The sequence below is a fragment of the Nyctereutes procyonoides genome, unplaced genomic scaffold, assembly GCF_905146905.1.
Source record: "Nyctereutes procyonoides isolate TBG_1078 unplaced genomic scaffold, NYPRO_anot_genome, whole genome shotgun sequence".
In the NCBI taxonomy this organism is placed as follows: Eukaryota; Metazoa; Chordata; class Mammalia; order Carnivora; family Canidae; genus Nyctereutes; species Nyctereutes procyonoides.
Genome location: NW_026575082.1, coordinates 164,769 through 235,670, shown reverse-complemented (window position 1 = coordinate 235,670; position 70,902 = coordinate 164,769). Strand labels below are relative to the sequence as shown.

General features: G+C 45.4%; 2 protein-coding genes across 12 annotated transcripts; both read left to right on the top strand.

The window, feature by feature from the left end:
• Nucleotides 1-28,963: 28,963 nt before the first annotated feature.
• On the top strand, nucleotides 28,964-29,335 carry LOC129514454 (60S ribosomal protein L23a-like). The gene has a single exon (XM_055333035.1). The coding sequence runs from the start codon at nucleotides 28,964-28,966 to the stop codon at nucleotides 29,333-29,335; it is 372 nt and encodes a 123-aa protein (XP_055189010.1).
• Nucleotides 29,336-36,098: 6,763 nt separating this feature from the next.
• On the top strand, nucleotides 36,099-68,713 carry LOC129514532 (activity-dependent neuroprotector homeobox protein 2). 11 transcript variants are annotated; one of them, XM_055333167.1, is made up of 6 exons: nucleotides 36,112-36,178; nucleotides 37,159-37,392; nucleotides 38,473-38,625; nucleotides 44,902-45,022; nucleotides 59,753-59,842; nucleotides 64,029-68,713. In XM_055333167.1, exons 4-6 carry the CDS (start codon nucleotides 44,915-44,917, stop codon nucleotides 67,233-67,235), a joined length of 3,405 nt encoding a protein of 1,134 aa, XP_055189142.1. In that variant the 5' UTR covers nucleotides 36,112-36,178; nucleotides 37,159-37,392; nucleotides 38,473-38,625; nucleotides 44,902-44,914; the 3' UTR covers nucleotides 67,236-68,713. The 11 variants fall into 11 exon arrangements, with proteins under 11 accessions (XP_055189139.1, XP_055189142.1, XP_055189146.1 ...); XM_055333165.1 differs by lacking the exon at nucleotides 36,112-36,178 and adding an exon at nucleotides 36,502-36,787; XM_055333166.1 differs by lacking the exons at nucleotides 36,112-36,178; nucleotides 37,159-37,392 and adding an exon at nucleotides 37,399-37,543.
• Nucleotides 68,714-70,902: the final 2,189 nt, after the last annotated feature.

Sequence of the window (70,902 nt, the reverse complement as noted above, 5' to 3'; positions counted from 1 at the left end):
GCATGTGTGTCCAGAGGCTTGTGGTGCCTGAGAGCCGGGCCATGCACTCTTGCAGGTCTTCTAGGACCTAACGCGGGGAGGGAGGGAGGGGGAGACATTAACCTGCACTCCCACATGCTGTTTCTCTTTCAGCTAACTGTTCCCAGGCTATTTGCATGGTTCTTAGTCACCTGTCAGGGCACAGAAAAGAATGTTTTTAATGCCTGCCACCTGACAAACAGCAACCAGATGAGCTCTTGTGTCTTTCTGGTCTGAATGAAGCATGTGCAGAAAGAAGGGCGTAGGGGCTTCTGTGGCTCTAGGCCACCCAGAGGCCCTGGTCGTAGGGGGTGGAGAAGGGTGGTCAGTGCAAGATGTGTTTATTTCACAGTTAAATAATTTGCCTTCTCTTGCATCTTTGTTGAGCTTCTTGAGCATGGAGCAGGATCAATATACAGTTACCGTAAGTGTGAGTAGGCCCTGTGTCTCCCTTCCAGGGGTGTGGGCAGAAGTACCTGCGTCAGGATGCATGTGCTCTCTTACTTAAGAGGTGATGGGAAAAAAAAAAAAAAAAAAGAGGTGATGGCCAGGGGCGCCTGGGTGGTTCCGACTTGGAGGGTCTGCCTTCGGCTTGGGTCATGATCCCGGGTCCTGGGGTCGTGTCCCACGTCAGGCTCCCCACAGGGAGTCTGTGTCTCTCTCTACTTCACCTGCTGCTTGTGTGCTCTCATCCTATCTCTGAAGTAAATTAAAATCTTAAAAAAAAAAAAAAGTGATGGCCTGGCATTTCTTTCTACATTGTGTCTTCAGAAGTGCTAATGCTACCAAGGACAATAAGTGGTATCACTAATTCAAGAAAGCCTTTTATAATTATACAATGATATCCTATAAAAAAATGATATCCTATAGCTTTTATTAAAATTTTAGCTGATGGTTGAAACGTGCTTCTCTAATGCTCCAGGCGGAACCCTCTGCAAGGTATGAGGAGGGACCTCAACAACAGCATGTCCCAGATTATCTCTCAGTTCTTCCCTGGAATAAGTGACAGCTCCATTTTTGCAGTAAACAGCATTTTCCTTAAGAGCAAGAACAGCTTTTTTTTTTTTTTTTTTGAAGATTTTATTTACTTATTTGAGAGAGAGCAGGGTGAGAGAATTCTAAGCAGACTCTGTGCTGAGCCTAGAGCCCAAGGTGGGCTCGATCTCTCCTGACCTGAGCTGAAACCAGAGTCAGACATTTAATCGACAGAGCCACCCAGGTGCCATGAGAGCAGCTTATTTTATATGAGCCCTCAAGGCTGGGCCAGCCCCATGATCCTCACCCCTCACAAGTGCCTCAAGGGTGTCTTAGAGGTGACTCCTACCCGAGGCCATGTTCCTGTGTGAGTGGTTGTTGGCATCAGGGAAAGAGGAGTCATAGAGACTTTACCAGTTATTTTCAGGGCCTCAGGATGCATCCGCGGTTTACAGGATTCTCACCCCCTGCATATGTGGAGACCCAGCCTCTCTCACCTGGAGCCCCAGACGCAGGTGTGTTTTAGACTTTAGCATGTTTTAGGCTGTAGAAAAGTGACATGCATGTGGACTAGACATAGTGACAGGCTCCAAGCAGACCCCTGACCAAATGTGATAGGATTTCTGCAGCAGAGCATGAGAAAGTTCTTGAACATGTAGACAATGACATGGGGTTTCTCACCAGGACACATGGTCCTATCAGTTAAGAACTTTGGGCTTCCAGAGCTTTTTGCTGTTGGAATTGTGGATTAGGGACCCCAAGCGTGGGGACGCATTCCCTTAAATAGAGGAGCTTCAGGTGTTTGCTGAAATGCCCTTATTTCTAGTTTCCAGACTTGCTTTAGACGAGTGGGTCCTGAACGTGAGCCTCTGCTGACTTTGCTATTTCTGACTCTAGCAAGATCACAGATGTCAGCCGTGTTCCAGAACTTCTCACGCTGATGTGTAGCCGCTCTGGATCCCAGTCACCCATGCTGATTGCTGTTCAGGGGCCTCCAGGCCCTGGGGTTCCAGTGAATCAGACCAGAACCCGCAGTTCCTAGAGCCCGCTGGCCAAAGGGAAGGGCCCCTGTCTTTAAGGTGTGCCTGTTAGCGTGCTGTTGGCATTACCTTTGCACAGTTCTGACTTTCTTGACGGATGGGGAGCCAGATGGAGGGAACCCCGCGTGGGAGCAGGCTGGGTCGTGGGTGTCCCTTGGTGCTCACAGGACTTCGATGCAGCAGCAGGAAGCTGGCCGCTCTCTGTAGGCAGTGCCTGGCATGATGCAGCCCTTCTGTTCCTTGCTGGTCAGTGCAGGTGGTATCATCTGGGTTATGTGCACCTGTGCCACCTGACCTGGCACCGTGACAAGAGATGACCCCAAAGCTTCCAAACTCAATGCTTATTTTCTTGATTGGGAAAATCACAGGATTGCTGTCTGTGTACATTTTGTGCATTTTTCTAAGGGGTGAGGGGATAGGACTTGCGAGCCTCCTCTCAGGAACAAGAGAAGGAAGGTCAGAGGCTGTTTGCCCTGAGGGGACACCGTGCTGCTTGGCGGCTGCTGATACGCAGCCAGGTCCACAGCCAGGTCCGTGCATGTGATCAACAGCCTGGGGCAAAGGTGCAGGAGCGGCCTGGCCCCTGGGCCCCGGGGCTGACTCCCCTCATAGCCACGGCTGCTCTGCGAAGTGCATCGAGTTTCCTGCTGGCCCTCCTGAAACTGTTCCCTAGTTCAGTGAAAACGTGGGAAGAGACACAGTTCTCAGTTGAGCCATTTCTGCCCCATGTACCCTTTCACCCCCCAGGGTTCCTCGTGGCCCTGCTGCCACCCTCCAAGGACCTGCTCTACCTTCCTCAGCCTGCTGCCACCCCACCTAACACTGCACCGTGTGGGTGCCCGACTGCAACACCCTGCTCGGCCCCGCACCCTGCTCCCGCCGGATCTGAACCAGCCCCAGGAGGGGACCCCCAAGGGCCCACGCTCTCCCCTCCAGGGCCCTTTCCAGCTATGGAAGGATTGTCGGGCTCTGGAGTGTTTTCCTCAGTTTCCCCAAGGGCAGCTTTTCTGTTGGAGGGTTGCACCTCTGCACACCCACCCTGAGGTTTCCTGGGTCGCCTCCAGCAGCTGTCGTGTCATCAGACCAGACCAGAAATTCCTCTTTTCCTATGCTGCATATCTGGTTGGTGACCCTGAGAGGAACTAGCCTTTCCCTCCCCGTATACCCCTGAGGTCCTTTCAGCCTGTCACTGCACAGAGCAGGAGGGGTCCTGTGGTTGGGCCGGGGCTTGGGAGAGGGCCAGGCTGCAGCGCATGGGTGATGGGGAGCCTCCGCACAGAGCCGCAGAGCGCAGGGACGCACTGTTTACTCACCTTTGGGTGTGCTTTACCTTTTCTTGCTCTTTGTCGAGTAACGTTTGCATAAGTAAAGAGAGGCATGGACGCCTTCCCAGCAGCCAGCTTTAACTGTGGCCGACTCTTGGTCACTGCATCCACCCCCCCTACCCTGTGTCCCTCACCAGACCTGCTTCGAGGTGAACCCCAGACATCATAACATCTCACCTGTGACTCTTCCAGTGTGTACCTCTAAAAGTAAGTTCTAGAAAAACACTGTCACTGCTGAAATCTGGACTGTGCAAGTGCCTGTCTTGACAAATACCACTGTTGACATTTCTGAGCATCCCACAAATTTTAAACATTTTTATATATGTTTTAAGGAAAAATCGTATATATTTAGGCTGTACAATGTGACAGTTTTGTTACCCAGACATAGTGAAACGATTACCACCGTGAAGCTAATTAATGCAAACTCTCCACACATGCTAACCTCCCATGAGGTTTTCAAGGGGTTTGGGATCCAAAAACGGTACAGGGGTTGCAGTTGGCTGATGCTTCTTAAGTCTCTAAATTTCTAGGTTCCCTATTTTTTAAATTGAAATTTATCTTGCCACAGCTGGAGAGGTGGCTCTTGCTGGTAGGAGTGTTCTGTGTCTTTGCCGTCAGCCAGGCACATGTTGTCCCCAAGCACTTGGAATATGGCTCCTGCGCCTGGGGAACTGAATTTTAACTTTTATCCTGTAATTCGACTTGGGCAGCACAGATGAGCAGGCTGCCTCACCAGGCCGCAGAGTTCTGGGCTTACTCCTGATTCTGCAGCAGGTCTGAGTGGGCGTGGGCATGAGGGAAGGATGACAGAGCAGGTGTCCACTGCCCAGAGGGTGGAAAGGCCCTGGGGGCCAAGGCTCCGAGTTCTGATCCTGGGGTGGGGGGTCCCTGGAGCCCCCTGCAGACTGGCCACCGTTGGCCGTACGTGATGCAGTCGCTAGGGTCACTGGAGGGAGGCAGGCGCCTGGCCTTCAGGGCCCCATGGGGGCGTGTAGCTGGGGGTCTGTGCGGCACAGATGGCAGTGTGCGGGGTGGAGTGCAGGGTCCAGCACTTAAAGAAAAAGCCCCTGTTGCCTCCTCTCCGTGCTCGTCTGGCTGCGGACGTCTGAGATTTACCCCAAGCACCAATCCTGCGGTGCTGAGCCACCATGGCTCCAGCTCTGACACTGCCTGTTGAGCAGCACAGACCCCACACAGTGGCCCCCGGTCACAGGGTATCACCCCTCCTATCAGTCAGCTGGGATCAGGGTTCCCACAACCCCGAGGGGGCTCCATCACTTGCTAGGGCAGCTCCCCAACGTCAGGACTCACTCGCATCTGGTGGCTTATTAAGTCATAAAGAACAGGACACCAAGTAGATGAAAAGCCGCCCAGGGTGAGGTCCATGGGCTTCCGAGCGCAGAAGCTGCTGTCCCCGTGGAGTGGGGGTGGGCTGCCCTGCCAGTCGTAGGTGGATGTGATCAACCTGGAAGCTCCCCGAGCCCCGTACTTTTGGGATTCTGAGCAGATGGGTCATTGCCTCCATCTCCAGCCCCTCCCCTGTGGGGAGGACGGGGACTCCGGGCTTCTCCTGGCTGCTCTGGTGACCTGCGCCGTCCAGACGCCCAGGCTCTGCACTGGGCCAGGCGGGGTCCACTGTATGGAGGTTGAAGAAACGGAGCCCCTCCGGACCTGGGCCCTGACCATGGCATCTGCCAGAGCCAGGCTGAGTCGAGCACAGAGCTCTGAGTGTATCTTGGGTCAAGGCCCTGGGGACCGTGTGAGTCTGGGTCTCTTCTCCAAAAATACCTGTAAACACCCAGGCTTTGGGGGCTTGCTCCCATGGGGCCGGACCCAGCCTGGGCTCAAGCCCAGTGGGCCATGCGGGGGCTGCAGGGACACAAGCCCGGCAGGAGTAGGGCTGGGGGCTGCGAGGGAATTGTCTTCTTGAAGCTGCGTGTCCCTACATCTGGCCAGCCCACACCACGCCGACCCTGGACTCTGCTTCTGGCCTGCGCCCCTTGGGCTCCTGCCACCCTCCCGTGGCCGCCCAGCTGCCTGACTAAGTGGGGCTGTGCTTCCTGTGTTGTGGGGCCGGCCCGCATGCAGAGCAGCTCTGCCCAGGAGGCTGCAGGGCAGGGGTCCCCGCCTGAAGGGGTTTGTGAGACCCTGTGACTCGCCACCCCCTCATAGTGAGCTCGGGCCATGACTGGACCAGCTGCCCCTGCCACCTGCTGTGGGGGACCTGCCTGAGGGGTGCTCGCTGCACGGAAGAAGCCAGAACAACCTAGCAGGGTGGGCACTGTGTGTATCCATGGTGACGTGCAGGTGGGGTCAGGATGGTCATGGAATGCCCGGGAGGGTAGGGGTGGGCTCTGTGACTAATGGGGTGAAGGCCTGTGGGGGACATTCCAGGCAGAGGGAGGAGTGACCACCAAGGCCCAGAGGTAGGGTCACCATGCAGTGGAGTGAGGTGACGTACCAGGGAGGGGTCTTGTGGCTGGGTCAGGACCTTGACCCGCATGGCAGGGCTCAGTGGGGCTGCTCAGTGGAGAACAGGTTAGGAGGCGCCAAACCAGGAGACCAACAGGGAGCGTGGCCGGGATGTGCAGGTGGTGAGAGGTACCTGGATCCCGGGTATATCTGCAGGTGGGGCTGGCAGGATCCCTGAGGGTGCAGAGGGGACTGAGTGCTCACAGGGGGTCCTGATGGCCCCAGGCTGAGTCAGGGCTGCCTGAGGTGGGCAGGAGTCCACTTCTGCCCCAGTTTGCATACATTCAGCCATCAGGGCAGCCTTGGACCTGTGAGCCCATGTCCACCCGAGGCCCGGGCAGCAGGGCAGCCATGATTCCGATGGACCTAATCCCGAGCACCAGAGTGGAAGGTGAGCTTCCGACGTGAGCTGCAGTCATCAGGAGTCCTCTCAGGGGGACCCTGGGGTTTGGGGTCATTGCTGTGGCTGAGGGAGAGAGGTTCTGCATTTGGCCTTTATGCAGGATGATGCTTCTAGGAAGAGATGCTTCTAAAATTATCCACATCTTCAGTGGGGTGTTTAGAGGTGGGATGTGGGCGGGGCTACGCTGAGGGCTGCCCTGTGTGGGGGTGTCTGTGTTGCTCCTGAGGACCCGGGTTGGGTGCCCTGGGTTCTCTTCTTGGTGCCTGATGCCTGATTCATGGGCCCGGTGGGGGGGAGGTGGTGGCTGGTGAGGGACAGGCTGCCCTGAAGCCTCAGCCTCGGTGTTGTCAAGACCCTCAGCTTCTGTGGGCACAGCCTCCTTGGCTGTCCTGGCCAAGCCGGCGGACGGAAAGCTACCTACCCCGGCCCAGGGTAGAGATTGATCTCACGACCCTGAGGTCGTGACCTGAGCTGAAATCCAGAGTTGGATGGCTGACTGACTCTGGCCCCCCGGGGACTGTGTTTCCAGGGGATTGTGTGTGGCGGCGCTCCTGGGTTACTCCAGCCCACCCGCTTCCATCCCCTTCCCTGTCCCACCCCAAGTGACCATGCACCTGATGATCCTGAATGAGCATCGTTCTTGTAACTGGAGACTTTGGAGGCCTGTCTGCGGGTCACCCCCTCTCCGTCTGGCCCCCGTGACTCAGAGAAGGCCACAGTTGTTGGCAGTTGTTCGTGTTCCCAGACTGTGAGTGGCTGCCGGCCTGAGAACAGTCTGCTCAGCTCCCCTTGCTCAGCTTGGCCTCACCCAAGGCCTCCTTCCACTCTGAGGAGCGTAGGGCTGTTGGCGGCCCCTCTGCGGTGGTGGCTGCCGGGTTGGCGACTTCTGTAGGGTGCGCGCATCTGGATCACTCTGATTATAGATTTGGATTTTGAAATGCAGCAAAGGGCACCTGGGGGGCCCAGTGGTTGAGGTCTGCCTTGGGCTCAGGGCTTCCTGGGATGGAGTCCCGCATCAGGCCCCCCGTAGGGAGCCTGCTTCTCCTTCTGCCTGTGTCTCTGCCTCTGTGTCTCTCTCTTTTTTTTTTTTTTTTTTATAAATTAATTTTTATTGGTGTTCAATTTACCAACATACAGAATAACACCCAGTGCTCATCCCGTCAAGTGTCCCCCTCCGTGCCCGTCACCCATTCACCCCCACCCCCCGCCCTCCTCCCCTTCCACCACCCCTAGTTCATTTCCCAGAGTTAGAAGTCTTTATGTTCTGTCTCCCTTTCTGATATCTCCCACACATTTCTTCTCCCTTCCCTTATATTCCCCTTCACTATTATTCATATTCCCCAAATGAGTGAGAACATACACTGTTTGTCCTTCTCCGATTGACTTACTTCACTCAGCATAATACCCTCCAGTTCCATCCACGTTGAAGCAAATGGTGGGTATTTGTTGTTTCTAATGGCTGAGTAATATTCCATTGTATACATAAACCACATCTTCTTTATCCATTCATCTTTCGATGGGCACCGAGGCTCCTTCCACAGTTTGGCTATTGTGGACATGGCTGCTAGAAACATCGGGGTGCAGGTGTCCCGGCGTTTCATTGCATCTGAATCTTCGGGGTAAATCCCTAACAGTGCAATTGCTGGGTCGTAGGGCAGGTCTATTTTTAATTCTTTGAGGAACCTCCACACAGTTTTCCAGAGTGGCTGCACCAGTTCACATTCCCACCAACAGTGTAAGAGGGTTCCCTTTTCTCCGCATCCTCTCCAACATTTGTTGTTTCCTGCCTTATTAATTTTCCCCATTCTCACTGGTGTGAGGTGGTATCTCATTGTGGTTTTGATTTGTATTTCCCTGATGGCAAGTGATGCAGAGCATTTTCTCATGTGCCTCTGTGTCTCTCATGAATAAATAAAATCTTTTTTAAAAATAAAAAAGTAAAATAAAATGCAGCAGAAATGGTGAGGGCCCATGAGACCCAACACAGGAGGGTTGTGGCACCGTTTGCCGGGAGAGCTGGGGGCAGCCACACAGGGTCAGCTTCTTAGTGAATCCACGAAGGTTCGCAGCTTCGAGAATTAAGAATCGGAGGTCCTGATGCACGACAGGGACCCGTGACAAGCGTGTGAGCTCGACTTAGGGACGCGCGGGGCTGAGGGAGGCTTTGAGCGCGGCCCTGGGGCCAGGCGGGCAGGTGCAGGTGGCCGCAGTCCTGGGCTCAGGCGCGGGTCTACTCGGAGGGAAGCCTCGGGTTCGAGTGCACGGGCCGCTGGCGAGCCCAGTCCCGCGGGGATGGGAGGAAGCGTTGGCCGATGTTTTTCTCTCATTTTTCTGTTTTCTACGATGACCCTCCGTTATTTCCGAAACAAGAAAGTGTAGAAGCATGGACCCCGGGCGGGGCAGTGGGCTGGACGGGAAGGACGGGCTTCGCACCCACCCGGGTCCTGCCCTCCACGCGGTCCGCCTGGCAGGAGTGTGGGTGGGTGGAGCGGCCCAGGCGGCGGGCGCCCCGCGAACACGGAGGGGGTGACCAGGCTTCCCGGCCGAGGCCGAGGCCGAGGTCGAGCCCTGCAGGGTGTGCGGAGGGTGCGGGGCGGGAGCAGGGGGTCGGGGGGGGGGGGTCTGCAGCCCGCGGGGTCCCGAACGCAGGGCTGGTGGGGGACGCGGCCAGGCCCACCCCGGACCGGGAGCAGCCCCCCGCCTTGCGCACACCTGGCGCCTTCAAGCTCCGTCTGTTGGTCCGCCTGGATTTTGCTCGGGAGCCGGCTCTGAAAGTCAGCAGTTAGCGTCACCCCCAATGACGAAGGTAGTTTCTCTTTACTTCTCTTGGAGATTACTTGAAGTCGGCTCTGAAGTCGGCTGGCTCACGAGGTGGGGGTGTCGGCCCGCGAGGAGAGCGGGGGTGGGTGCGCGGACCGGCTCCGGAGGGCGAGCAGGTCCCGCAGGGCGGGGCGAGGGGGGCCCCAGGAGGCCCCAGGCTCTGAGGCTCCCGAGGCGAGGCGGCGCTGGGGATGATCTGGATTCTTTAAAGAAGTACGTCTTTATCACGTAAAAGATAACCCCATGGGAGGGGTTAGAAATCAGCGGAGCGGTGGTGCTTGTCTTGGGAGGTTTTTGTTTTTGTGTTTGTTTAAGATTTTATGTATTTATTCATGAGAGACATGAGAGAGAGAGAGAGAGAGAGAGAGACAGACACACAGGCAGAGGGAGAAGCAGGCTCCAGGCGGGGAGCCCAGGGTCACGCCCTGGGCCAAAGGCAGGCGCTAAACCGCTGAGCGACCCAGGGATCCCCTTGGGAGTCGTTTTTAAATTAAATCTGTATTCATTTAACTAAAAGTCAAATATTTACAATGTTTTCCCCCATCACAACATGCCATTCAAGAGAATCCACCATGCTATCAGTTTGCACGCTCACTAGCCCGGACAGGCCAGGCGGAGGTCACAGGGTCGAGGCCTCCTCCGCACCAACCTGGCACTTCCCCCGCCTCCAAGTGGTCACTATGTTTGTGGGGGTTTCCTGACCCCCTGCCCTGGTCCAGGTCGGAAGCTCCCTGGAGCCTGTGGGGCTGGCCCTATAGGAAACAAACAGGGTCGTTGGAGGGGAAAGGGTGGGGGATGGGTCACGGGGTGACCGGTATGAAGGAGACAGGATGGGATGAGCACTGGGTGTGATTTAAGACTGAGGAATCACTGATCCCTATCTCTGAAACCAATGAGACATTGTATGTTATTAATTGATTTTATTTTTTAAAAGATTTTATTTATTTATTCATGAAACACACAGAGAGAGGCATAGACACAGGCAGAGGGAGAAGTAGGCTCCATGCAGGGAGCCGCATCCAGACTTGATCCCAGGACCCAGGGGCACGCTCTGAGCCAAAGGCAGAGGCTCAACCGCTGAGCCACCCAGGTGCCCTATTAGCTGATTTTAAATAAAAAAGTGGGCGGCCCCGGTGGCTCAGCGGTTTAGCGCCTCAGCTCAGGGCCTGATCCTGGAGACCCCAGATGATCGAGTCCCAAGTTGGGCTCCCTGCATGGAGCCTGCTTCTCCCTATGCCTGCGTCTCTGCCTCTCTCCATCTGTGTGTTTCATTAATAAATAAATAAAATCTTTAAATAAATAAATAAATAAATAAATAAATAAATAAATAAATAAATAAGTAAAATGTGTGACAGCACCTTTCCTGCTTGCTGTGCTCCTCCACGCCGAGGGGCTGGGTGGCATGCGGGTGGGCGTCTGTGGGACCGGCAGCCTGCCCACCTGCTGGAGTCACAGATGCCATCCCCGTGACCCCGCCCGACAGGCGGGAATCTGCCCTTAAGGCATCTGCCTAGTCCCTGCGTGAGTAAATAGCTCTTTGTGAAGATGAACTTTTCCAATAAAACGTGAAAATCAGTGTGTATACTCGGTACCTTCAAAGAGACAAATCAACAGGTGCATGCCTTCAGCTCAGGTTGATCCCAGGGTCCTGGGGTCGAGCCCCATGTCGGGTTCCCTGCTCAGCGGGGAACTTTCTTTTCCTCTGCCCCTCCCCTTGCTTATGCTTGTTCTCTCTCTCTCTCTCTGAAATAAATAAATAAAATATTTTTTAAAAAAAGATAGAGCGAGTAAGTGTGGGGAGAGGCAAGGGACAGAGTCTTACGTGGACTCTGCACTGAGTGTGAAGCCTGAAGCGGGTCTGATCTCATGACCCTGAGACCCTGGTCCTGACACAAACTATTACTTTTGAAATGTTCCAATTTATATTTGGAATAGATCTCTTAGAAAAAACGGGAACATTTGGCTTTTCATAGATTTTTGGTAGTTTTTCTTGAGGACCCAGATTTTCTCTTTTGTTGGTGAGGTGAGATTTTCCTGATGCGTGGTTTCTAGACATTATGTACTTGCATTTCCCCTTAATTTTGGTTCATATACATCCAGGACTCCTGTCAGGGGCTCAGCTGGGAGTGACTTTCAGCACTGGAATGATGCACATTTGCCTGCAGTGAGGCCTAGGCCAGTGTGTGTGGCCCTGGTCTACGCCCCGTGGATACTCAGAGCAAGGCCTGGGGTAGAGTCCACCTGCCAGGGAGCTGAGGGGTCTAGCCAGCAAAAGCAATCCTAGAGGAGGATGTGGGCCCCAGGGGTCATGTCAACATACTGTGTTTCCACAGGGTGGGTATTGCTCCTTATGCCTGAGGAACAGGTGGGCCCTCACCCCCTCCCTGCCCCTGGGGCTTCTGTCATCAGAGGGGATAGAGTATGTTGGGGAATATGCAAGGGTCCCCATTAGCACAGAGGCCATGGCCTTCCCCCCAGCTGAGCACTGTGTGTGCTCTGTCCACCACTCTTCCCACATTTCCCTTGACAGCAGGATGGCTCTGTGACAGTTGGCAGCCCAGCACACTCAGCCTTTTTGGACTCACTTGTAGGGTGGAGTTGTGAGGGTGGGACAAAGCAATGGAGTGTGGGTGCCCTGAGTGCCCAAAGAGCAGACAGAAGGGAGTGTCTGACAAGAGCAAGCAGGTGCGATCCTCCCAGCCGCGCATCCCCTGGAACCCTGCGGCATCTTCCGAGTGTGCAGAATTAACATCCAGGACAAATTCCTCTCTCACAACACTACGGAACAAGGCTCTCGAGTTTTGTTTTTTTTTAATAATAAATTTTTTATTGGTGTTCAACTTGCCAACATACAGAATAACACCCAGTGCTCATCCCGTCAAGTGCCCCCCTCAGTGCCCGTCACCCATTCACCCCCCCCCCCCGCCCTCCTTCCCTTCCACCACCCCTAGTTCGTTTCCCAGAGTTAGGAGTCTTCCACTTTCTGTCTCCCTTTCTGATATTTCCTACCCATTTCTTCAAGTTTTTTAAGCTGACACTGTTTGCTTAGTGGCAGGGAGAAAGCAAGCCCAGGTCTTCTGTGGTGTAGATTTGGTCTGGCACAGCCTGTGCATTCAGCGACCGCATCATGTGACATCATTAGCAATGCATTCTTAACCATTGTCTGCTCCTCACAGTCACACCCTCAAGAAACAGCTGGCTCCTCACCCCCATGAGTGGCCGGTGGGCAAGCAAGGACATCCCTGAATGTCCAAGAGTCGTGGTACAAACCCGGACCTGATGGGGGGTGGACAGTATCTGTTCATATTTGTTATTTTTGACATTAGCTGTGTACCAGGACAAGGCCAGAGTAAATTCTCCCTTCTAATTTTGTAATTTGGAGTTGGATTAAGGACAGGTAAAGCCAAAAGAGAAGAGTAGGATAAAATCACTGAAAGCAAAATGAGGTGAACAGACTTAAATATAAAATTATATTGTATTGTAGAGCTGCCTGGGCAGGTCAGTTGGTCAAGGTCTGACTCATGATATCGGCTCAGGGCATGAGTTCAGGATCTGGAGATCAAGCCCCACGTTTGGCTCCATGCTCAGCATGGAGTCTGCTTGTCCCTCCTCCCTTCTGCCCCTGCTCTCACTCTCTCTTAAATAAATAAATGAACAATTATATTGCATTGTGCAAACAAGCTGGTGTGTGAAATAAATAATGTTGGAGACAGATGGGGAAATTGTTTTTATCCTAAGGGCTAAGTTTTAAGCTTGATGCCTGTTTGAAGTATCGTGAACATTCTGCTTTTATAGGAAAAGGGGTAAAATTCATTAAAACATGACAATTATAATAAAACACAAATTCTGAATTAGGTATTATACAGTTTTTTATACAAAATGTGTACTTTGCATTTTTGTAAATGACTGATTTCAAAGGTTCCTGAAGTTCATTGTCCTCTTCATCTGACGTAAGAGCTGCAGAACAGACATGGATATGGATGCATCTGGGAGTGTGTCACATGGACACCACACACTTAGCAGAGGTTCAGAGTCTGAGTTCTCAAAGTGAGCCTCCTGGATTTTATTTTTAAATGAAATCATAAACCTCTCCCTTAAATAATTCAGAAATCAGTCTTCTTTTTTCTTTTTTTTAAAGATTTATTTATTTATTTATTTATTCATGATAGACATAGAGAGAGAAAGAGAGAGGCAGAGACACAGGAGGAGGGAGAAGCAGGCTCCATGCCAGGAGCCTGACGTGGGACTCGATCCCGGGACTCCAGGATTGTGCCCTGGGTCAAAGGCAGGTACCAACTGCCTTTCAGCTACTTGGAGCCAACTCTTTATAGAAGGAAAAGAGAGTGGTAAAAAACAGGCAGAGCAGGGAGGTGGGGTGTCCAGGACCTTAAAAATTATTGAAATCACATTAGGTAACTTTGAATGACTGCATCATGATGTAAAAATACATATGGCAGGAAGAGAGAACGTCTTGGAGGGAGAAGAATAAGGAGAAAGTGTTTGGTGACAAAGTCCCAGTGTCATTTAGTAGCTGTGAACTCGTACAAAACCCAGAAAATGAGGAAAAATTAGATGTGGAGGAAGAAGATGACAAAAAATGAGATTGAGAAGACTTTATATATTTATCTATCTATCTATCTATCTATCTATCTATCTATCTATCTATTTTTTAGATTGAGAAGACTTTAATGTGTACTTATCAACACTGGGTGTCCAGTGGAGCTGGTCCTCAGCTCCCTCCCATCTGCATAGTCGCAGGAGTCGTATCCTCACTTGCCGTGCCAGGCAATGTTCTGGTGCCCAAGGCCAGTGTTGAGGGTGATTGGCATGGAAAAATGGGAAGACCATGAGCATGGAGCAGATGGCCTAACTCTGTGAGCTGTTGCTGGTGTGGACTTAGCTACCCTCTGAATCTGAGGTGCACCTTCCACATCTATGAAATGAGACAAGAACATCTCTCAGGTTGATTTTTGAGAGTGAACTATTGATTCTTCTTACCTTCTCTACATTATATGAAAAATGTGTGTTTTAAAATTTGGGAATCAGGCATCTATTGAGTATAAACCAATTAAAAAATTTTTTTATTGGACTTCATTTACCAACATATAACATAACACCCAGTGCTCATCAAACCAAATGCCCCCCTGAGTGCCCATCACACAGTCACCCCAACCCCCCGCCCACCTCCCTTTCCACTACCCCTTGTTCATTTCCCAGAGTTAGGTGTCTCTCATGTTTTGTCACCCTCACTGATGTTTTCACTCATTTTCTCTCCTTCCCCCTTTATTCCCCTTCACTAATTTTTATATTCCCCAAGTGAATGAGACCATATAATGTTTGTCCTTCTCCGATTGACTTACTTCACTCAGCATAATACCCTCCAGTTCCATCCAGGTCGAAGCAAATGGTGGGTATTTGTCGTTTCTAATGGCTGAGGAATATTCCATTGTATACATAGACCACAGCTTCTTTATCCATTCGTCTTTCGATGGACACCGAGGCTCCTTCCACAGTTTGGCTATTGTGGACATGGCTGCTAGAAACATCGGAGTGCAGGTGTCCTGGCGTTTCATTGCATCTGTATCTTTGGGGTAAATCTCCAGCAGGGCAGTTGCTGGGTCATAGGGCAGGTCTATTTTTAACTCTTTGAGGAACCTCCACACAGTTTTCCAGAGTGGCTGCACCACTCAGTTCACATTCCCACCAACAGTGCAAGAGGGTTCTCCTTTCTCCACATCCTCTCCAACATTTATTGTTTCCTATCTTGTTAATTTTCCCCATTCTCACTGGTGTGAGGTGGTATCTCATTGTGGTTTTGATTTGTATTTCCCTGATGGCAAGTGATGCAGAGCATTTTCTCATGTGCGTATTGGCCATGTCTATGTCTTCCCCTGTGAGATTTCTCTTCATGTCTTTTGCCCATTTCATGATTGGATTGTTGGTTTCTTTGCTGTTGAGTTAAATAAGTTCTTTATAGATCTTGGATACTAGCCCTTTATCTGATACGTCATTTTGCAAATATCTTCTCCCATTCTGTAGGTTGTCTTTTAGTTTTGTTGACTGTTTCTTTTGCTATGCAGAAGTTTTTATCTTGATGAAGTCCCAATAATTCATTTTGCTTTTGTTTCCCTTGCCTTCATGGATGTATCTTGCAAGAAGTTGCTGTGGCCGAGTTCAAAAAGGGTGTTGCCTGTGTTCTTCTCTAGGATTTTGATGGATTCTTGTCTCACATTTAGATCTTTCATCCATTTTGAATTTATCTTTTTGTATGCTGCAAGAGAGTGGTCCAGTTTCATTCTTCTGCATGTGGATGTCCAATTTTCCCAGCACCATTTATTGAAGAGACTGTCCTTTTTCCGGTAGATACTCTTTCCTGCTTTGTTGAATATTAGTTGACCATACAGTTGAGGGTCCACTTCTGGATTCTCTATTCTGTTCCATTGATCTATGTGTCTGTTTTTGTGCCAGTACCACACTGTCTTGATGACCACAGCTTTGTGGTACAACCTGAAATCTGGCATCGTGATGCCCCCAGATATGGTTTTCTTTTTTAATATTCCCCTGGCTATTTGGGGTCTTTTCTGATTCCACACAAATCTTAAGATGATTTGTTCCAACTCTCTGAAGAAAGTCCATGGTATTTTGATAGGGATTGCATTAAATGTGTAAATTGCCCTGGGTAACATTGACATTTTCACAATGTTAATTCTGCCAATCCATGAGCATGGAATATTTTTCCATCTCTTTGTGTCTTTCTCAATTTCTTTCAGAAGTGTTCTGTAGTTTTTAGGGTATAGATCCTTTACCTCTTTGGTTAGGTTTATTCCTAGGTACCTTATGCCTTTGGGTGCAATTGTAAATGCAATTGACTCCTTAATCTCTCCTTCTACAGTCTCATTGTTAGTGTAGAGAAATGCCACTAATTTCTGGGCATTGATTTTGTATCCTGCCACACTGCTGAATTGCTGTATGAGTTCTAGCAATCTTGGGGTGGAGTCTTTTGGGTTTTCTATGTACAGTATCATGTCATCTGTGAAGAGGGAGAGTTTGACTTCTTCTTTGCCAATTTGAATGCCTTTTATTTCTTTTTATTGCCTGATTGCTGAGGCTAGGACTTCTAGTACTATGTTGAATAGCAGTGGTGAGAGTGGACATCCCTGTCATGTTCCTAATCTTAGGGGAAAGGCTCCTAGTGTTTCCCCATCGAGAATGATATTTGCTGTGGGCTTTTTGTAGATGGCCTGTAAGATGCAGAGGAATGTTCCCTCTATTCCTACGCTCTGAAGAGTTTTGATCAGGAATGGATGCTGTATTTTGTCAAATGCTTTCTCTGCATCTATTGATAGGATCAAATGGTTCTTGTTTTTTCTCTTGTTGATATGATCTATCACATTGATTGCTTTACGAGTGTTGAACCAGCCTTGCATCCCGGGGATAAATCCCACTTGGTCATGGTGAATAATCTTCTTAATGTACTGTTGGATCCTATTGGCTAGTATCTTGTTGAGAATTTTTGCAGCTGTGCTCATCAGGAATATTGGTCTATAATTCTCCTTTTTGGTGGGGTCTTTGTCTGGTTTTGGAATTAAGGTGACATTGGCCTCATAGAACGAGTTTGGAAGTATTCCATCTATTGGAACAACTTTAGTAGAATAGGTATTGTTTCTTTAAATCTTTGATAGAACTCCCCTGGGAAGCCATCTGGCCCTGGACTTTTGTGTCTTGGGGGTTTTTGATGACTGCTTCAATTTCCTCCCTGGTTATCCGCCTGTTCAGGTTGTCTATTTCTTCCTGTTCCAGTTTTGGTAGTTTGTCATTTTCCAGAAATGTATCCATTTCTTCTGGATTGCCTAATTAATTGGCATATAGCTGCTCATAATAAGTTTATTTATTTTATTATTTTATTTTTTTAAAAGATTTTATTTATTTATTCATAGAGACAGAGAGAGACAGACAGAGAGAGAGGCAGAGACACAGGCAAAGGGAGAAGCAGGCATCATACAGAGAGCCTGATGTGGGACTCGATCCAGGGTCTCCAGGATCACACCCTGGGCTGCAGGCGGTGCTAAACCGCTGTGCCACCAGGGCTGCCCCATAATAAGTTTTTAAAATTGTTTGTATTTCCTTGGTATTGGTGGTGATCTCTCCTTTTTCATCGTGATTTTATTAATTTTAGTCTTTTTTGTTTTTAATAAGGCTGGCTAATGGGTTATCTATCTTATTAATTCTTTCAAAGAACCAACTCCTGGTTTTGTTTATCTGTTCCACAGTTCTTCTGGTCTCTATTTCATTGAGTTCTGCTTGAATCTTTATTAATTCTCTTCTTCTGCTGGGTGTAGGTTTTATTTGCTGTTTTTTCTCCAGTTCCTTTAGGTGTAAGGTTAGTTTTTGTATTTGAGTTTTTTTTCAGTTTTTTGAGGAATGCTTGTATTGTGGTGTATTTCCCTCTCAGGACTGCTTTTGCTGTATCCCAAAGAGTTTGAACAGTTGTATCTTCATTCTCACTAGTTTCCATGAATCATTTTAATTCTTCTCTAATTTCCTGGTTGACCCTTTCATATTTTAGCAGGATGGTCTTTAACCTCCACGTGTTTGAATTTCTTCCAATTTCTTCTTGTGATTGAGTTCAAGTTTCAAAGCATTATGGTCTGAAAATATGCAGGGGACAATCCCAATCTTTTGGTATCAGTTAAGACCTGATTTGTGACCCAGTATGTGGTCTATTCTGGAGAAAGTTCCATGTGCACTTGAGAAGAATGTGTATTCAGTTACGTTTGGAAGTAAATTTCTGTAAATATCTGTGAAATCCATCTGGTCCAGTGTATCATTTAAAGCTCTTGTTTCTTTGGAGATGTGCTTAGAAGATCTGTCATTTGCAGAAAGTGCCGTGTTGAAGTCTCCCAGTATAAGTGTATTATTATCTAAATATGTGCAATTTTGGTTATTTATTGATTGATATGCTTGGCAGCTTCCACATTAGGGGCATAAATATTCATGATTATTAGGTACTCTTGTTGGATATACCCTTTAAGTATGATATAGTTTCCCTCTTCATCTCTTACTACAGTCTTTGGAATAAAGTTTAATTTATCTGATATGAGGATGGCTACCCCTGCTTTCTTTTGAGGACCATTTGCATGGTATATGGTTTGCTACCCTTTTATTTTCAGGCTGAGGTGTCCTTAGGTCTAAAATGAGTCTCTTGTAGATAGCAAATGGATGGGTCTTGCTTCTTTTTTTTTTTTTTTTTTTTTTTTTTTTTTTATAAATTAGGGTCTTGCTTCTTTATCCAGTCTGAAACCCTGTGCCTTTTGATGGGATCATTAAGCCCATTCACGTTCAGAGTTACTATTGAAACATATGAATTTAGTGTCATCATAATACCTATCCAGTCCCTGTTTTTGTGGATTGTTTCTTTGGACTTCCTCTCTCTTTTACAGAGAGGAATAAGGTTATTTCTTGCAGAGCTGGTTTGGTGGTGCATATCCTTTCCGTTTCTGCCTATCTTGGAAGCTCTTTATCTTTCCTTCTATTCGGAATGAGAGCCTTGCTGGATAAAGTATTCTTGGCTGCAGGTTCTTCTCATTTAGGACCCTGAATATACCCTGCCAGCCCTTTCTGGTCTGCCAGGTCTCTGTGGAGAGGTCTGCTGTTAACCTAATTCTTCTCTCCATAAAGGTTAGGGATTTCTTGTCTCTTGCTGCTTTAAGGATCTTCTGTTTATATTTGGAATTTGCAAGTTTCACTATTAAATGCCGGAGTGTTGAACGGTTTTTATTGATTTTAGGGGGGGGGGGAATCCTTCTATTTCCTGGATCTGAATGCCTGTTTCCTTCCCAAGTTAGGGAGGTCCTCAGCTATGATTTGTTCAACTACACTTTCTGGTCCTCTGTCCCTTTTGGCACCCTCTGGGACCCCAATTAAACGTAGATTTTTCCTTCTGAGGCTGTCATTTATTTCCCTTAACCTTTCCTCATGATCTTTTAATTGTTTTTCTCTTTTTTCCTCAGCTTCCTTCCTTGCCATCAACTTGTCTTCTATGTCACTCACTTGTTCTTCTACCTCATTAACCCTCATCATTAGGACCTCCAGTTTCGATTGCATCTCATTTAATTGATTTTTAATTTTGGCCTGATTAGATCTAAATTCTGCAGTCATGAAGTCTCTTGAATCCTTTATGCTTTTTTCCAGAGCCACCAGTAGCTTTATAATTGTGCTTCTGAATTGGCCATCGGACAATGAATTGTAATCCAAAGTCTGTAACTCTGTAGGAGAGAGTATGTTTCTGATTCTTTCTTTTGTGGTGAGTTCTTCCTTCTAGTCATTTTGCTCAGTGCAGAGTGGCTGAAAACAAGTTGTACTGGAAAAAGGAAGGAAAAAGAGAAAAAAAGGGGAAAACAAACAAAAAACAATAAACAAGAAGGGGTATCCTCTGAAGCTATACACTGTAATTCCCTCGACTTCCCCTGGAACTTTCCAGCACTGCTTGGTCAAGAATTTGCTCTTCCCCTGTCCTTCCAGCTGGTCTTTTGGGGGAGGGGCCTGCTGTGCTGATTCTCAGGTGTGTGCACCTGGGGGAGCTGCCTTTACCCCCTGCCAGGTGCACGGCTCAGTGGGAGCTGTTTATCCTGTGAAGCCCCTGCTCCCTGGCATCCGTGCTCAGTCCCAGGCACAGGATGACACCAGGAAGAACAACAACAGTGGCGGTGGCCAGCTCTCCAGCTCTAGAGTCAGGTCCCGCAGTAACTCCTGAAGCTCCCAGTCCTCAGGGGCCTGGATGCGCTGGTGGCGGGGGGCGCCGACCTGCACAGCTCAGGGACACCCAGGGGCAGGAGCATCCTCACTGTCCTGTGTCCTCCTGGCCTCCGCCTGTCCCCAGGGGAGTGCCGGATCCTGTGCTGTGTCCTCCCGAGCCTTGGGCCCCGGGGCCTGTGCCCTGGAATCGCGCTCCAGGGTTGCTCAGCCCCCATGTCCGGAGCTGCTGCCAGAGCCGCCACCTGGGCTGCTCCCGGGGCCCCACCAGGCACGCGCTCCAGCCCTTTAGGGACCTCAGCAATGGTGTGTGGCGCACTCTCTCCCGGGGTTCACTTCCTCTGTTAGTGACCCTGGGAGCCTGGGGGCTCCACTGCCCCTCCTGGGATCCTGCCTGAGTTCCCTGCAAGCGCCTTTCCATCAGGGAAGATTGGTAAAGTTCCTGCTTCTCTGGGACTATGCTTTTGTCCTGGAGTCTCTCACCTGGCCTTAGCCTGGCTCCTGGCAGGGCCCCTCTGCCACTGGATTGTTTTTTATTTATTTATTTTCTGTCTTCCTACCTTGTTAGAAGCACAAACTCTTCTCTCTGTAGCATTCCAACTGTTCTCTCTTTGAATCTCAGGCCAAATTTGTAGGTTTTCAGGATGATTTTAAAGTTGTCTAGGTAAGTTGGTGGGGAGAGGTGACTTGGGGACCCTACTCTTCTGCCATTTTCCCCTGCCCCCTCATTTCATTTTCATACAAAATCTTGAGATAATATTATCCTTAATTCATAAATGTGGTGGTCTACAGAGGAGTTCCATAGTGGCCTGAGGATATGCAGCTCATACATAAAAGCCTATATTAAGACAAGTTTTGCCTGACCCTAAAGTCTGTGTTCCCTCTTTTATGTACTATGTCATTCTAGCAAGTTCCTTAGAGCTCTACCAGTCACTGTGTCACCAAGGATAATTTATCTGTTAAGTAAGGCCATATATGTTAATGCCATTGTTTTAGGATATGTGTGAAGCTGGTGCTTTCCCATATATTTAGACAATATTTATGAAACAGCATTTTCTCTTTACATAGTTATGGTCATAATCAATTATTAGACTTCAGACCAAAAGGCAAATGAATATAGTTGAGAATATACGAGTTAACATACTTGTCAGTATAGTTTTTGTTTTACAATTGAGTTCTCTTTGATTATGGGAAAATCCCTGACATCAAAAGCTTACTCTAAACCTGTGGGCCCATCACTTTGAGAAGAGGTTCTACCTCGGTTCTTTGGAAGGTCAGGGTCTCTCAAGGGGTGTGCCAAGCTGTCATCTATCTGCTCCCTCCCTAATATGCAGGGTTGGCATGTGGCCATCAGGCCTGCTAGCTGTTACTGCACAGCAGAAGGTCTGTGACAGAAGATGCACAGTGCCGCCCGGGTTCCTGGGTGTTTGTGAGCAGACAGTCAAGAAGACTGGAACAGCTTTATTTTATTTTTTTTTTTTAAGATTTTATTTATTTATTCATGAGACACACACACAGAGCGAGAGAGAGAGAGAGAGAGAGAGAGAGAGAGAGAGAGAGAGAAAGGCAGAGACACAGGCAGAGGGAGAAGCAGGCTCCAGGCAGGGAGACTGATGTGGGACTTGATCCCTGGTCTCCAGGATCAGGCCCTGCGCTGAAGGTGGCGCTAAGCCGCTGAGCCACCCGGGCTGCCCCTGGAACAGCTTTAGATGGCGACCTTAGGGGAACATCCCTTACCTCAGATGAGCAGATCCCAAGCCATGAACCCACCATTATCACTCCATTCTTTTTGTGTTAGAGACTTTCCTGGGCTAGAGTACAAACACCTCAAGGAGGTATTGATTAACACCTGGATAACTCTCACTCCCCCACTGCTACCTGAGCTCAGATTAGGTAGGACCAAGGATCTGGAGTGAGATGAGTGATGGTGGTGGGTGAAAGGGGCTTGAGGGCCTTTGAGAGAGGACTGGACGGGCATGTGCTCCAGTAGCCTCATTTGTTTCACATTATTCTAGATCTTCCCCACACATGCTGCTGAAAACCTATGTGCTTCTGAGAAATTGTTTATTTTATCCCTTTAACAAAGGCTGTAGATCCTGACTGGCAGAATAGCCATACAAACGATGTGGCAGAGCCTACAACAATAGGACCTGGTCAGTGACTATAGCTGCTCTGTTGTCCACTCCTGTTTCTGACTCAAAGAAAGCCTTATTTCTTCCCCAAGCCCATGACATTGGTTGCCTCACTTCCAGGAGCCACTTTACAGCATACCCAGGCCCACAGCCTCCATCAGGACATTCCTGAAGTGTCCTTTGTTCCAGTTGAGTCTCTGACAAACCAAGGGATGGTGGCTGCCCCGTTGGCCATAGCAAGCTTTGAATACATAACCTCTGCTTGTTCCCATTCACATGGCATCTATTAACTTCCACAGTTATTCAGGCTCTGCCAAGGCCCAGTCTGCCCTGTCTGTGACTGCAGCCCCACCAATGACCAGGTGTGGTCCCCACAGAGGCCCTTGTAGGTAAGCTGGCAGAGGGTCTGGACTCTGAATCTTTGATTGGAATTTCTAAGCTATTCTTATGTTTCTTCCCAGATCTTGTTATTGGTTCCTTTTTGTGTGGCATCGTTAGTGGGATCAGACCATTTCTTTCCTTTCCTTTTGCTGTCTTTGCATTCTTATTTTTTATTATTTTTAAAAGATTTTATTTTTCAGTCAGCTCAGCACCCAATGTGGGGCTCGAACTCACAACCCTGACATCAAGAGTCACGTGGTCTACCAACTGAGCCAACCAGATGCCCCTGTATTCTGGCTTTGTGTTGTGCTGTCTGAAGTGTTTTGATTGTAATGATAAAGATTGGAGAGCAGACCTCCAGCATCAGCCCATGAGCCTGTGGTTTGAGCCAGCCTCACAGACAACTGGTTTGTAGCTCCCATGGACTGGTGTCTTCTTGGATAGACAGTTGCTGTGGTCACCAATGAAACCAGATGAGGTTGTCTTCCTGTCCCAATCTTGTGTCCTGAGAGCCTGGCTTTGATTCAGAGAGAGCATTTTCTCTGGTTTTCCACTTGCTGGGACTACTATCAGGTGGGAGCCTGAGACACAAGGTGCATTCCTACCAGGCTTCATCAGCTCTCATATTCTGGGTCTAGAGCCTCTCCTCCAGGAAGACTCCTGCTTCTGATACATACTGTTGTTTATAACCTGAAGACTTGTGCCTGTCTTTCTCAATGGCATAACTTTACCGAGGATGATTTGGTCCAGTCTGAGGAACATATGGCTTGAAAAAAGTTGTTCATTTGAGATTTACAAAAGAAAGGAAATGAGATTTCTCAGGCCCAAATGGGCAGCATTGCTTGATTAGTAGGTAGAGCCCTCCAAACTATATTCTGAATAGAAAATTATTTCACTTGAAGGTTATTTAACCTAAGCTAATGAACAATTTGACACACTTTAGCAACAAACAGCTAGAGCAATCCCCTCAGGAGCACCTCCTATGCCCAGGTCCCTTCTCATCCCTTGTCCCTGGTTGCTCTCCATCTGTACCTCTATTGGTTTCACCCTCTTCTTCTCATCATCCAGAAAGAACCCCTGACTTTCCCAACAATTCTCTTAAAACCTCAAATTACCAGTCACCTCTGGAGATTTTTCCTTCCATAAGCTAGATATGTAGGAAACTGTGGGATTAATCCTTGGACCCAAGACGAATTAAAAACTATAATTAAGGGGGCTCCTGGGTGGCTCAGTGGTTGAGTGTCTGCTTTTGGCTCAGAGCATGATCCCAGGTCTAGGGATTGAGTCCTGCATCAGGATCCCCGGGGGGAGCCTGCTTCTCCTTCTGTCTGTGACTTGGCCTCCCCCCGCTCTCTGGCTCTCCTGAATACATAAATAAAATCTTTTAAAAAAACCTTATAATTATTTCTCTGAACCCAGATAAGAATAGTAACTATTCATAGGATTTAGAATTCTTATGGCTCCATATGACCAGGGTTATCTGAGCTATATCAACAGAATTTCACATTCTAAATCCTGATGGCAAAAGCCAATGGAACTGACCTGGAAAGGGACTTACAGAATCCCCCTTTACATGATAAACCTGACACTTCACGGAAAGCCAGAGAAGTAGTTTTACATCTCCTAAAAGCCATAACATTTCTTGTAAAAATTGACTGGACCGTAAATGCATACCACAGAGACATCCCTCGAATCACAGACAACTCCTGTCTTCATCACCAAGTGTGTCTGCCTTCTCCATGATATTTGGTGCAGACCCTAAATAAAGATTTTGATGCTGTACCTGAAATTTGTAAAAATTCTATAGAAATAGGAAAAATAATTGGATCAGAACCTATAAAAGTTTAACTATATCCTATAAACCATTATCTGCACCTCCCCCATATTCCCTGAAGCCAGAAACAAAGGAGAGATCCAGCCTCTAGCTGAAGGCGTCTTGTCCATGGGCTTCTGATGCCCCATCCTCACCCATGTACACTCCTGTTCTTTCAGTAAAGGAACAAACTGGTGAGGATATCATCAACAAAGTTGTCCTTTCCCCTTCCTACTAACCCAAATACCATCCTGTCGTCAGTGCCTCCTGAAGCCACTTGCTCAGTGTGTTGGATCTTTGCCCTTTTCGTGTGTCCTTTCATGAAGACACACAGTGCTTTTCACCTATACCTGGGAGGCACCACAGTTTACCCGAGTAGTTGTGCCCTAGGGACTCACTGACCCTCTTATTGTGCCCAGCTTCCTCAATTAAGACTTAAAGCATCTAAATTGCTCTTGTGATTTAATTCTGACACTCTATGTAGATGATCTTCCACTTTGCTCAGAGAACAAAGCCTGTGGAAAGGATTCCATTCTCTTTCAGCCTTGGCAGAAAAGAGACATAAAGTCTCAAAAGATAAATCACAATTTTGCAAAAATATAGTCCATTGTTTAGGGCATGAACTATCTTAGGAGGAGAAAACACTCTTCTGATAGACTAAAGACTAGCCAAACTTAACCCAGGCCCCTCACAAAATGACATTTGGGAGGATTTCCAGGTTTAACTGGATTTTACACACAATGAGGACCATTTTTTATTTTATTTTATTTTATTTTATTTTATTTTATTTTATTTTATTTTATTTTATTTTATTTTATTTTATAGGACCATTTTTTTAAATTGGAGATTGTGATACCTCCTATATGGATTGACTAAATTCTCAGGGAGGGACTGAGGGACCTTTCCTCTTAGAGCTTAAAAATGATCAGGCAATCTGGAACCTGAGGAGGGATCTTCACTAGCCTCCTTCCCGGGCATCCCTAGCTATGAAACCCCCCCATCATCATTTGTAGAGGAACAATCTAGACAAGTCATTGGAGTTTTAACTCAACTTCCAGCAAAGCCCATCACTTACTACAGACTTGGGTAGAAGTGCTCTACTCTATGGGGTCATGAACTGGCTTTAATGGTTTCTGGTCCACTGCCTGCTTCTGAAAATAGGCTGCTTCTAGGGAATCTTGAAGTTCATGGTCTCTTATTGGAATAGTCTTCCAGCTGGATGGAATTCTGAATTGTTTCTTTAGCTGTGAATCATCCAAGTTGTGAAATCTGACTCTCTTGAGTTTTATTGCTGGATTTTTTGTTAGTGATAGATAGTGAGGGGTCTTCCAACAAAGTTCAAGAGCAGTTTTCTCATATGTGTCTTCCAACAGACAAAACCTCTGTCTTGAAGGTCATGAAGAGGCTGTTAGAATGATGTTGTGGGAAGGCATCCTTCACCTGCTGGTGATGGAGAGGGCAGCACATGAGTCCCTTGTGGTATTTCCCCATGTCTGTGTACAGCAGGGCAGGATTTAACAGCAGAATTGAAGTCCCTAAATGCATAGGCTTTCCCCATTGCCAGGTCATGGGTAAGTGATGTGTCCTTGAGGGAGTAAACCATGTGGCTGTAAGGGTAGTGGGGTACTTTTAGCCAAAGGAACTCAAGGTTTCTGGAAATTTTGCTAGTTTTAATTTAAGGATGTCTTTGGCTCTTTCAGCCTTTCCAGAATATTGTGGATTGCAAAGGTGGTATAGTTTTTAAGCAAGTAATAACTCTTCACAGAATTCTTTCATAATGGTTCCTATACTGTGTACCTAGATCACTTGATATAAAAGTTGGGATGCACCTGGCTGAAAACAAAATCAGAGTTTTTAGCAACTGTAAAGGGCTATAGCTTTTTGGCAAGGAAATACTTCAACCCATCCTGAAAATGTGCATACAATAACTAAAACGTATTCAAATCCCATGGAGAGTGGAAGCCAGATAAAATCCATTGAGGTTATTTAAAAGGCCCTTGAAGCTTTGGTTCCAGGCCATGTTCCATTGTGTTGGTTAATTTTATGTGTGAAGATGATGGGGTACCCAGTTTAAGCATTATTTCTGTGTGTCTGTGAGTGTATTTCCAGATAAGATTAGCATTTGAATTGGTGTACTCTGTAAAGCAGATTGCCCTCCCCATATGGGTGGGCATCATCCAAGCTACTGAGGGAATGAACAGAACAAAAGGAAGGAGGAATTAGCTCCTTTTATTCCTGCCTGCTTGCGTTACCAACAGGCTGTGGACTGGCATTGCACCACTGGCTTTCTGGGTCTTCAGCTCACACAACAGATCATGGGACTTCTCAGCCTCCTTAATTGCGAGGGTCAGTTCCTCATCATAAGTCTTCCTAACCTATGACTTTGCCATGTCCCTTTCTCCAAGATAAAGAATCAGTTATTTAAATCTATTGATAAAAACATCTATTGATCAGACTCTAGATAATTCTGAATTTTAATTCAACAACTTTCATAGAGCAATGGGCAAAATACCTGCCACCGGCAAGAGAGCAACAGAGATCTAAGGTAAGGCTTTGGTCTACATCTTTTTTTTTTTAAATATTTTATTTATTTATTCATAAAGACACACACAGAGAGAGACACACACAGAGACACAGGCAGAGGGAGAAGCAGGCTCCATGCAGGGAGCCCAACGCGGGACTCCATCCCGGGTCTCCAGGATCACACCTCAGGCTGCAGGCGGCACTAAACCCCTGCGCCACAGGGGCTGCCCTGGTCTCCATCTTTGTCACAGGCAAGCCCCTTGTTCCTGGATCTCCATGTGCCCTGGCTGGATATGGATACTACCTTTCTGGGGGCAGGACAGTTGGTGCTACTTGCCTCAGACTAATACCTCATTCACTAGGAGAAGTACTCTGAAGCTGGTCTGTATAGATAAGGTAGACACCACAAGTCTGTTAACCCTAACTTAGACATGAGCTCCAAAATGAGGCTACCTTAATCATTCAGGCACTTTTCCTGGATGGCTTTCTGATTCACTGTGATGCCAACAACCACAGCAATGCTCCCAAAGGTGGAAACTCTACAAAGAGAAGGAGAGCTACTCTTTCCCCTAGAGAAACTGTGACTAAACAGTCTACAGTAGACTGGCATACATGGTGATGGGTGATGGAGCTTGCTCTAGAGTCCTTTCTGGCTGGTCAGGGCAGGGTCTGTGCCACTGCTGATGCTTCTTGCTGTGCGTGGATCAATGAAACAGGCAAAGCGGATCAGACCACACAATGCTGTAAGGAAAAGCCATCTGTCTCTTGAACACGAATCCTCATGGTCTATGGGTTTTTTTCTCTTGTTTGGGTTGGGCAAATGAAGTTTATAATTCCAAAGCACCCTATAAGACTATGAACTGGGGGCACCTGGGGGTTCAGTCAGTTAGGCATCTGACTCTTGATTTCAGCTCAGGTCATGATCTCAGAGTCGTGGGACTGAGCCCTGTGTCAGACTCTGTCCTGGGTGTGAAGCCTACTTCAGATTCTCTCTGTCACTCTCTTCTGCCCCACCCCCAAGACTATGAATGGTTCTTGTCATTGTCCCAGTGGTCATGACATGACATTGCTCTGTCACATCCTGTCTGGTCTTGAATTCTTGTGGGCAGCTACTTTCTCAGGTCAGCCGGCTGCCATGATGACACAGCAACAGAAAGAACAGATGTCATGATATGACTGACTGGAGCCAAGGAGAGTCCCTGAGTTGTGAAGGTCACCAGCTGCCCATGAAGTGGTCAGCCTCTCACAGGGGTCAGAAAGACCAGCGAGGAGGGGGCATTGGGAGACTAAGTGGACATTTACAACAGTCTCTGTAGCCATCTGCCCAGAATGAGCAGGACTTGGTCAATGACTGCTGGCTTCTCCTATTTTCTCCTCTTCCAAATTAGAGCCAGCAGAAAAAAGTGACTCCCCACACTGTGTACCCCCAAGCATGAGCTGTCACAACTCCGCTTAGCCACCTCCAACTGCCCTGAGCCAACCGCCTCCAGTCAGAGTGTCCTCCTCTGCTTACTCCTGAGTTTCCACCAAACACAAGTGGTGGTGGCTGACTCACTTGTTGGTGCAGGATCTGAATAAATGGCAGCTGTTGTGTTCTCCCTTGGGTGATCTTCATTTGTTTCCACATGACAAACTGGATTTATGTAGATTATAAAACTGTGTGGAACAAACAGGTGATAAAAACTGAAACTGGAGTAACCTTTCCAAAACATACACTTGTTTAGATCATCCCCTTGCTTTAAAACCCTTTGCCCATTGCCCTTGGAATAAATCTACTCTTTGTAACTGGACATAATAATCCCTGATTGGTTTTCCAGCCTTCTCTCCCTTGCACTGGTAACCAAATTGGCCTTCTTTTATTTTCTGTAAACATCTTGCTCTCTTTTCCTTTCAGGCTTTGGGACAGGCCATTTCTTCTACCTGGAACACTTTTCTATCTCTCTCTTCACCTGGGTACATTTTCAGTATAGACATCACTTCCCCGGCCAGCTCGTTCCAATGTTTGCCTGGGTAAGATGCTCCTCCTGTTGTTCCTGGACTACACCATTATTCCACAAGTTGCTATCCCATCGATTACCATACCATTGTAAGCTAAATTACACTGGTCATACACCACACCAAGCTTGACTCTGTCAACCCTCCCTGTAGTGTTACAATAGTTCATGTAGATAATCTGAATTAACATATGTGAAAATTTTCTTCTGAAGAAATGATTTCTAGAATTGATTATGATAAAATTACTTTCTATTGGCAGGGTATCTAATGTTTTGCCAATTACATAATAACACCAGCACCACCCTTTCATGAAGATGGCGCGAAAGTCGAAGAAGGAAGCTCCTGCCTCTCCCAGAGCTGAAGCCAAAGCAAAGGCTTTGAAAACCAAGAAAGAGGTGCTGAAAGGCATCCAAAGTCACACTAAGAAGATCTGCACATCACCTACATTCCAACGATCTAAGACCCTGTGTCTCCGAAGCCAGCCCGAATACCCTGGAAAGAGCATCCTTAGGAGAATCAAGCTTGACCACTATGCCATCAAGAGCCTCCAGACTACTGAGTCAGCCATGAAGAAGATAGAAGATATCACACTTGTGCTCATTGCGGATGTCAAGGCCAATAAGCACCAGATCAAACAGACTGTGAAGAAACTCTACGATATTGATTGGCCAAGGTCAACAGCTTGATCAGGCCTGATAGAGAGAAGGCCTGTATTTGACTGACTATGATGCTTTGGATGCCAAAAAAATTAGGATCATTTAAACTGAGTCCAGTTGGCTAAATATAAATATAATTTTTTTTTATAAAAACCCCCACCAACACCAACTATAGAATTCACAAATTTATCTTATTGTTATCTTATTGTCCTAATAAACCGAGGAAGGTGGTTGCCTACAAAATGATTTGTATTTTAAATTTATTATTGTAGTGCAGCCCAGGCAGCTCAGTGGTTTAGTGCCAACTTCAGCCCAGGGCATGATCCTGGAGACTCGGGATCGAGTCCCATGTCGGTCTCCCTGCATGGAGCCTGCTTCTCCCTCTGCCTGTCTCTGCCTCTCTCTCTCTCTCTCTCTCTCTCTCTCTCTCTCTCTGTGTGTGTGTGTGTCTCTCATGAATAAATAAATAAAATCTTAAAAAATAGATTTATTATTCTATTAAAATATAGAATCACAGGGTAGATATGACTCCAAGAAGCAACCTTCCTGTAGTGCCTTTTTTTTGTACTAGAATCTTTGTGTTTGGTTCTTTACTCTCTCATCAGTGTTCATAACTTTATTATCACCTACATTATGGTAACTTTAAATTTATATTTCTACCCCGAGTTTTCAGATTCAGACACCCAGAAGTCTTTTTTTTTTTTTAACCTCCCATGAAGGGAGCTCAACATGGGACTTGATCCTGGGACTCCAGGATCACACCCTGGGCCAAAGGCAGGCGCTAAACCGCTGAGCCACCCAGGTGTCCTGACACCTAGAAGTCTTAACAGTTATATCCAACATGGTTAAGATCAAATCTGTGATCCATAATTCTCTCTCCAGGGTTTCCACTGTCTGTCTCCCTCTTTTTTGAGGTTATTTATTCTATTTGATGACACACAGTGTTATGTTAATTTCAGGGATACAATAATGATTCAACATCTCTATATGTGGTACTGTGCTCACCATAAACGTAGCTGCCACCCATCACCTTAAGACACTATTACAATACCTGACTATATTCCCTGTGCTGTGCCTTTTATTCCTGTGATTTATTCATTCCATTACTGAACTCCTTTGCCAACTTTGCTCATTCCCTCTTCCCCTCTGGCAGCCATCAGTTTGTTCTCTGTATTTACAGGTGTGTTTGTTCATTTGTTTTGCTTTTTAGATTCATGTATAAGTTAAATCATATAGTATTTGTCTTTCTCTGTCTTATTTTCCTTAGCACATCCTTTAAGTCCATCCTTTCCGCAGATGGCAAGATCTTATTCTTTTTTATGGCTGACTAATATTGCATTGTATATATACACCACATTCTTCTTTATCCATTCATCATCAGTCAAAGAACACTTGGGCTTCTTCCATATCTTGGCTGTTGTAAATAATGTTGCAATAAACATTGAAGTGCATGTATCTTTTTAAATTTGTGTTTTTGTTTTCTTTGGTTAAATACCCAGTAGTAGAATTACTGGATCACATTTCTATTTTTTATTTTTTGAGGACCCCCCCCATACTGTTTTCCAGAGTGGCTGCTCCAGTTTGCATTCCCACCAACAGTGCATGAGGTCCCCCGTTTCTCCATGTCCTCACCAAACACTAGTTATACCTTGTATTTTTGATTCAAGCCATTCTGACAGGTGTGATGCAATCTCATTGTGTTTTGATTTGCATTTCCCTGATGATGAGTGAAGCTGAGCATCTTTTCATGTGTCTGTTGGCCATTGGGGTGTCTTTTTTTGAGAAATGTCTGTTTAGGTCCTCTGCCCATCTTCAGATTACTTGGTGTTGAGTTGTTCAATGCCATCCTTCCTGACACTTCACTCACAGCAGTGTCCGAACTATCATCATGCCTTGTTCACGTCACCTCCTAATTATCTCTCATAGCTGTCCACTTCTCTCCATCTTCAGAGCTCCTACTATAATCTCAGCTCCAGATTACCATCATCTTCCAACATGTTCCTTGTTGGGTCACTCTAACAAGCTCCTAACTCTTGCTTTACATCTACCCTTCTCTCATCTCTACTCTTTCCTTCCTGATATAGCCAGCTATATTTTCCAGATGCAAATCTAATTCTATCAACCCACCCAGTGAAAACACTCAATTGGCTTTTCATTGGTCTTAGGAAGACCCAAGTGGCTTCATGATCTGGTCCCTCACCTACTCTCATAGTATTTTTCTTCCTGTGATGTGTGCTTCAGTTATTCTGGTTTCATTCCTCAGTCTGCCTAGGACATGCTCCTTCCAGGCACAGGGTCTCTGCAGGGGCTGTTCCTGCTGCCTGTAGTCACCTCCCCTTACCACATCTAGCTGTTTGATCCACTAATGTTTTCTTGTTCCTCTGACTTCAGGTTGTTGCTTCCTTAAGACTGCTACTCTAGATCAGGTTTCTGCATCATAGATGCTTGGAGAGCATATCTTCTTCAGGAGTGTTTACCTCAGTTTATAATTGAATTCTCATTGTGTAGCAGTTTCACTAATGATGTTCTCCTCCGGCGGATTAAGCTTTTGTTTTCTGCTCATCACTGTCTCCTTGGCACCCAGTAGACACACAAAAAGTATATATAGAACACAGGCAAGAAAGGAGTGATTAGATGTAACTTGTTCATAAAGAATAACTGTCCCTCTTTTCTGTGGAACTTTCAGTGGTTTTAGATTAACCTTAGCAATTTATTTTATTGTAGACGAGCATGTGTACAGCTTGTCTGTTTATAGCTCAGTCAGGGGTGCCAAATATAGCTGTATGCTGTGCAGACCCCACAGGGAAACAAGCTAAGGTGGGGGCAGTTGAAACTGAAATCAAGCCCACTCTGTTCACTCAGATCTGTCTCAGAGGATATGATGCTTCCCCCCTTTCTTTACACATAAAGGCACTTGTATCTCCCAGCTAGGGTCCTCAGGGCAGCAAGAGCCCACAGGGCTTCTCCCCTGTAACTGGGTACAAAGGTAGCTGTGGACGGACATGTCAGAGTCTGGGACTAGTTTAAGATTTTTCTCTGTTCTGTGGTCACTTGGATTGCTCTCTCTATGCTGGACAATTATACTACAAATGCCGATGCTGATTATGAGGTGAACTAGGAAAGATTCAGCCTACCCTCCTTTAAGCCCAACTGAACAACTAAAATCAAAGCATCTATACTTATATTGACACCAAGTCGGTTAAGGAAAAGCAGAACACACTTGTGTGTGCTGTGACATGATTTGCTTACATCTTGGCCATGTGTTTTCCTGAGTCTTTGAAAAGAATCTTGACGAGTCTCAATGGGCCATATTGCTCATTCCTTCTATGGTGGGGAGGGACAGTCCTTTCAACACCAAAGCTGTTGAGTATAGTTCGAAACATCACTCATATATCAATGCTGAAGTATTTAGGGATGTAGTGGGCTGATGCACTCTTTGAGTGCATCAAAAAAAAGAGCATGGATCAAGAGATGCAAACATAGATAGACAGCTGGGCGATAAAGCAAACAGCAAAATGTTAATTGTAAAAGTTCGGTGATGGTGTTCACTGTATACTTATTTCAACTTTTCAGTATGTTCAAAATATTTCATAATGAGATGGGGAAAACTTTTAACCAAATTTTATTAAAATTGTCTTATATAAAAATTTTTAAAAGATTTTATTTATTTGACAGAGACAGAGCTCGAGCACAAGCAGGGGGAGGGGCAGAGGAAGAGGGAGAAGCAGGCTCCCTCCAGGGATCTTGGTCTGACCCAAGACCCTGGGATCATGGCCTGACCCAAAGGCAGACTGAATCCTCAACTGACTGAGTCACTCGGGTGCCCCTAAAATTGTCTGTTTATTTTATTTTTTTTAAAGATTTTATTTATTTTTTCATGATAGACACAGAGAGAGAAAGAGGCACAGACACAGGCAGAGGGAGAAGCAGGCTCCATACAGGGAGCCTGACGTGGGATTCGATCCCGTATCTCCAGGATCACACCCTGGGCTGAAGGCGGTGCTAAACCGCTGAGCCACCCGGGCTGCCCTGTCTTATGTTTATTAAAATATTTATTTATATTATATTTCTTAAAGTAACCTAGGCATCAGAGATATAGTGGTGAAGAAGACATGGTTCCTGTTGGTACAGCTCTTCTGACAGAGAAACACATTAGCATATGGTGATGAAACAACCCAGTGAGTGCAGTGACAGACGCACAGAATGTTCTGGAATACCAAGGAGATGTGCCCACCACTGTTTGTAATGTTTCTGTGTGGAGTGGTAGCGGTCAGGGAGATTTTCCTGAAAGAGAGGGCAGCAGTATGCAGCCTTGAATGGGAATGGGATGAAAATTAGTTCTGGCAGTGGAGAGGATAGGAATCCTATGGGCACTGCATGGTGTTTCAGGAACAGGAGATGGGCTGGGACTGGTCAAGCTTGGAGAGCTTGTGTGCTGTGCTGACCACTGGGCTTGTTCCTGGGAGGATGTGGAATGGCAGGGTCCAATTTGTCTTAGCAGGATGGCTGACTAGAGAGTACCTGTGGAGCCAACGCTGGAGACAAGTTAGGTGCTTGTGTTGGTGTTCCTCAGGAGGTGAGCTGAATTTCCAAGGCTGCAAGTGAGATGACAGATTTGAGGATTGCTTAGAATGTAAAATTGGAAAACTGGAGATGGTAAAATGAAAGACAATCACGCCGCTTACTGTAATTACAAGGAAGGATGATAGGCTGTTTGTTTGGAACATTTTAAATCTGAGTGCAGGAGACCTAAGTGGGGCTGCCCAATTGGCAGCCAGAAAAATAAAAGTAAAGCTTAGGAAAGAGGTAGATATATTCATTTGGAATTGAAATAATGAAATTTGAATCTGCAATTGAGATTAAGAAGGGAGAGTATGCAGAGTAATAAAGTGAGAGGGATGGGATTTCTGGTACCTAGTACAGCACCTGGCATATAGGATGTGGGTGATGAATATGTGTTGAAAAATGAATGAAAGTGAGCACAACCCTGGAGATCCACATTGAAGGATGGGCTGAGGAAGGGAAGCTGATGAAGACATAAGGAACTGAGATCTTGGAGAAGATGGAAGGGCATATCTGGAAGTGGTCAGGGAGAGAAGAGCTTCAGGAGAGGGAGATGGGTGACAAACGAAGGGTGAGGACTCGCATCTGTTCTTGGGTCTAAGGATGATGAGGTCGTCGGTTACCTAGGAGTTTCTGCAGAGTGCTGAGGGTTCAGAGCAGGAGGATGTAGAGTTCAAGGTGCCCAGGCCACATTGGGAGAAATGTGACCAAATGCTCTCCTTACAACACCTTGATCTGGATCAAAGGGGACTGGAAGGCTTTAACTTTACTTTTCATCACACCCATGATTTCAAGGAAGATACATGAGGATATCATACCCATTTAGCACTGACTCATTAGCACATTAAATCATAATTCATAAATAAATATAAAGATTAAACTCTCCTTCAATTATGACTTGTATTTCTGTAGGGAAAAGGAGCAAACCGTGGTCATGTCATGCAGTTCAGAATTTAACACATTTTTAAATTAATTCCATTATTTCGTGCCTGTTAACGTTTTTGGTCACTGGGGAGGTCCACGGCAGGGCAGACTGGGGGAGGGGCATGGCCAGCACATCCTCTCAAACTAGGTCCACGGTGAGGGTGGTCGTTGAGGAAACAGGTGCGCATGGTGCCACCAGGAGGTCAAGAAAGCTCCCGTCTGAGGGTCTTAGGGTTGTGGAAGGAGATATGGTCTTCTGCTGGAAGTGAAGTTGAGCAGGGCAGGTGCTCAGAGAAGGTCGATGAGGTGGGGATGGTCTGGAATGGTCATTAGGGAGCCAGAATAGGACAGGGCCCCAAGAGGTAAAAGGAGGTGTTTGCATGCGCACCCAGCCTCTCACTAAAGTGCAAGATCCCTGAGGGTGGTGTGGTCCTTGTCTTCCCCCGCAAGTCTGACTCAAGGGATGAAGACCCTTCTGAAAGCTCCCACTCCATGTGGAATATTGTATTATGGCTTCACAATTAAAATTTGGGCAAAAGTGAACTTTTAGGCCAGTTAAAAGAGTTTTTACAAGTGTATGCAATTAACCTCTTCTCTACGCAACGTATAGTAGCTCTAACTAAAAAAAATCAGACTTCTCAAGAAAAAGTGTGACAACTTTCTCAGGAAATAATGGTGAGGTCAGGAGCCCCCATCAATCCAAGGGCACCCTTGTTAAAGTTCTGAGAGCCCAACTTGTGTCCTCCAATGGCAGCGCAGGATTCTCCTCGCAGCTGGCTTCCCATTGGCTCTGAGATGTGGGCGGGGCCTCACATTCCTGCCCCTGCCACTAGCTCCACCCCCATTCCATGTAAATGAAGTCAAAGCTCTGGTGAGCCCACGTGATTGGTCACGTGGTGGACGGCGCCCTCGCCCCGCCCCTTCAATGACGTCATCACCCACTCAAACTCTCGAGAGAGTTTGCAGAGATGCTAGTGAGAGGCTGGCAGGCCAGCCCACTGTGGCAGGAAAGGGGTGAGGGGCGGGGGCTCCAACAGGGACCCTCCCCCCACCCCCACTCCAGAGCTTCCAGTCCAGCTTCAGGGAGGGGCCCCAAGGGTCCTGTGGACAGTGCCCAGGGGGGGTCCCATGCATACTCTCCTCTCATTGGCTGGCTGTACTGGCATGCAAATGAGGGCGCGCGTCACTTCCGGAGGCAAATCGAGCGCCATTTTCTCTTTCTGGCCGTGCTGGGAGGAGGGGACGGGGTCGCGCGGGGGTGGGCGCGCGCCGAGGCGGGGGTCCCGCCGCGCGGGGCGGAGGCGGGCGGGAGCGCGGGGCCCCGACGGGCCACGGCGGCGCGGCGAGAGGCGACGGGGGACGCAGCGGCGCTCCGAGCGCCCAGCGGTAGGTACGACCCAGGCCCAGCCCCGCGGCGACGCCCCCGGCCCTGCCTGGCCCAGGCCCGCGGAGTCCCGACGGCGGCCGCGCCCCGCCCAGCCCCGCCCACAGCCCGCGGCCGGCGGCCGCCTCCCGCCTCCTGAATCCTGCGATGTCGTCCCGGCGTGGGGTTCGCGGCCCGGGACGGCGGCCGTCATCCCTCCGCATCACGTGGGCGTCGGGGGTGGTCGCGGGGGGGGCGGGGGCAGGACGCGGCGGGGCGGGGACGACCGAGGGACCGACGGAGGGAGGGAGGGAGGGAGGGCGGGAGGGCGGCCCGCTAGCTCCGCGCAGCCTGTCCCCGGGGCAGCCCGGCGGGAGTGCCCAGGTCGGCCGTGCGGGTCCGGGGGCGCGGAGCTGGGTCCGGGGCGGGCTCCCCTCGCGGGCTCCCCCCGCGCCCCCGGCGCCCAGGGTCCCGCTGCCTCCGCCGAGCCCGCCGACCTGGATGGTGCAGACGGACTCCGTGCGGACCGTGCGCACTTGCATAATCCGAGTCAGGGGTGTTAGACACGGTGTCTGAGTACGAGCGGGAGACCCGTCGGAGTGCTGCCCACACGCGTCCTGATGGGACGGAAGGTGCTCACCGTCTCCTGAGGCCCCGAGGGGCCGGCTGTGGGGGGGAGGGCGCCGGGCTCGGACGCGACCCCCGGGGCGGCAGGGCACGGGGTGCAGGGGTATCCCGCGGAGGCCGCGGTTACCGGGCTGCGGCGGGGTGACAGTCGAGTGCCGTCGGGTGGGCTGGCATCGGGGCCGCTTGCAGGTGGTCCGTCCGCGCGGAGGAGGGCAGAGGGGGCGGGGGGCCGCTGGGGTCTGCGGACGAAGGCGGGCACCCCGGGACACCTGTTAGGGCCGCACCCCGCTTTGCCCGGCGCACTTGCAGCATTGGCGGGTGCTGCGGCCCCGGACCCTGACCCATGTTCCACACCCCGGCTGTCTCGCGGTGTTAGGGCCTGTCTACACGGCCGCTGGGAGGCCGCAGCTCGGTGCCGCAGGATTGTGAGAGTGCAGTGGTGTGCTGCCGTGGTCCTGGTCCGGACGCTTCATTGGATGCTGGTGGTCACGGTGCCTCTGGTCCTCGCCCCGGGGACAGACCACTTAACTACATACAGCTCGTGGTTGTGGACCCAATTGGAATCCAGGACGTGCCCTAACGGACTCTGCTGCTGAGACTGCTGTGCAGTGTGGGTGTTTTTGGCACATCCCTCTCTAACTTCAGTTTCACATGATCTCCCAAGTTCCTGTGAGATGACCTGAACCACTCATTTTTGGAGTGGACTTTTTCCAGAATGAAATGATCTTAAGTGATCTTGATCCTAAAAAACAAAAGAAACTGTAAGTGCTCCCTTGGGAAATCGTATTTTCTTGTGCAGTGAGTGAATTTGGGGGAGGCCCACGTGTATCACCCACTGATAGGAAATGTAAAATTGACCGCTTAGGTGGACAGGGTCGTGCGGCCACCTTCTGCTGCTGTGTCCTAATGAGGAAGGTATGCATTTAACCTGCTTGGGAGCCACAGTAACCATGGTGAGGGAATGGGGTGCTTTCATTTGAGAATCAAAGTTCGTGTTCTCCAGATTCAGGAAAGGACAGACAGTTCCTTGGCCCTACTCCCAAGGCTTCAGCAGGTAACTACAGGGCCTAGTTGCTGACAGCCTCATTTCCTGTCCTCCTGAGAGTTAGCCAGGCTGCAACAGCCTCTGGGAACCAGCCTCTGATGATGCGCCCATCCCCAAACTAGTGCTTCTCAAAGTCCACTAGTGCTCGGATGCTGTGCTTCTCAGAACCCGGTGGTAAGATCCAGTTTCAAGATTAGTGCTTACCATGTGAAGCCATCCTTCTTTGCCTGCAGTAAATGTAGCTTGCTTCCTTGTTTCAGATACAAGTGGGTGATGGTCTTAACCTTGGACAGGTCTGTTTAACAGTCAGCTCTGGGGAAAAGGAGAACCCCAAAGGATGGAGAACAGATGGAACTTTAAGGATGAAATGAAAGCAAGTAGAGTTGAGTGGAAAGCATCTAACAGTGATTTTCATTGAGGCTTGCTCTGGCTGAAGAAGCCAGTGTGGGCTTGAAAGTGACCTTGTGTTTAGTTTTTAGGAACACCCTCACGAGGTGCTTGACAGCTCCTCAGTTAGTCAGGCTGTGGGGCTTGAACTCATGACCCTGAGATTAAGAGTCAGACGCCCAACCTGCTGAGGCACCAGGCGCTCCCAGGTGAGGCTTTTTTTTTTTTTTTTTTTTAATTTTTATTTATTTATGATAGTCACAGAGAGAGAGAGGGGCGGAGACATAGGCAGAGGGAGAAGCAGGCTCCATGCACCGGGAGCCCGACGTGGGACTCGATCCCGGGTCTCCAGGATCCCGCCCCGGGCCAAAGGCAGGCGCCAAACCGCTGTGCCACCCAGGGATCCCCCAGGTGAGGCTTTTGAAGGCTAGAACCCATATGTGCATTTCATTTTTAATAATTTTATAATTTTTAACTTTATTTCTTAGGATTTAATGTTCTTCAATTATAAAGTGCTAAATGATCCTTCAGTCTCTCCTTCTACTGAACCTAAGATATACTTTTGACATAGATGATGAGATTTGGAAAACTCACTCCAAATTAGCTTTTCAGAAACTTTTTGTTTGTACCTCCTGGGAATTCCTCCCTCTTACAGGTTAACCCTTCCTCCCTCTGCCCCACCCATTTGATTCCAGTCTGCCTCTTTGGTTTTATTTACCTTTGGTCAAATATACGGAGACTTTTTTTTCCTTTACCTTGGTCCTTTTTTTTTTTTTTTTTTTTTTTTTTTTTAATTTTTTTTTTTTAGTTTATTTATGATAGTCACAGAGAGAGAGGCAGAGACACAGGCAGAGGGAGAAGCAGGCTCCATGCACCGGGAGCCCGACGTGGGATTCGATCCCTGGTCTCCAGGATCGCGCCCTGGGCCAAAGGCAGGCGCCAAACCACTGCGCCACCCAGGGATCCCTACCTTGGTCCTTTTTTGGTTTTGATCTGTTCACCTAGACTGTCTGGGGCTCCAACTGTAAACCCTCCCACAGCTGTTTTCAACCTTTATGGCGCTTCCCACACGTCTTATGATTCCTGTTTTATTTTTATCTCTTTTGTTCATTTATTGTGAATGCTTGCTGTATGTTATACTCTGTGATCGGCCCCATGCAAAGAAAACATGATTCCTACCCTGGAGGAGTTTAACCTAATAGAAGAAATAGATATATAAATGGATCATTGCAACAGGGTGCCATGCAAGAAGCATAAACTCTGAGGGGCACCAGGCATGCACTGCGGGAAGAGGGGTGACAAGAGGAGTGTAAAAGTGGAATTGCTGACTCACAGATGTTGTTATTTAAAATCTTGGGAAATATGGCCAAACTGCTTCTGAACATGTAGAAATTATGATTTTTCCACTTAGTTTCACTGCTAGTGGATATTATCAATCTTTAAAAGTTACCGTTCTGTTAGTAAGATTGGCATTCGTTATTTTAACCTGATGTTTTTTAACTTGAACTTGATTTTTTTAGTGTGATAGCTTACACATTAAAAAAACTTAGAAATAGTTGCAGACTTATAGAAAGTTGCAAATATAATACAAAGAACTTTTTCTCCTGAAACATTTAAAAGAAATTAGCTAAGCAAGATGCCACATTACCCCAAATATTGTCTGTTTCCTACAATAAGAGCAGTCTCCTACATATCCAGAATAAAACCATCAGAATCAGGAAATGAATAATTATCATCAAATCCTCAGATTCCATTGAAATTTTTCCAGTGTTCCAATAATATTTCTAGTAAAAGAATTAACTTAGAATTGCACATCGTATTTACTCATTTTTAGTCTCTTTCAGCGGGAAACAGTTCTGTAGTTTTCCTTCCATGTATATATATTTTTAAAGTGTGTAATTCATGTCGAATTATATAGTCTAATGAAAGAGCATTTCTGGTACCCTCCAAAAAACCTGTTTTCATTCCCAGCCAACTGCTAACCTACCTTCTATCGCTGTAGTGTTGTCTCTTCTGAATATTTCACATAAGTGGAGTCAGATGATGTGAGGACTTTTGCATCTGGCTTCTTTCACTTAGCATGATGCTTTTGAATTCATTTGTTTTGTGGTGTGTGTGTGTCAGTACCTAGTTTTTTTTTTTTTTGTTTTTGTTTTTAAGATTTTATTTATTTATTCATGAGAGACACACAGAGAGGCAGAGACACAGGCAGAGGGAAAAGGAAGCTCCATGCAGGGAGCCCGATGTGGAACTCGATCCTGGGACTCCGGGATCATGCCCTGGGCTGAAGGCAAGTGGTAAACCACTGAGCCATCCAGGGATCCCCAGTACCTCGTTTTTAATGCCAAGAAGCATTCTGTTGTATGGGTATACCACATTGTGTTTATCCATTTACCATATGAAGGACATTTCAATTTCCATGTTTTGGCTGTTACGAATAGTGCTACCTTGTATGGTCTGGACACTTTCGAATAGTATAGGCTAGTTATTTTGTGCAGTGTCTATTAATTTGGGCTGAGAAGTCTACCAGACTTCTGTGAATTACTCTTCTTCCTTTGGTATTTATTTACTTATTTATTTAGAGGATGAGGAGGGACAGAGAGAGGGGGAAAGAGAGAGTCTCAAGCAAACTCCATGCCCAGTGTGGAGCCTGACTCAGGGCATGACCTCACAACTCTGAGATTATGACCTGGGCTGAAATCAGGAATTGGATGCTTAACCAACTGAGGCACTTACGGCACCCCTTACTTAATTATTAAGTAATTTTAGGGAGGTGCTTGGAAATCATGTACGTATCTCACTCCTCATCAGATTTTCAATATATTTAATTTTTATCACCATGTTGATGATTACCAAATCACGCCGCAATCTTGTAGAATAAAGCATTTGCTTAAAATTCAGTAATTCTTTGAATCTAGAGTTCAGATTGGAGCAGGGGAAATGGCTTATTTCTGTTCCTCATCTAGGAAGACTCAAAGGCTGAGGTGACTTGAGAGCCAGGTGTCTAGAAGTGTCTTCACTTACTTGTCTGGTGGTTGAGGTTGGAACATCTCTGTATGGTCTCTCCATTTGGGCTAATTGAGCTCCCTCATGACATGGTGTCTGGATTCCAGGGTGATGGTGCTCAGAGAGTGAGCAGAAGCTTGCTCTAGTCTTGGAAGTCACATGGCATGACCTCTGTCATACTTTATGGGTTGAGTCAGCCACAGAGTTCTGCCCAAGTTTAAGGGGTGAGGCATAAGTGCCCCACTTTGGGGGAGAATTGTCAAGATCATATATATATTTTTTACAAAAGATTTACTTATTTATTAGAGCATGTGCGGAGAGAGAGGGAGAGGGTGAGAGAGAATGTGAAGCAGTGCCCAGTGCAGTGCCCAGTGTGGGGCTCGATCTCATAACTCCAAGCTCACGACTGAGCCAAAATCAAGAGTCAGAGGCTTGACTGACAGAGCCACCCAGGTGCCCAAGGTCATATTGCAAAAGAGCATGTGGGGTGGGAAGTACTGTTGCATTGTGTTTTGAAAAATTCAGTGCCACAGGTTGTAATCTATTACTGTCATTTATTTTTTGTCCAAATTGTCTCCTATTTGGGTGGTGGGAACTCTTTCTTTCTTTCTTTCTTTCTTTCTTTCTTTCTTTCTTTCTTTCTTTCTTTTCTTTTCTTTTCTTTTCTTTTCTTTTCTTTTCTTTCTTTTTTTTCTTTTCTTTCTTTTTTTCTTTTTTTTTTTAAGACCAGAGAAGGGGCGGGGGTGGGGGGAGAGGCAGGCAAAGATACAGACAGAGGGAGAAGCAGGCTCCATGTAGGGAGCCTGATGCGGGACTTGATCCTGGGACTCTAGGACCACGCCCTGGGCCGAAGACAGACACTAAACCGCTGAGCCACCCAGGGATCCCCAGTGGGAACTTCTTTAAGCTGGTTTCTTTTGAGTCCTTTTGACGTGTCTCACCATTTGTTGAACAACTTGCTTATTTTCTGGTGTAGGACAGTCTTGGCTTGTCTTATCTTTTCCATGCTTCAGCCCTAGAATCAACCATTTTTCTAAGGAGTCCTGGTTCTTTGTGGAAAGTAGTATTTAGAAAGTAAGATCTGGGGTGGGGGGTGCCTGGGTGGCACAGTCAGTTAAACATCCAGCTCTTGGTTTTGGCTCAGGTCCTGATCTCAGGGTCATGATATCAAGCCCGTGTGGGGCTCTGTGCTTGGTGTCTCATCTGCTTGATATTCTCCCTCTGCCCCTCCCTGAACCCACTTGCTCTCATTCTGTCTTTCAAGTAAATAAATAAATCTTTAAAAAAAGAAAAGAAAAGAGTAAGATTTGGGCTATAGGAGTGCTCACTGTTATTGGAGTGTGTAACTGCCTCTAGACTCTCTTAGTAGACAGAACTATGGAATATATATGTACAGGTTTACAACTGTATCTTTTATGTATGTATTAAAAACAATACAGTCACACCTGCATTCTGATCAAGTACCACAGGATTTAGTTTAATTTTATGCCTTTTCAGATACTTTAAAAACAGCTTTATGGAAATATAATTTATAACCATACAGTTCACCTGCTTATTTATTTAAAAAAATATTATTTATTTATTCATGAGAGACAGAGAGAGAGAGAGGCAGAGACACAGGAAGAGGGAGAAGCAGGTTCCATGCTGGAAGCCCGACACGGGACTCGATCCTGGGTCTCCAGGATCAGGCCCTGGGCTTGAAGGTGGCGCTAAACTGCTGAGCCCTCCAGGCTGCCCCAGTTTACCTGTTTAAAGTGTATATGTGTGTGTGTATATATAATTATAGTTCACTGGTGTTTAGTATATTCAGAGAGTTGTGCATACATCACCACAGTTGAGTTTTTAGAACATTGTCATTGTTCTGAAGTCCTGTTCCCCTTACTCATCACCTTCCAGTCCTCCTCAGCCCTAGGTAACTGGGACAACTAGTATTCTTTCTGTCTCCATAAATTTGCCCTGAACACTTTATATGAAATACAACATGTGGTTCTACATGTCTTTCACTTAGCATAATCTTCCTCAGGGGAAATCCACATCATAGCAAACGTGTCAGTACTTCATTTCTTTTTTGGCCAAATATTTCATTGTGTGGATATACCACATTTTATTTATTCATTCATCAGTTGATGGACATGTGGATTGTTTCTACTTTTTGGCTCTTGTGAATAATACTGCTATGAACAAGTTTTTGTTTGAATGCATGTTTTTTTTTTTTTTTTTTTTTTTATGATAGTCACAGAGAGAGAGGGAGAGGCAGAGACACAGGCAGAGGGAGAAGCAGGCTCCATGCACTGGGAGCCCGACGTGGGATTCGATCCTGGGTCTCCAGGATCGCGCCCTGGGCCAAAGGCAGGCGCCAAACCGCTGCGCCACCCAGGGATCACCTGAATGCATGTTTTTAATTTCTCTTGGGTGAAATTGATGGTTCATATAACACCTATATATTTCATCTTTTGAGGAACTGCCAGACTGTTTTCCAAAGTGGCTGCACTGTTTTACTTTAACTACCACAGCATATGAGAGATTCAGTTGCTCCACATCCTTTCCAACACTTGTGTTTTTCCTTTTTTCTTCTTGTTTTTTTTTTTTATATTATAGTCCTCTTAGTAGGTATAAAGTTACATATTTCACTGTGGTTTTGAGTTTCATTTTCCCACAGCTAATGTTGTTTAGCATCTTTTTATGTGCTTAACAGCCATTTGTATATTATTTTTGGAGAAATATTCAAATTTTTGCCCATCTTCTTCTTTTTTTAAGATTTATTATTTTTTTTTAGAGAGTATGAGCAGGAAGGGCAAAGGTGGGGAGAGAGAATCTCAAGCACACTGAGCACAGAGCCTGATGTGGGGCTCCATCTCACGACCCTGAGATCACGACCTGAGCTGAAACCAAGAGGTGGATACTTGACTGGCAGTGCCACCCAGGTGCCCCTCTTTTGCCCATTTTTAAGTTGGGTTGTCTTTTAATTATTGAGTTATAAGAGTTGTTTTCTTTATATATTCTGGATGTAAGTTCCTGATCAGAAATATGATTTGCAAATGTTTCTTCTTGTTTTGCGGTTTCTTTTTTGCTTTTTTTTTTTTCTTTTTGCTTTTTTGATGGTTTCCTTTGAGGTGTAAAAGTGTTATATTCGATGAAATCCAACTTATCTCTTTTTCTTTACTTATTAGTTGGTTTTTGGTGCTTATCTAAGGGTCCATTGCCAAACCCAAGGCCATGAAAATTTATGCCCATTTTCTTTTAAGAGATTCAAAGTTTAAGCTCTTACATGGAGACGTATGATACATTTTGAGTTAATTTTTTTGTGTGATGAAAGGAAAGTCCCAACTTCATTCTTTGGCATGTGGATATGTAGTTGTCCTAGCATAATTTGTTGAAAATTACTCTTTTTTTTTTTTAAGATTTATTTATTTGAGAGAGGATTTGAGCATGCATGTGTGTGAGGTAGGGATGGGCAGAGGGGGAGAGCCTCAGGCAGACTCCATGCCGAGCATGGAGCGTCATGTGGGGCTCCATCTCAAGACCCCAAGGTCACAGCCTGAGCTGAAACCAAGAGTCGGACAACCAACTGGACTGTGCCACCCAGGCACCCTGAAAATTACTTACTAGTTTGCCAGCTCTGTTAAATATGTAGATGTAGATATAGGTACTCAGTTTTCTTTTCTTTTTTCTTTTTTCAAGGAAAAATTAAAAAATGTTTCAAATTCCTGTGGAAAATCTTGACAACATCAGGAAGGTACGAAAAAAGGTGAAAGGCATTCTTGTGGATATTGGGCTCGACAGCTGCAAGGAATTGCTGAAGGTAAGAGTCCATAAGTGAGATTAAGAGAAGACAGTATATCAGTGATGTAGGGTTGGCTTTATGGAGGTGATTTGAGAGTGTTTGAGGAATGAGTAAGGTTCCTCAAGGTGGAAATTGCTTGTATTTCAGATGACTGCTTGAGAGCATCATTAGTTCTTTTTTTTTTGACCATCATTAGTTCTTATTTCAAGGTGCTAAATGGGAAAAATCTGCAGCCAAGAATACTGTCTAGCAAGGCTGTCATTTAGAATAGAAGGAGAGATGAAGAGCTTCCTAGATGAAAACTAACAAGAGTTTGTGACACTAAACCAGCCCTGCAAGAAATAATCTTTTTTTTTTTTTAAGATTTTATTTATTTATTCATGAGAGACACAGAGAGAGAGAGAGAGAGAGAGAGAGAGAGAGAGAGAGAGAGGCAGAGACACAGAGGGAGGAGCAGGCTCCATGCAGGAATCCTGATGTGGGACTCGATCCCGTGCTGGGATCAGTCCCTGGGCTGAAGGCAGCGCTAAACCGCTGAGCCACCTGGGCTGCCTTTTTTTTTTTTTTTTTTTTTTTAAGATTTTATTTATTTATTCATGAGAGACAGAGAGAGAGAGAGGCAGGGACACAGAGCAGAGGGAGAAGCAGGTCTCATGCAGGGAGCCTGACATGGGACTCGACCTTGCATCCCCAGGATTACGCCCTGGGCTGAAGGCGGTGCTAATAGACAGCTGAGCCACCCAGGCTGCCCAAGAAGTATTCTTTTATGTCTTTCTTAAAGTGAGCTATTTTAAGCTATTCAAGTTTTTAAAGTCTTTTTTTTTTTTAATTTTTATTTATTTATGATAGTCACACACACACAGAGAGAGAGAGAGAGAGAGAGGCAGAGACATAGGCAGAGGGAGAAGCAGGCTCTGTGCACCAGGAGCCCGACGTGGGATTCGATCCCGGGTCTCCAGGATCACGTCCTGGGCTAAACCGCTGCGCCACCCAGGGATCCCTATTCAAGTTTTTAAAAGTTACTTTTAGGTGGTGTTTTTTATAGTTACTAGTTATCAAATATGTTTGTTTTTGATCTTCGAAGGGAATGTGTTGAATTATTTGTTATTTTAGCCGAAGCAGACCCTGACTTAACTCCCTAGATGGTTGGAGTAATTACCAAATGGGGATTCATGTGATGGGGCTTTTCTGCTTTGTGAATTTAATATATGTAATTTTAACAAAAGTTTAAAAATTAAGGTCACATACTCTGATAAGTTATGTTCTTTTAATTTTCTCCTTTCTTATTAACTTGAGGCTCTATTGCCAGCTATATATTTTCAAGTTAAGAAATAGAAATTGTGGAGTGAGGCTTGATGTGTATTCTTAAAGCCATTGGTAGTTCTGTGCATGTTTGTTTTATTCATAACTATCGAAATAAGGACCGTGTCTACTTTGACTTTTGTTTTTAGACTTGTGAACAATTCAGTTCACAGTATTGGCCTCGGAAGGGTTTGGTTTCTTAATTTTCAAATCTCAGACTTTTAGCCAGATTGATTTTATTTATAAAAAGGTGGCCTAATACTGAAAGACTAATAATTACCAGGATCCTCATTAATGGCCAGAATTTATTTTTGCCCTCATGTAGACAAATACTAATTTCTAAAAGGTTGCAGGTAATTTTCTGTTGAGACATTGCCACCTCAGAGAGCTCTTCCCTCTGAAATGCTGCCTTCACTGTGCTCTCCTGGCTTACCAACTCTGTTGTACTTCAGAGCTCTCATGGTACCTGATATTATTTTATTATCTTTCTCCCCCACTTGAATGAAAGAAGACAAGGACCTCTTGTTTTGTTCATCGATGGTATTACCTGTGATCAGAATTATGGTCTGGCGCATAGGTGTGTAACAGATACATCTATATTTTTAATAAATATTTTTTGAATGAACAAAAATAGAAACAGTACTTTTAATAACAGACTATGACTGAAAGTCCATTTGCAAATAAAAGGATGGGGGAGATATAAGTGGAAACCTTGGGTAGATCATACTGCTTAGGAACAGTCTTACAGTGAGAGAACCTTGGAGTTCTTTGCATCTCTGTTTATTTTATTTTATTTATTTTAATAAATTTATTTTTTATTGGTGTTCAATTCGCCAACATAGAATAATACCCAGTGCTCATCCCATCAAGTGCCCCCGTCAGTGCCCGTCACCCAGTCACCTCCCCCACCCCCCCCGCCTACCTCCCTTTCTACCACCCCTAGTTCGTTTCCCAGAGTTAGGAGTCTCTCATGTTCTGTCTCCCTTTCTGATATTTCCCACTCATTTTTTTCTCCTTTCCCCTTTATTCCCTTTCACTATTTTTTATATTCCCCAAATGAATGAGACCATATAATGTTTGTCCTTCTCCGATTGACTTATTTCACTCGGCATAATATCCTCCAGTTCCATCCACATCGAAGCAAATGGTGGGTATTTGTCATTTCTAATGGCTGAGTAATATTCCATTGTATACATAAGCCACATCTTCTTTATCCATTCATCTTTTGGTGGACACTGAGGCTCCTTCCACAGTTTGGCTATTGTGGACATTGCTGCTAGAAACATCGGGGTGCAGGTGTCCCGACATTTCACTGCATCTGTATCTTTGGGTAAATCCCCAGCTGCATCTCTGTTTATAAGTCATTTTATGCATGAGGTTTAAGAAAGCAAGGCCATTATTTGGAGACAAAATTAAGCAGATAAATAGGAGACATAGTCCAGGGATGCCTGGATGGCTCAGCAGTTGAGCGTCTGCCTTCAGCTCAGGGCGTGATCCCAGGATCTGGGATTGAGTACCACATTGGGCTCCCTGCAAGGAGCCTGCTTCTCCCTCTGCCTCTCTCTCTGTGTCTCTCATGAATAAATAAATCTTTAAAAAAAAAAAAGAGAGAGAGAGAGAGAGAGACATAGTCCATTAGTAACAGATAAGTCTTATAAAGTTCCTGGACCCAGTTCTGATACAACACCAGGGGTTCTGGTTTCCCAAGTGTGGAAGCTCACCAAAGCAGGGAATAAAATTCTTACTGAGGCTTCATTAGTAGAATTGATTAAGTCATTGGCTGATTCAACCTCCAGCCCCCCTCCCTTCCCCAGAAGGCTCCAATCCTCAAATAATGTGATCGGTCCTCTGGGGAACCAACTGTATGTACCCTTGGGTACATACAACAGAATGACCCCCTTGGGCAGGGTCTACAAGTCACCTTTATGGTTTTGAAGCATTTTCAGGAACTCTGAATGAAGACCACATTTATCTGAGAAATATTTAATCATCTGAATGACCTTATAAGTAATTTTTTATAACTTTCTTATAAATCATTTTATTGCAGCAAGTACATGTATTGAAGTAGTATTTGTAGAGAATATATAAATAAGCTAAGAACACAAGTGTATGTATATAGATACAGGGTATTTCAAATGATAATATATGGGAACCTCCTATAGTGGTGCCTGGCATGTGGTGTACATGGTGATGCTCAGAAAGCGAACCCTGAAGATATCAGACTGAGAGTACCCTTAGGTCACTGGGATGCCTTGTTTTTAATCTTGCCTTTTATTTTAATCTTGTCTCTTAGCTAATTATGTGCCCTTGGGCAAATCAGTTCCTCTTTAGGCCTTTGGGCCTGTGTCCTTACTCCAGTGAAGGACTGTAGAGATGAGGGCACTAGGGTCGTTACCCAGGAGAGGGAGGCAGTTGAGCAGGAGCTCAGAGACACACTGGCAGAACTGTCACTTCTGGCTTGGGGGGCTTGTGTGGCCTTTAGGGAGGTGAGATTGGAACTGTTTTTGTTTTTAAAGAACGAGTAGGATTACCTAGTGGAAAGAATTAGAAAGGGTATTCCAGGAATCTGGAATTTAAAACCACAACCAAATTGATCAATCCACATCAAACCAGGCCGAGTGAACTCAGAAACACATTACCCTTTAACCAGATTAACCATTCTCATTTTATTCTGTTTGGTTTAACGTTGGCTCACTTGTGTGTGTGTGTGTGTGTGTGTGTGTGTGTGTGTGTGTGTGTAATACTTCACATGTGTGATTTCTAAGAATAAGGACAGTCTCTTACGTTAACACAGGGTGATTGTCAGCTCAAGTAAACTGGTATTTTTATCTTGTCTGATCATTTATAGCTCCTCCAGGTCCATGATGGGCCCAGTCTAGGAGCAGGCATGGCCTTTAGTTGTCATGTCTTTCTTGCATCTCCTTGAATATGAATTCACTTTTTGAATGGAATTCTGTTCCAAAATTGGTTTTGTTTTATTCTTAGATAAAACATCAGTAATAACTAAAGTTTTTCATCCTAGTGTCCTTGTTTTTGACTTTGTATAGAAAATATTCCTCACTGACTTTTGCTTCCTTATTAGTCAGCCTAAGAATGTGTTTACTCATCTGAATTTGTTCAAGGCTTGTTTACTTTCTTGACTGTGCTGACATAGAAGCGTACATACTTCTCAAGGGAAAATTGAGAGATTTAGGGACGCCTGGGTGGCTCAGTGGTTGAGCATCTGCCTTTGGCTCTGGGCGTGATCCCGGTCTCGGGATCAAGTCCCACGTCGGGCTCCCTGTGAGGAGCCTGCTTCTCCCTCTGTCTGTGTCTCTGCCTCTCTCTCTGTGTTTCTCATGAATAAATAAATAAAATCTTAAAAAAAAAAAAAGAAAATTGAGAGATTTGAACGGTGTACAACTATTAGGTTAGTTAAACTCTTAGGTTAAGTGTTGCAAATTCTTTTGGGGGAAAGTTTTTTTTTTTAAAACTATAGTTCTGTGTTTTATAAAATTGTTTAAAATTTAAGCTATGTGAAGTTCAGTTTAGAAAAATAAGAAAATATATGCAGAAACATGGATACAAGAAGACTCATTTGTAAGCCGTTACCCAAAATCTCCCCCATTGTTAATATTTTTGTATGTCTATCTAGATTTTTTTTTTATAAGTGGGAGAGATCAAACTAAGATACTAGCTTTGTTTTGTCTTTTCACTGAATTTCATATTAAGAATTATTTTCGGGATCCCTGGGTGGTGCAGTGGTTTAGCACCTGCCTTTGGCCCAGGGCACGATCCTGGAGACCCGGGATCGAATCCCACGTCGGGCTCCCGGTACATGGAGCCTGCTTCTCCCTCTGCCTATGTCTCTGTCTCTGTCTCTCTACCTTTGTGACTATCATAAATAAATAAAAAAAAAAAAAGCTTAAAAAAATTCTCTAAAAAAAAAAAAGAATTATTTTCCATGTCAGATGCATTTGTTCCTAATCCCCCAGAGTATTTAGAATTTCTTGGTTTCAAGCAGCAGAAACCAACACTAGACCAAGTTGAGCAACAGGGAATTTACTGGCAGACTGGGGCTTCCAGGAATGGAAGGAGCTGAGGGAACACCTGTCCATGCTGCTTTCTACTTCTTACCCAGCCAGCATTTCAGATTTCAGTGAGATGTCACTCTGCCTTCTCTAATTGTCCCAAGAGTTAGGACCTCAGATTTTAGGCTATACAACTCTTGTTGAAAGCCTCTCTGAGAAAAATGAACTTGAGGGAAGAGAGACTCTTCCAAGAACCTTATCTTCTTTTTTAAAAGTAGTTCTAAACCCTGCTACTCATTAGAGTCTCTTGATTTTTTTGAAAGTTAACACTTGGTCAGTTAAATATGGGCTGGCTCTTTAGTTTACAGGGTGTTGGGCACAGTGAAAATGTGGACCTGCGCTGGCCCACAGGCCTGTTGTCCCAACCCACAGCATGTGGGCGGCTCCCAAGGGAGAGGAGCCTCTGTGCTGGGATGCTTATGGTACCTGGAGCCTGGCAGGGTTCCAGGTCCCCACCTTGCCTCCTTCCCTGCCCCAGCCTGTGCTAGGCTGCCATGGGAGGTGACCGTGGGATGTGGACTTCCTGACAGTGTGCTAATTGCCCCACGTTGTGGAGGACAGAGGGAGTGGTTGTAGGATGGGGGCTGAGAGGAGGGTGTTGGGTGAGTGGGAGACAGAGCAGGGACAGAATCTTTCCCAGGAATACTGGAGGGTAGGACCATGCATGAGCTGGAGCTCCAAGCTCCTAAAATGTGCTCATGGTCTTTTTTTTTAAATTTATTTATTCATGAAAGAGACCAAGAGAAGCAGAGGGAGAAGCAGGCTTCCCACAGGGAGCCTGATGTGGGACTCGATCCTAGGACCTTGGGATCATGACCTGAGCTGAAGGCAGATGCTCAACCACTGAGCCACCCAGGTGCCCCAGTGGTGCTCTATTATCCTATTAGAGTTTAACTTAAATGTAAAATTATTAACAATTTCAAGATGGTGAAAACAGAGTGTTAAACCCTGGCTGCACTAGGCCTGTGTCCCTGGAGTCAGCCCTCGCTGGTGTCAGACCCACAACTCTGGGATCATGACCTGAGCTGAAGGCAGACACTTCACCAATCGAGATACCCAAGTGCCCCAGATTTTTTTTTAATATTTAATAATTTAGTTTACTTAACCATATATTAAAAATATTTCAGTATGAAATCAATATAAAGTAAGTAATGAAATATGTTGCTTTTTTCTCTAATATCTTCCAACCATATTTAAAGATGTTTTTATTAGAATAAAATATATATAATAAAGAATTTGCCATCTTTCCCATTTTTAAGTACACAGTACATTAGCGTTAATCATATTCACACTGTTTTGTGACTATCTGCACTATCTGTAGTTGACGCCTGCACATCCAGGAGGGCTAGGGGCACCAGCCATCTTTTCTCTGCACACTCAAACCTGGATATAACTTTAGACTCCCCCAAACTTAACTACTACTAGTCCACTGTTGCCCAGAATCCTTACTGACAGCATTGGCAGTCAGCACACATATGTTATATGTGTGATATACTGTCTTCTTACGATAAAGTAAGCTAGAGAAAAAAAAATTTTTTTTAAAGATGTTATTTATTTATTCATGAGAGACACAGAGAGAAGCAGAGACACAGGCAGGGGGAGAAGCAAGCTCTATGCAGGGAGCCCAATGTGGGACTCGAACCCAGTAATCTGGGATCATATCCTGAGCCAAAGGCAGGTGCTCAACTGCTGAGCCACTGAGGCATCCCTAGAGAAATAATGTTAAGAAATCATAAGAGCTGGGATCCCTGGGTGGCGCAGTGGTTTGGCGCCTGCCTTTGGCCCAGGGTGCGATCCTGGAGACCCGGGATCGAATCCCACGTCGGGCTCCCGGTGCATGGAGCCTCCTTCTCCCTCTGCCTATGTCTCTGCCTCTCTCTCTCTCTCTCTCTCTCTCTCTCTGTGACTATCATAAATAAATAAAAATTAAAAAAAAAAGAAATCATAAGAGAAAATATGTTTATGAAACTTATGTATATTCATTGAGAAAAAAATCTGTGTAGAAGTGGACTCATGCAGTTCAAACCTCTGTTGTTTAAGAGTCTGCTGTGTTCCCAAAGTTATCACCTCAAACTAAGCATGAGATAGTCCCTGTCCACCCGTCCAACCCGCCCCCCCCCAACCCCCCAGCCCCTGCTAACCCGTAATCTACCCTAGCTCCACGGTTGGCCTGTTAGGGATGTTTCATGTAAGCGTAGTTCTTTTGTGTCTGGCTTATTTCACTTATGTTAATGTTCTCAAGCTTCATCCATGTTGTAGCATGTCTCAAAATGTAATTCCTTTTTATGGCTAAATCGCATCCGTTGTATGGATACACCACATTTTGTTGAACAGCTCATCTCTTGATAGACATTTGGGTTGATCCCATGTTTTGGCTTTTGTGAAGGATGCTACAGTGAACTTTGGCATACAAGTATCTATTTGAGCCTGTTTTCAGTTTTTTTTAGTATATACTTAGGAGTACAATTGCTAGGTCATGTGATAATTTCATATTTAGCTTTTTGAGGAACTACCAACCTGTTTCCATGCTGGCTTCAGCCTTCTCCACTCCTGTCAGCAGAGAGTGAGGACTCAACTTTGTCCACGTTCCTGCCAACACTTGCTATTTTCTCCCTTTTTTCATCTTCCTGTTTCTCTCCCTGCTTGTTTGCCATCTGGTGGCTAAGGATGTTGAGCATCTTTCATGTACTTTTTGGTCATTTGTATTTCTTAAGAGATTTCTGTTTAAATCCTTTGCCCAGTTTTTAATTGGATTATTTGTCTTTCCATTGTTGAATTGCAGTTATTTTGGATATTAAACTCTTATTAGATGTGATCTGCAGATATTTTCTCCTATTCTGTTGGTTTCTTTTGAGTTTCTTTTTTTTTTTTTCTAAGATTTTTTAAAAATTTATTGATGAGAGAGAGAGAGGCAGAGGGAAAAGCAGGCTCCATGCAGGGAGCCTGAGGGTGGGACTTGATCCCAGGGCCCCGGGATCATGCCCTGAGCCAGAGGCAGACAGACGCTCAACCGCTGAGCCACCTAGGCGTCCCTCTTGACTTTCTTGATAGTATCTTTCAATGCACAAAAATTTTAAATTTTGATAAAGTCCAGTTTACCTATTTTTGTTATTGTTGCTGGTACTTTTTATAGCATATCTGAGAATCCATTACCAAATCCAGTCATGAAGATTCTTTTGTATGTTTTCTTCTAAGAGGTTTATGGTTGTATTTCTTTTCGTTTAAATTGTTGAACCAAAAAAAAATTGTTGAACCATTTTGAATTAATTTTTGAATGTGTTGTGAAGTAGGAGTCCAGCTTTGTTCTTTTGCCTGTGGAAATTCAGTGTTCCAGTACCATTTGTTGAAGAGACCATTTTCCGCTCATTGAATGGACTTGGCATCCTTGTCAAAAATCATTTGGCCTTGGATGTTTGGGTTTATTTCTGCTGTCTCTTCTATTCCATCACTCTGTATGTCTGTCCTTTTGCTGGTACTACACTTTTTTTTTTTTTTGAAGATTATATTTTTAAGTCATCTCTATACCCAACCTGGAGCTTAAACCCACAGCTTCAAGATCAAGAGTCACATGCTCTGTAGAATGAGCCAGCCAGGTGCCCCTACACTAATCATTATTTTACCTTTGTAGTACGTTTTGAAAAGTGTGAATCTTCCAACTTTATTATTTTTTTTCTTTGAGTATTGTTTTGGATATTTGGGACCCCTTGCAGTCCCATATGAATTTGAGGATTGAGTAATCCATTTCTGCAAAAGAGACTTGGAATTTCGTTAGGGATTGTGCTATAGGTCACTTTGGGTAGTACTGATATCTTAACAATATCCACACCCATGAATATAGAGTGTCTTTCTGTTTATTTAGGTATTTATTCTTGGTTCCTCACTGTATCATATTTCTTTCTTTGCTGCCCTGTTCAGAGTGACCATTTCTGAGGGTGACCCTACACTTAAGTTCTGTGCATCAAGTCAGATATTAGATTGAGACATTAAATCAGTGCTTACAAATTGTCATGTCCTGAACCCACCCTTGATGGCAGGCATGCTTTAGAGACCTATGTATGTATAAAGAGATGTTCAAAAGTTTATTTTTTTAAATTTTTTATTTATTTTTTAAGATTTTATTTATTTATTCATGAGAAAGAGAGGGGTGGGGGGCAGAGGGAGAAGCAGGCTCCATGCAGGGAGCCTGATGTGGGACTTGATCCTGGGTCTCCAGGATCACACCGTGGGCTGAAGGCGGCGCTAAACCGTTGGGCCACCGGGGCTGCTCAGATGTTCAAAAGTTTAACCTGTTTCTACATCTTATCTATAAAAGCATATTGAAATGTTTTTAGTATCTTCTATTTATTTCCTAATAATTTTTTTCTAACTAGCTCTTTTTTTTTTTTCCTGCAACTGGTGTTGGAAAGCACTGCTTCCTTTAAATCTTCCCTTATCTCTTCTGTGACAAAACATTGCTGTCTTTCTTCTTTTCCAGTATTTTCTTATGAAAAATTTAAGCCTAAAAGAAAACCCAACTATCTACCACCTAATTTCTGTAAAATCAACATTACATAGATGTGTGTGTGTATATATATAAATCATCATCTGTAAGTTACATATATGTATACATAAACTATGTATGTTTAAGAATTATGTATTTGTATTTAGCCCATCATTCTATCTTATTTTTTGATGAATTTCAAAGAAAGTTGCAGCAGCAGTACATTCTACCCTTGTACTCTTTCAGTATGTGTCAGTAGAGTTTAGTGTTAGTTTTTTTGGGAGGGGGAAGGAATTTATATGCTGTGAAATGCACTTAAGTTTTTGCAGGTGATGATTTTTGATGTGCAAATCCTACTGTAATACAAGTCTCCCATCAGGATAGAAGACAATTCCATCAGTCTGGAAGGTTTTCCTCAAGCTCTGTTCTAGTCAGTCCCTGCCCCCACTCCATGGCTACCAGTGTTCTGAAATTTTGTACTATGGAATAGATTTGCCTCTTTTACAGTTTTATGGGAATGAGATTTCGATGTACTCCTGTGAAAGATTCTGTGTGGTTGCAGTACTCCATCACATGAACGGATTAGTTTATTGGTCCTTTCTCTTGGTGGTGGACACCTAGGCTGTTCCCACTTTTGGTTATTATGAATAAGCTTCTCCTTATGAATATTCTTATAGAAGTATTTTTGAGAACATCTGTTTAGTTTTATAGGAAATGGCCATTGTATGATTCCACACTCCCTCCAGTAGTGTGAGGGTTTCACTTGTACCCCTTACCATTTGGTAGTGTTGGTTTTTAAAAAATCTTTGAAATAGAGTTTACAGTAGCAGTAAGAATGTTCATGATGTTAGCCAACGATGTCATTGTTAGCTGCCTGTTCTTCATAGATCCCTCTTTCAGGGTTAGGAAGTTCCTACCTTGGTGAAAGAGATTTTTCTGTGTCGAGATAATTATCTTTTTAAAGCCTAATATAGTGAATAGCATAGTTTGATTTTCTTTTTTAAAAATAAACTGTTAGGGTTCCTGGGTGGCTCAGTGGTTGAGTGTCTGCTTTCGGCTCAGGTCGTGATCCTGGGGTCCCCAGATCAAGTCCTACATTGGGCTCCCCACAGGGAGCCTGCTTCTCCCTCTGTCTCTGCCTCTCTCTGTGTGTGTCTCATAAATAAATAAAATATTTTATTTATTTATATAAACAAATAAAGATTTTATTAATTTATTCATGTGCTCAACCACTGAGCCACCCAGGCGTCCCTAGGTAAAATCTTTAAAAAACAAACAAACTGGGGATCCCTGGGTGGCTCGGCAGTTTAGCGCATGCCTTTGGCCTGGGGCACGATCCTTGAGTCCCAGGATTGAGTCCCACGTCGGGCTCCCTGCATGGAGCCTGCTTCTCCCTCTGCCTGTGTCTCTGCCTCTGTCTCTCTCTATGTCTATCATGAATAAATATAATATTAAAAACAAACAAATAAACTGTTAAAGCAATCTGTATTCCTGGGAGAAATTCTTAGTTCTTTTTATATGTTGATTTGCAAAATTTTTGTTAAGGATTTTTGTATCTATTTTTTTTTTTATTTTTGTATCTATATGCATGAGTGCTGTGGTGTGTAGTTTTATTTTTTTGTAATATCTTTGTCTAGTTTTGGTGTCAGGATAATTGTGGCCTCAGAATGAACTGGGAATTGTTTCTTCCCCTTTAGATTTTCCAGAAGTTTGTCAATTGATAATGTTTCTTCTGCAAATGTTTAGTGGAATTAGTAACAAAGCTATCTAGCGTTGGAGTTTTCTTTGTGCAAAGTTTTGTTTTTGTTTTATCTTTTAGAGAGAGAGAGAGAGAATGACTGGGGGAATTGGCAGGGGGAGAGTCTCCAGCAGACTCCCTGATGAATGTGGAGCCCCACATGGGTCCCGAGATCACGACCTGAGCTGAGATCAAGAGACAGACACTTAATTGACTGAGCCACCTAGGCACCCACTTTGTGGGAAGTTTTTTTTTTTTTTTTTTTTAAGATTTTATTTATTAGAGACACAGAGAGAAAGAGAGAGAGAGGCAGAGGGAGAAGCAGACTCCATGCAGGGAGCCCGACGTGGGATTCGATCCTGGGTCTCCAGGATCATGCCCTGGACTGAAGGCGGCGCTAAACCGCTGAGCCACCGGGGCTGCCCTGTGGGAAGGTTTTTAACCATGAATTCAATTTCTTGACCAAGTAGCAGCCTATTATGTTATCTAATTTTTTTTGAGTGAGCTTTGGTAGTTTGTCTTCTTTGTGGAATTTATTCATTTCAGCTTAAGTGGTCAGATTTATTGGCATAGAGTTGTTCCCATCATTTACTTATCTGTAGGAACTGTAGTGACTTTGTTATGGGGCTTTGTTTCCTCAGCACTTAATGCTCTAAGTTTCCCTTTATGTGTTGCTTTAGAAGCATCCTACAAATTTGATTTACTGTGTTTCCACTTTTACTTAGTTTTAAGATATTGTCTACTTTTGCTCGTGATTTCTTCTTCTATCCATGGATTAGAAGTATGTTGTTTAATATCTAGAATTTGGGGATTTTCTAGGCATCTTTAGTTCCAGATTTCTGTTTCAATTTGGGTTAGTTAGCCATACTTAATGATTATTTTAGTCCTTTTAAATTTATTGAGACTTTCTGGCTCTGATAAGGTCTGTGTTGGGAATGTTTCACGTGTGTTTGCTGGTGTTGGGTGGAGATGTCTGTTAGTGTTAGGTCAGGTGTCTGGTCCTCTCCATCTTTCCTGTTTTTTCTGGAAGTGTTCTAACACTCACTGTGCAAAGAGGGGCATTGACATCTCCAACCATCAATTTGGATTTGATTCTTTACCTTTTCAGTTCAATAGTTTTTGCCTCATGTACTTACTCTGAAGTGCATACTTGTTTGGATTGCTTTGTTCTGCTAATAAATTGATCCTATTGCCATTATGAAGTGACTTCCTATCCATTTTGATATTCTTTTTTTCCTCCATGAAACCTAGTTTGTGTGATGTAATGTAATTTCCTCCAGCTGTCTTTTGATTAGGGAGAGTGACCTGACCCATCTCTTTCCATCTTTTTATCTTTAACCTGTCTGTGTCTTCATATTTAGAGTGAGATTTCTGTAGGTAGCATATAATTGGGTCTTGTTTTATGTGCCTCTACATTTCAGTATTGAGACCAGGGAGGGTGGCTTGCTGTCTGTTTTGTAGATAGACTTTCTTGGAATGTAGCCATGCTTGTTGGTGTTTATGGCTACTCTTGTGCATGGTGGTGGCACTGAGTGGTTGTGAGAGCAGAGCCCTCAGTATTTACTAACTGCCCTTTACCATAGGGGGAGTTTCCTGCCCCTGTTAATTTCGTGTTAAGTCATGGTTATTGATAGGTTTGGGTTTCAGTGTCCTGTCTCGCTGTTTACTAGTCTTTTCTGTTTTTTTATTCTGTCTCCGCTTTCTTTTGGTTTGACTATTTTTTATGATTCCATTGTATCTCCTTTATTGGCTTATTAGCTCTGTGTGTTTACCTTTCTGATATACTGCTTCACATTTAAGAACCCTACAAGGGGCACCTGGCTGGCTCTCGTCAGTGGAATGTGTGACTCTTGATCTTGGGGTTATGAGTTTGGGCCCAATGTAGGGGTTAGAGATAACTTAAAAAATAAATAAAAATAAAAAAGAACCTTACAATACTAGGCTTCCGTTTCCCACTCTAGCCTTTGTGTTGCTGTTACCATACATTTTCTATATATGTTATAGACCTCAGAATACATTATTTCCAATTTAAATCCTTATAATAATTTGTACTTTTCTGTAGTTCTGAATGGACTCGGTAAGCAGTGTATTAGGATAGGCATATTTGTTTTTTTTTAATTTATTTTTTATTTTAATTTTTTAAAAATTTATTTATTTATGATAGTCACGGGGGCGGGGGCAGAGACACAGGCAGAGGGAGAAGCAGGCTCCATGCACCGGGAGCCTGATGTGGGATTCAATCCCGGGTCTCCAGGATCGCGCCCTGGGCCAAAGGCAGGCGCTAAACCCCGCTGCGCCACCCAGGGATCCCCAGGATAGGCATATTTGAAGGCAATTGTTATATTATTATCTGGCTTAACTAATTTTTTATGTTACAAGTCTTTAATTATTATAAAAATTGCAATATAATCTGTAAAAGTTAGAAAATACAGGTGGTCATTTCTTTAGAAAATAAAATTCAAAATGCCATACTCCTACCTGTTAACATCTTGTTCAGTGTCTTCTTTGTGTGTGTCATGAGCCACAGTGAGCTCATATTGATGATGCTTTTGTAGTACTTTTCAGTTACCTTCCATCCTTGTGTCATTAAATGTCTTTTTTATCTGACAGTCCATATTCATGTCTCCAATGTCCCCAAATGTGTTTTACACTTGGTTTGTTTAACTCAGGTTCAGTGTGAACTGCATTGCATCTGGTTTTTTGGTTCTCAGTGTCATGTCCTGTCTGACCCATCTCCTCACCACTTTCTGTTGTGTTGTCCACTTCCTTGTCCACACAACAGGGCTGATTCTGGGTATCCTTGGTCAGGCACACACTGGGACCTCCCACTTCATATTCTCTGGCAAATCCTCCCAGGTGCTTGCCAGTGACGGAAGACGGTGTTCACTCGTGCAGCTTTGCTCTTCTCATCTGTTTACTACTTATAAAACTGTAATTTTTAACTATAATTTAAAAACTTTAATTTTTACTTAGATCATTTCAGCCTTTTCCTCCATTTTTATGCTTTATGAGTGCTCTGCCACAGTTTGCTCATGGGCTGTGTTTTCATTTTACTTTCCCATGCAGATTTCTTAGGAGCTAAAATAATCCCTTCAGGTTATTAAATATTTCCTTCTCTTGAAATTGCTTAACGATCTCTTTTTCTCCCCTTTTAAAAGGACCTTAAAGGCTTTGACCCAGGAGAGAAGTACTTTTTTAACACATCGTGGGGAGATATTTCTCTCTGGGAACCTTCTGGAAAGAAAGTGGTATGTATTTTTGTATTTGATTTTTATATTTCCTCAGAAGTTGGGGGTAAGTGTTGGTTCAATTCTGAGGAACATCCCACGTGTTGGGATCATGGATGTATAAGGGGAGGCATGTAAAGTTCAGGGAAGGAGAACCAACAACAAATGCTTTATAGTATAGAGTCATTGTTACTTTGAGAGTTTTCTGTGTCTAAGGTTGATAATGAGATACAGTGAAACTATGATTTGTTGATCATAAGATGGCCACTCATGCAAGAAGGGCCTTGGATTTATCACTCTTCTGAGGAAAAAGAATTGCTGTGTCATTACGTATGATGAAGGTTCATCCTGGTTTCAGGAGGCTTAATTAAAAATATCTTTGAGATGAAAAACACAATTTATGATAATTTGAGACATCACACCTAAGCAGATTCAAGCTAAATTCTTTAATAGTGTTTTTTTCCTGGAAAACCGTTCCTACCACCCAGCCCTCCATAACATCAGCACCTTCATCAGTACCAAACTCCGCATGTCCCAGATTTGACTCTGCCACCTGTCCACTTTCTTCTCTCCCTCCATTCGTCCAAGCCATGTTGGCCTTGGGACTTTGGGCTTTAAAAAGATTTTCCTATTACTAGTCAATCATTGCTGTGTCACAGATTTCTTTAAAAGCATTTCTGTTGCCAACTGTCCTCATGAGTTGTACTTTTCTGCCTCTGTTTTGTGTCCCACCTGTTGGTGTCCTACCCTCCTTGACCCACCACACCCCTCTTTACCACCAGACACAAGATGCCCCCTTGATTTGGTTATTCTGCTTGGAACAGCACATGGCTGTTCAGATATGCCTTTTGCTTTGAGGACCTTGACGTCATGAATCTTTTCTTACATGTCATTGATTTTCCTCTTCTGAATTCTCAGAAAATCCCAAAAGGTAACATGCAGTATAATAGATAATTTGAGCTTTTCTTTTTTTTTCTTTTTTTTTTAAGATTTTATTTATTCATTCATGAGAGACAGAGAGGGAGGGAGGCAGAGAACACAGGCAGAGGAGCCTGACATGGGACTCGATCCTGGGTCCCCAGGATCACGTGCTGGACTGAAGGCTGCGCTAAACCGCTGAGCCACCCAGGCTGCCCTAATTTAAGCTTACATCAAGAAACACTTTTTGAGTGCCTGGTACAAATAGGTTCAAGTTAGTTTTTTTCCCTTAAGGGGGCTTGTTTTTTGGGGGGTGAATAGGGCCTCAGCATAAAGTGTTAAATGACCATATGAAATAGTAGAGATTGAATTTGTTGATTAGGTTCCATATTTGGAAACACCACCCCTGCCCAATGAGGTAGGGACTGTGCTGTCTGCTAGTTCAGCACCTCCTCTTCGTTCAGGAGGCGGCAGAGATGTGCGCTCCTGCTGGAGCATGTGGCTGCAATGAGGTTCTTAAGGGCTCTGAGAACAGAGATTTGCTAGATGTTTGGATTTTGGGGACCGAGACATGCTAAGGTTCTAGCAGGTGACAGAGCTGAGTTAGCATGGGACATAAGGAAGCAGCCACAGGCTGATGGGGATGGTGCCCAGTCCAGGGTGAGGGTTTCTGCTGGCACCCAGTCCTCCTCACTGCACTGTTGTGCATCTGGCCCCGGTCATCTTTCTTCCTCTGTTGCCAGGAGGGCCCAGCTCTCATACTCACCTTGTTCTGAATGATCACTCTTCCTAGGGCTTTCGCAGGGGACTTTGATGGGAACATAGGCTTTCATTTCTTCCGGGTAAGGGCCTAGGATTGAAATTGTTGGACTCTATATGGTAAACAAGTGTATATTTATCTTTATTTTTTATTTATTTATTTTTTATATTTATCTATATAACAGACTGCCAAACTGTTTTTCAAAGTGACTATACTATTTTGCTTTTCCCTGATGTGGTGTGGGTGATCTGCATCTAAGTTACTCTGCATTTAAACTAGACTTGATTCTGTCTGGGTTGTGGTGCTTATGGATTTATCCATTAATTTTCTATTTTAATAGGTATGCAGTGGCACCTTCTCTGGTTTTACTTTGCAATTCCCTGTTGCCTAATGATGTTGAACATCTTTCCATATGTTTATTTGGCATCTGGATGCCCTCTTGGATAAAGTGTTCAAATCTTTTGCCCATTTGCTAAAAATTGTTTTTTTAAATTATTGAGACTTGTACATGCCTACAACGTGTTTTCGGGATACAAGCCCTTTATTAGGTATGAGATTTGCAAATATTTCCTAGCCAGTGGCTTGTCTTTTTAAACAGTGTCTTTCACAGAACAGAAACTTTCTTACTTCAATGAGGTCCAGTTATGGATCATGTTTATGTTTTCATATTGAAGAAATCTTTCCCTGACCCAAAAATAGTAACATGCAACTTTAGTGATTTCTGTTGGCTCTTTCATTGAGTGTAATTTTCATTAACTAACTGGTTTTTCACTACAGTATTTCATTGAGTATGAAACGTACCGTTAAAAAAAATGTATTATTGGGGCACCTGGCTAGCTAAACTAAACTCTTCATTAGGGGTTGTAAATTCTAGCCCCATGCTGGGGATAGAGATTACTTAGAAATAAAAAATTCTAAAAAAAAGATGTATTATTTAAGTATCGTTGACATCCGGTGTTACAAGTTTCAGGTGCACAACTGTGATTCATTCGTTAACTACATTTCTCAGTGCTTGCCATGGTAAGTGTAGTCACCATCTGTTATCGTCCGTTACTACAAAAGTATTGACTCTGTTCTGAGACACACCATTTTTTTAATGAACCTCTAAATAAAACTAAAGCAATATTTCATTTAAACTGAGTTGTACCATTAAACTATTAGTTGTAAAGTGTATCCAGATTTCTGAGATAGTAAAATCGGGGGAAAAAGTCTTTAGAATCAGTGAAATATGGGTTATTGTTTTTTCTGGTTTGTGGTATGGGGTTGGCTGTTGCCCTAGGTTTATTCTAGATCCTATCAGAAATGCCAGAACTTGGGAAATTGCTAATTGATGAGAATACAGTTCCACGTTGTTGAACATGCTTGAGTGATTTCTCTGCCTTCTGGTAGGAGGGAAACCTGTGTGAACAGGAGAGAGGGTGACGGAAAGTACAAAATGTTTGTGGGGGGACATGAGAGCGCACGGTTAGGAAGGGCCAGCAAGAAGTGGTGTGACAAGCAGGTCTTTCCCTCATGTGAAGCATTAGTTGGCCCAGGTCTACCTTCCTCCTCTGTGAAAGGAGGGCCAGGCAGTCGGTGGTTCACCAGCTCTAGGATCTGGAGGAGACTCATGAGACCAGAGACTTCGTGACCCTCAAACCTTCACCAACCAGCACATTTTTGGATGTTAGAACATCACATTTCTCATTTGGCCAGCTCTTGTACAGATGCCCCAAGCTTGTTGAATTCCCCTGTGTTTGCCCCAAAGAGAAACTACATCGTTGGTCTGTGTTCTGGCCTGGAGCTCCCTCAGGATTGTCGTCGTGCTTTAGGTACAGCCCTCTTTTCTTACGGTTTTATCACATAGTTTACGGGACCCTTGGATGTGGTGAGCACTGTCATTTGGCTCCTCTCTGGAATGAGGGAAATAAAAGCAAGTAATGACGTGTTTAACAGTTTGCATGTTAGGTTATTTGCAGATAAATTCTAGAGGTTTTAGAATTTGGAGTAAAAACAACATTGGAGCTATGGGAAATGGAATACTTACTAGCTTTCTCTCTCAGAGAATTGAGTGAATTTCTTCAATTGGAGTAATGGGTTGTGGTTTAGGAGCTGGGTTCAAAGGGCCAGCGGGGCAGAGCTGTGGGCTGGGTTCTGTGTGCATGGTTGCAGGTAGGAGTAGCTGCTACATTTTCAGATGTTTGAGAAGAAAGAAATGAATATTATTTTGTAACATGAAATTTCTATGAAATTTGAATTAGGGCCTGTCATTTCATTGGCACAAAGCCATGCTTGTAGATTTGCATATTATCTGTGGGTGCTCTTGTGTTACAATGGTGGCACCAAGTAGTTGGCATAGAGGTAGTATTTATTTACTCTCTGGCCCTTTGAGAAAAAACTTGCCCTGGTTTAGAAAAAACACTGTTCTGTGAGGGGTGATAGTGTTAAATTATCTAGCACGTTAAATGAAGAAGAATAGTTTTGAACTATAGAAGGTGTAGCAACTGATTTTTTTATTAAAGCATGCTTGACTTTGTTTTCTTTTAACAGAGATATCGAACAAAGCCATACTGTTGTAGCCTCTGTAAATACTCTACAAAAGTGCTTACTTCATTCAAAAATCATTTACATCGTTACCATGAAGACGAAATTGATCAGGAGCTGGTGATCCCTTGCCCAAACTGTGTGTTTTCTTCTCAACCCAAAACTGTGGGAAGGCACTTCAGAATGTTTCATGCACCTGTTCGGAAAGTCCAGAACTACACAGTAAATATTTTAGGTGAAACGAAATCTAGGAGTGATGTGATAAGTTTTACATGTTTAAAATGTAACTTTTCAAACACTTTGTACTACAGCATGAAGAAGCATGTGCTGGTAGCCCATTTTCACTACTTAATTAACTCCTACTTTGGCCTGCGAACTGAGGAAATGGGTGAGCAACCCAAAACTGAGGATAGCCTTTCTACTGAGAAGATGCCACCATCTGACAAGTATTATTGTAAAAAGTGCAATGCCAATGCCAGCAGCCAGGATGCTTTAATGTATCATATTTTGACATCAGACATACACAGGGATTTGGAGAATAAACTTAGGTCCGTGATTTCAGAACATATTAAGAAACCTGGACTTTTGAAGCAAATGCACATTGCTCCAAAACCAGCAGCACCTTTGGCTGCACCACCAAACAGCAGCGCTCCAGGCATCACAGCCACATCCCCTTGCTTTCGTCTTGCCTTGCCACAGAATGGTCAGAGCCAGACCATGGTCCAGCCAGTGACTGTGGCCTCAGGCACATCTGGAAGCCTCACGCACTCTCCGCCTGCTGTGGTGCAGTCCCACGTGACTCTAGTCTCCAGTCCTCTCCCTCCCTCTGCTCCTCAGCCTGTCTTTCTTTCTCATGGAGTCCCACTTACTCAGTCAGCAAATCCTCCTGTGTTGCCCTTGAGTCAGCCAGTTGGACCTATAAATAAGTCTGTTGGAACTGGTGTCCTCCCTATAAACCAGACCATCCGCCCTGGAGCTTTACCCCTTAGCCAGCCTGTTGGGCCTGGCGTTCTTTCAGTCAGCAGACCTGCTGGGCCTGGCGTCCTTCCTGTCAGTCCATCGGTCACCCCTGGGGTTCTTCAGGCCGTCTCACCAGGGGTCATTTCTGTGAGTAGGACTGTCCCGTCAGGGGTCCTTCCTGCAGGCCAGATGACCCCTGCTGGGGTTATCCCTTCAGGACAGACAGCGACTTCTGGGGTTCTTCCTGCTGGCCAGGTGGTCCAGTCAGGGGTTCTCCCCATTGGCCAGACGGCCCCATCAGGGGTTCTCCCCACTGGGCTGACTGTCCCGTCCCGGGTTCTCCCTCCTGGCCAGACGGTACCACTGAGGGTGCTGCCTGCAGGCCAGGTGGTCGCTCCTGGGCTCCTTTCTCCCAACCAGTCAGTATCGTCAGGTGTCCTCCCTGTGAACCAGGGTATTAATTCTGGTGTTCTTCAGCTTAGCCAGCCTGTCATGTCAGGAGTGCTCCCCGTAGGCCAGCCAGTTAGGCCTGGGGTCCTGCAACTTAATCAGTCTGTGAGCACCAACATCCTGCCTGCAAGTCAGCCAGTTAGGCCTGGCGCTTCTCAGAACACCACCTTCCTCACGTCGGGCTCTATTCTCAGACAGCTCATCCCTACAGGGAAGCAGGTGAACGGGATTCCCACGTATACCCTTGCCCCTGTGTCTGTCACTTTGCCTGTGCCTCCGGGTGGTGTAGCAGCTGTCCCTCCCTCCCAGATGCCCATCCAGCTCCTGCCTTCGGGCCCAGCTGCACAGATGGCCAGTTCTGTGGCCAGCATGCCCTCCCCTCCGGTGCTCGTCAGTGCCACTCAGAGTGTGTTTGTTCAGGCCTCTCCGTCTGTGGTAGAAGCGAACCAGGCACTCAAACAAGCAAAGCAGTGGAAAACCTGTCCAGTTTGCAATGAGCTCTTCCCTTCCAACGTCTACCAGGTTCATATGGAAGTGGCTCATAAGCACAGCGAGTCCAAATCTGCTGAAAAACTGGAGCCTGAAAAGCTGGCAGCATGTGCACCATTTTTAAAGTGGATGAGAGAGAAAACAGTTCGGTGTCTCTCTTGTAAATGCTTAGTGTCCGAGGAAGAGCTCATCCATCACTTGCTAATGCACGGCCTGGGGTGCCTGTTCTGTCCGTGCACTTTCCATGACATTAAAGGTCTTTCAGAGCACAGCAGGACTATGCACCGGGGAAAGAAGAAGTTACCTGTGGACTATAGTAACAAAGGTTTCCAGTTGGATGTCGATGCCAATGGCAACCTGATGTTTCCCCATCTTGATTTCATTACCATTCTGCCAAAGGAAGAGCTTGGGGAGCGGGAGGTCTATTTGGCAATACTGGCTGGGATCCACTCCAAGTCCCTGGTCCCCGTGTATATTAAAGTGAGACCCCAGGGAGAGGGTGCCTCCGGGAGCCCTGGCAAACAAGCACTGACTTGCCCCTTTTGTTTTGGCACCTTCGTGACGACTGAGGCTTATGAGGTTCATTTGAAGGATAGGCACCACATCACGCCAACGGTCCACACCATTCTGAAATCCCCAGCGTTCAAGTGCATCCACTGCTGTGGAGTCTACACTGGCAACATGACCCTGGCAGCCATTGCCATACACCTGCTGCGCTGCAGAAGTGCTCCAAAGGACAGCAGCTCAGACCTCCAGATCCAGCCTAATTTTATTGAGAACAGCGAAGTGCTCTTACTGAATGGTGAGGTGGTCCATGACACTAGTTTTTCTGTAAAGAGAAAGTTGCCTGATGGCCACTTTGGGGCAGAAGACCAGAGGGATGCAGAGGAGCGGCCTCTTGTTATCAGCAGTGATGCAGCCCTGGCTCCTGAAAAGGTGGCAAGTGTGGTGCCTTTTAAAAGACAGAGGAATGAAATCAGGACAGAGGGGGGGCCGTTGGTTAATGATGACGCTCTTCAGATTTTAGCATTAAACCCTAAAAAATATGAAGACCGTTCTTATGAAGAGAAAAAGCAATTTCTTAGAGATTATTTCCACAAGAGACCATATCCTAGTAAAAAGGAAATAGAACTTCTTTCTTCACTCTTGTGGGTGTGGAAAATCGATGTGGCTTCATTTTTTGGGAAAAGAAGATATATTTGCATGAAAGCAATAAAAAATCACAAGCCTTCTGTACTTTTAGGCTTTGATATGTCTGAACTTAAAAATGTTAAACACAGGTTGAACTTTGAGTATGAGCCACAAAACTTGTAAAAAAAAAAAAGAAATCTAAAGTACTAGATAATTAGTGTTTTTTTTCAATTGAGATTTAAAAATGTTATTTTCTTCACTGTATGTTGAATTAATCAATTTCAGTGGTCCTTATGCTGCTCTTTATAGATTTATTTCAGGTGCTCAGAAGGACTTCTATATAAAAGAAGTGAATAGTTCTTTCAGATTTATTGTTTCCTGCAGTTTGATTTTGTAACAAGTATTTTTAGTTCTTCCCTGTCATGTAAATGAAATCCTTGGAACCTTCATGCACGTCCTATTACCCAGTAGTGTCAGTATCGTAGGATGAAACTGAAATCTGTATGTTTGTGTTTTCATTTAAGGAAATTTCAGCTTGTTTCAGAATACTTGATTATCTGTGCTGCTGTCCTCAGTTAGCTTCATGGGTAGCGGCCAGCGATGAGTGTCTGAGCTGAGAGAGTGAGCACACAGCCTGGGGAGGTGGGCGCCCTGAGGATGCACTGCATTAACTCACGCTGGTTCCTTCTCTGCAAGTATTTGCTTACTAGACTATGAGTTTGACTTAGATTGTTTCAAGTTCATCCTAGCAGCTGTTTTTTATTACAAATCATAGAAAACTAAATGTTTTCCTTTGTTAAAATCATACTGAACCTGAAGCCTATTTATATTTAGCTCATAAGAGTTATTTTATAAATAAAGCAATTCAGTAGGTGCAGAAATACTTTCAGTGTAGACTTCTCCCCGTTTTGATATGGTGGTAAGTCATTTCTCCATTCAAAAGTAAGACAATAAATTTTTAGTGCCTTTAGAATAAATGCTGAACACACACAAACTCCTCCTAACCTAACTGTTCAAAAACCAGTGAAAGGGAAGGACCATGTTACTCAGGAATAAAACTTTTACCCCTGAGTGTGGATACTAACTGAAATGTAGACATGGGTTTTCAGGGGACAAAGCGAAGTGAGTAGGGTGAGAGTGGTCTCTGTGTTGGTATGTTAACTCTCTGCAGTGTCCTAGAGGACAGCGTATTTGTTCTAGGCTCTCCTGCAGCCCAGTTGTGTGCGTTACTGGGACGTGGTAGCTAAAGAGCTCCACTGTGTTCCTGTGCTTTGTGCAGTTAAACCCTCGGTTCCTCCCACCCCCCAAGTAACTCAGAGCACCAGAACCAGCAATGGAGACCAGCCAGTTTAGACCTTAAATCATATTCCTGGCGACACACGGCAGAGGTACTTGTCCAGCATACTAAGAGGATGTGACGGTCTCTGGAAATAAGATAATGTTACCATATGGATTTTAAAACATAGAATACTTGCATGTAATTGCTATAATGTGCATTTTTGAGGCAGTTGTGAAACTGGTCTGTGATTGTTGGTGTACTCTGTTGTAAATCCAAAAAGAGCTTGTTGAAGTTTATTTTTTTTTTAACCTATTGTTTCAGAGTGTCTATTTTGAATTAAAATTTGTTATACCACTGCAAACAGAACTGTTTAATTCTTTTAACAGATAGGTCACTGTGACTCAAGAATAATCTAAATGTGGAAATAGATACCACGTTTATTTGCCAAAAAACCATAGTCACTATGAAAGTTAGCATAACCCAGAAGGCTAATACCACTGTCCATAAGAGGTGTGGCTGCAGGTTCCTGATGTGTCTGTAACACTGGTCCCCTAAGGGTCGAGGTGGATGTTGGGTAGCTGTGAACTTGGCCTGTGTCGAGCCTGCGCTGGGTGGGATCAGGGCACTGGAGGCCAGGTTTGGCGGTGCTGGTAGGCAGTTTGCCGTGTGTGGGGCTGGAGGGGCGGCTGGCCCACCTGTCTTTAGTCCTGCAAGTCAGGGTTTAGGCTGGTGTTTGGGGGGCACCTGCCCACTGTGGTGTTGGGGCCCCACCCCTGGCCTCCACCTGCTTCAGTTAGTGGCACTGCTTCCCCAGGCGTAACCAGGGGTGTCCAGTGTCCCTGGGAGGCAGCACTGGCTCTGGCGAGGAGTTCTGATTTCCAGTTATGCTGTTGCTGTTGCTCAGCCTTTGATGCCAAGTGTCTACCTTGTGCTGGTCACGGTTAACGCTTTCTTTGGCTCCCTTCCTCCCCTCCCCCACATCGCCTACTGCCTGCTGGTTGGGACTCTGCCATCCAGTTACACCTTGCTTGGGAGGCCCGGTGGTCTGCTTGCCTTAGTAGTGGAATGGCAGTTTCTCAAGCAGCTGAGGGGTCTGGATGCTGTGTCTTGGGCCTTAGTGTCATTTTAAGGCTCACGAATGTTTTTGTTTTCTTTTAAAAGCTGCAGGTGAGGGCACCTGGGTGGCTCAGTGGTTGAGTGTCTGCCTTTGGCTCAGTGCATGATACCAGGGTTCTGGGATCAGGACTTTGGGCTCCCCACAGGGAGCCCGCTTCTCCCTCTGTGTCTCTGCCTCTCTCTTTGTGTCTCGTGAATAAATAAAATCTTAAAAAAGCTGCAGGTGAATGACCTAGAAAGGGCAGAGTCATGAGCTGGAACCTGGCAGAAGGCCGGAGGATGACCACCACGGCTCTAATGGATAGCAGGCCCCAAAGGCTGCAGGTGCAGAAAGCAGGGGGACGATCTCAGTTGTGGGGAGGGTATGCCTTTAGCTTCTGTAACACGGGCAACAGGGCAGACATCTGGATGCTTGCAGCACCATGATGAAGGCTCACAGTGCTGGGTACAGTAGCAGCATTGGTGCCATCATTGAAGATGAGCTGGACCCGTGGCATCGCTCCAGCACAGTGCAGACGGTGTCCGGGACTCGTCCTTCACCTCTATCACTGAGACCAGACATAGTGGAGGAGTCAGGCTGGTCCCAAAAAGCCACCGGGGAGCTGGAAGACCCTAGTCTACGTCCCACCAGATAACTACAGAAACACGCTGCCTGGGTGCCGTGTCCCCACATTGGATGCGTACCTCTGGGCGCATGTGTTTCCAGAGTCCTAGAATGGTCCTTGTGGTTATCAGGAAAGGGCTGTTGCTCATAAAAACCTTTGCCACCTGGCCTTCTTGGTGTTGGGTGTGCGTTAGCCTTTCCTCAAGCTCAGGTGAGTTTAATCTCCCCTGCAAAAGTCCATGTGGTTCTTCTTTGTAAAGTTTTGAAGTCAGACCTCTGAAAATGCTGTGCTCCAGCTGATCTTTACCGTCCTTCCCTTGCTTTCACAGGCAACAGCTGGGGCCAGGCCGCCAGTAGACAGGCTCTTCTGCAGCAAGTTCCTGGTGGGGGGTGGGCGGCCGGGAAGGCGGACAGACGAGCACCTGCTCTTACACCCTCATCCTGCAGCCCCTTTAACCTGCTGGTTACTGTGCAGGCCCAGAGTTGGTAATAGTGTCCTAAACACAGCAACATGTGACTCTAAGAAGGAAAACCTGGCCCCAAACTCCACCCTCATTTTTACATTAGTTTTTAAGCAGTGTTTCTCAGCATCTGTCGGCTGCTTCCTGTTGCTAGGAGATGGGCTGGTTACTGTCATAATAGTGCTAATGACAGTGTCACTGTTCACCTCTGCCAGAGAGCAGTCTGTGCCCTTGCAGTCCTCACAGCACCTGTGCAGAGTAAGAGGAGGTTCCCATCTCAAGTGCATGGGGATGGATGGGCACGGGGCATGCGGTGCCCAAGGGGGAAGGGCCGTGGTAATACTCGGGAGGACAGCTTCACACTCTGGATGGGTAAGGTGTGCTCCTCTT

What these genes read in the sequence shown, in the direction of transcription:
- LOC129514454 (XM_055333035.1), top strand. Translation starts at nt 28,964, where the DNA reads ATGGCGCGAAAGTCGAAGAAGGAAGCTCCTGCCTCTCCCAGAGCTGAA.
- LOC129514532 (XM_055333164.1), top strand. Translation starts at nt 44,915, where the DNA reads ATGTTTCAAATTCCTGTGGAAAATCTTGACAACATCAGGAAGGTACGA. An exon ending in GCTGCAAGGAATTGCTGAAG is followed by an intron (nt 45,023 to 59,752) that starts GTAAGAGTCCAT and finishes CCCTTTTAAAAG; the next exon opens with GACCTTAAAGGCTTTGACCC. An exon ending in AACCTTCTGGAAAGAAAGTG is followed by an intron (nt 59,843 to 64,028) that starts GTATGTATTTTT and finishes TTCTTTTAACAG; the next exon opens with AGATATCGAACAAAGCCATA.